We start from the raw sequence: 72,089 nt of genomic DNA, 5'->3' as shown, positions 1-72,089 counted from the left end.
AATCCTGCTTACTGAACTGTGGAAAATGACCAATGCATGCAAACCTGCTTACTGAACTGTGGAAAATGACATATACACCCACAGCTTAGCTTTCATATACTATACCAATACAGGTCCTAGCATTTACACGTACACATACAAATACACATGCATGCACAAAAGGGAAATACAACCACACACCTGCTGGAAGTTGTCTTTACTTTTAAACATATATGCAATTTCAAATATCATGCACAATATCAGTGATATGCATATACAGCATATATTCATATAAATAGCCACACACACACACACACACACACACACACATCAACAACCCCCCACACACACACACAACACCCACCACTACCACCCACACATACCTTCCCACACCACCCACCCACACAAACACACATATACCTACCCACACATTCATGGAAACCACACAACACCACACACACACACACACACACACACACACACTCCCCCAACCCATTCCCATATCCCCCTCACACACACATCCCCACCCATACATACACAATTACTCCACCCAACCCCCTCTCCCCCACACACACACCCCATGACACATGCTCACAAAGAAGGATCACTGACAAAGCCACTGACCGAAGCCTGTGACGAAGTTTGAGGAGATGTTGTTGAAAGAGGGCCAAAGTGGCAGTGCGTCTGTCAATCAGCGACACGATGGCGCTCATCTCTCTGCCTGTACGCACCAATTCTCCCACGCTCACTCCGCTGAACGTCAGAACCTCTGCATCAAATTGTTACATATCTGTCTGAGTGTGTATGTGTGCGTGCCTGAAATCTGATCGAATGACACAGGAAATGAACGATGAGCGCCCAATGACACTCCTCTGTTGGCTCTACCCAGGTTGCAGCCTGTTGTGCAAATGACCCCGAGTTTGTAAAGTGCTTAGAGCTTGGTCTCTAACCGAGGATAGGTGCTGCATAAGTATCCATATCATCATTCATCACAGGAAAAAGATATCCAGAACTGGCATCTCAAAAACGGAAAGGGTGACCAGCACAAAGTCAAGTAGTTAACTCTCTCCGGACGAAGGAATGCTCACGCATTCCTACACAAAACGTATTTGGATTCGGACAAAGGAATGGAATAGCATTCTCTGAAAGTAAATTTCCATCATGCGCTGTACACATGTTTTTTTTGATTAGCCAAGCAGAGTGCGCTATTCTGGGTCACTCCACAATCGAACAGTATGACTGGTCAGCCTGGGATGTGTGGCCCGTCTCGCACACATGCTGACAAAGTCATTGACTGGTCGACTGCTCGCGTGCCAGCCTGTTAGCAAAGCGGGCTCTTCTCAGAATGTTGTGAAGCGAACAAGGCAGTAACGGCAACGTGTTAGGGTTGCCGAAGTACTTGAAATGCTACAAACTGAAGGGTCGGACATTGAAGAGGTGGATGATGACGAAGAAGAAAGCGAATTTAATGCAGAAAGCGAGCATGGGTATGGTGATTCGGGGTGAAAAATTGGCAGTATTTTCTTCATATGGCAAAACTGTAAAAATAAGATGAGAAATTTGATTTTTTTTTTAATGTAATAGCTCAACACGTAATAAACCAGTTCTGAAAGTTTCATTTTCTTACACAATATTTTGTATTTTTTGTAATTTTTTTCCAAACCCTTACAAATGGGCCGTCTGTGGGGAAAAGCAAGGGAGAAAACTTGTCGTCCCGAGTGAGTTAAAGCATTGGGTTTTCAATCTGCAGGCCCTTGGTTCCAATCCGATTCACAGCTCCTGGTTGGTTAATGGAGGAAATTTTTCTTACGTCCATGTAAAATATATGCAGGTATGTGCATGTCAATGTTAATGTGAGACGCCCTCATGAACACATCAAAACCTCTTCCCTGTAATAATCCCTTTTATTTACCTGTGTGCTAGCTGAATCGGTAGTGTAAGCAGCACTGACTTGTGAAGTTGTGTACCTTGTGAATGGAGAAAGTTACCACTCTTTACTATTTGTTAACCATTTCACCTCCTGGCCCGTCATTTGCTAATTTCCAGTTTATATATATATATATATATATATATATAAATATATATATATATATATACATATACACACATATGCAGATCTCTCTCTGTCTGTCTATATATAGATACAGATATAAATATTTATACAGATATATAGATATAAATATATATATATATGATTATACTGAATCTTATAATAAAATCATTCAAAACCAGTCGACAGTACATCACTCATACTCACCAGAAACAATCTTGGCCATTGACGGTTCAGGAGCGGCAGAACCGATGGAGGCGGTCAGTTTTGCCGGCAGAGCGATGATGGGTGACGTGTGGTCGGTGGGTGGCATGTCAAACAGCTGGTCACTGTCGTCAAGCCAGTCCCTGAGCCGTGACTCGCCGTACAAGGTGTCGTGCAACTCCCTGTTTGTCTCGCTCCACTGCTTCCCCAGCTCCTCTTTCAGCTGCTGGACACTGCCACAGACAAATCAGTTCTTGAACTCTTTCGCCATCATAGGTGACTTTAGTTAACAAGATAATTCACTGCCATAGGCAGCTTTAATTGACTAGACAATTCTTTCTTTTCAGCTTTTTTTTTTTTTTTTTTTAATAATTTTTCAAAAACATGTATACAATAATATACAGAGAACAGTATGAACAAACAGTAACATCCAATGAGCACTGAAGGAAAAAACAACAGACAGAAAAATATTCTTTATAATAAAAAAAGATTTAAAAAAAAATATATATATGTATATATTATGGGAAAAAAAGAAGAAATTATTGAAAAAATGTAATAAAAAAATAAAAGGATTAATTAACTAACTACTAACTACTTGACCAATCATTCAATCAATCAATGCTGACAACAGTGACAGTAGTAGATGTGATGATTTTAATAACTACAACACAATTGTAATAGCAGTAATGGAAATAATAATAATAATAATGAAATAATATCAAAAATGATAATGAAACCAGTTATAACGTAGCAACAGCATCAATTACGTCAACTACTATAATAACAACAACAGAGACAAGACAAAAGTGGGTGATAGCATTAGAGTATTATAACATGGAACAATGGGTACACCACTTTTACATCACTAGAAAAGAAGAGCTTACGGCTAACAAAAAACAACAACTGTATTGCAGTGAATGCAATGACCAGACAATTCCCCGAAATAGGCAACTTCAGCTGACCAGACAATTCCCTGCCATGGGTGACTTTTTTCAACATCAAGGGATGATGTTAAAAGGACTGTTTTTCACATGGTAACAAAGCTTCACAGCTTCTGCAGCCAACTTTCCTGCACAATAGGAAATTGACTGACCTTCTCCCTTGACTGAGTTTGAAGTGAACATATTCCTACTTTCAAAATGGCGTTGAACTATAGACATATGATAGAAGAACATAATGCAAAACCCAATAGCACTGATGCAAAATTTAACACTGATTGGTTCTTTTATACAGCTTTTCTGGAAAATTATGAACCATCCTAATTAATTTCTTTCACTTCATTATGATGTTGTTCAGCACTTATGGGAATTGCTGGAACATACTTGGATCTGATTGTGTGTGTGTGAGAGAGAGAGACAGACAGAGAGAGAGAGACAGACAGAGAGAGAAAGAGTCTTTGAATGTTTTAACTCTCTTCTTCTTCTTCCGTGTACATGCGCAGAAACTCCCAAGTTCACTGGTATGTATGATTGGACTTTTAGTGTATAACCGTTTTTACCCTGCCCTGTAGGCAGCCATACTACATTTTCAGGGATGTGGATGCTGACATGGATTTGCAGATTTGATCTCCTGCATGTGTACACACACACAAAGGGGGGTGCAGGCACTAGCAGTAAGTCTGCACATGGGCTGGCTTGGGAGATCAGAAAAATTTCCACCAGGTGTGCCGAAATCATGGACGCTAACTCTCACCATTCAGCCACCACACCTGTCAAAAAACTATGCATTGTCATTGGAGATTTTTTCCAATCTCCCAGGTCAACAGATGTGCAGACCTGCTAGTGCCTCAGTCCCCTTCATGTGTTTACACTCGCATAAAATCAAATATGCACGTTAAAGATCCTGTAATCCATGTCAGCGTTCTGTGGGTTATGGAAACAAGACCATACCCAGCATGCACACCCCTGAAAATGGAGTATGGCATCCCACATGGTGGGATAAATAAACAAAAAGGTCATACATGTAAAATGTTACATGTCTGTTTTTCTTTAACGTCTTTTCACTTTGAGTGATATTAGCCATACTCCATTTCAGGGGTGTGCATGCTGGGTATGGTCTTGTTTCCATAACCAACAGAATGCTGACACGGATTACAGGATCTTTAACATGTGTATTTGATTTAATGCGAGCGTAAAGCGATATTACATGTCTGTCTGGGTGTGTACGTGTGCATGCCTGAAATCTGATTGAATGACACAGGAAACAAATGATGAGCGCCCAGTGGCAGCCATCAGCTGGCTCTACCCTGGCAGGCAACCTGTTGTGCAAATGACCCCGTGTTTGTAAAGTGCTTAGAGCTTGGTTTCCGACTGAGGACAGGCACAATATAGGTATCCATATTAACTCACTCGCTGCCATTGTCCGCATATGCGGACATCGTCGGAGAAAGCGTTGGATGCCAATGTCCGCATATGCGGACTTGGATTTTAAAAAGTCGTGCTGTCGGAGTGACGCGTCGGATGCGAAAATCAAAAGCAGATGTGATATCTTACGCCACCTCTGGTCAGCTTTTCATTCACACACGCTGCGTGTGTGTCGCGATAAGCTCAACCGCAGTTGATAACAAAGCGTGCCCCCTGTCAGCTTTGTAAGTTGTTTGACAAGATGGCGTCACGGCGAAGTGTTCGACACTGTCGGAGAGGTGAAATGTTACTCAGCTTCGAAGATGCTTTGGAAATGATCCAAACTGAAGGCTCTGATGTCGAAGGAGATAATGTTGATTCTTCAGACAGTGAATTTGGACCAGATCCCGATGAACTAGAAATAGATTTGGCCGCTGAAGAGAGTGTTTACAATGGAGAGGAAAGTGAGGAACATGTGCCAACAGATGAGACAGACACAGACGACGAAACCACTGAGGAAACGGACGATTTTGCAAGTGTTTTCACCAGTGATTGGACTGACAATTTTTCCTTTTTCCCTCCCAGGACTCAGAATCACCTGCCATGAGCTCTTCCACTCAAGACAAGACTATTGTCGGTGATACCACATCAGGCTTTTGTGTACAGTGAACTCCTTTTTTTTTTCATTATGTAGAGACAATATTTTTTTTTGTATGTGTGAATTTCAACTTTCTTCACCACCTGTTCATACTTCATTGCATGCACTAGGTCTTCAGTTCCTCAAATAGTGTTAGAATGTGATGTGGAACATGTTCAAGGGCACTTGGTGTACCTTTCTGATGGGTGCAAAAATGCTAAAAAATACACAAAATATGTATACCGCGATCAACATCAAGATGGTGAGAAAATACTTTGATTTTTTGCACACATATGAAACAACATTCCTTGCATACATATACTAAATATCAATTGTCTGGGTGTTTATTTGTTTTTTTTACAATTTTTTCCCCATCCTATGCAAACCCTGGGTTTTCAGGGATTGGCAAGGGCAAAAACTCTTGGCATGGAGTGAGTTAATCAATCAATCATGGAAATTTTTAAACAAACAAGCAAACAAACAAAAAAAAAAAGAAATCCCCCACCTGTGGAGGGGCGGTAGGTAGACAGCGTCAAAGGGGCTATGGTGGGGGAAGAGGGCCAGCACAGCGACCGCCTCACACGCCAGAATGCTCTGCGTCTCCTCGAAGAAGCGCTCAAAGCTCCACACGCGGCAAGGGTCACGCTCCAGAAGGGACACCAGCATGCTCACCACCATCTTCTGCAGCCCTCTGAACATGGACAATAATGATGATGATGATGATGACATGTGCAGAGGTATGTTGCATATGTGTTGTTTCGTGTGAGGCACCTCAAGCCCATTCTGTGGGGAGTTTCCGCCATGTTGGTACTATATATTATGATTGTTACTGTTAAGAACAACAGCAGAAAGAAAAATGAAAATTGGGAGGAGGAGCAGTAGACGAAGAATATGATGATGACGATAAAGAAAGAAAGAAAGAAAGAAAGAAGAAGATGATGAAGAAGAAAGAAAGAAGAAGCAGAAACCGAAGCAGAGGAAGGAGGAGAAGATTGATATGATGATGATGACTGATGATCATGACTGATGATTATGATGATGATGATGAAAGAAGGATGATGATGAAGAAAGAAGAAGCAGCAGAAACCGAAGCAGAAGGAGGAGGAGGTGGAGGAGAAGAAGAAGAAGGCAAAGATGAAGAAGGAGGAGGAATAGAAGGACATGATGAAGAAGATGAAAAAGATTTTTTTTTTTTAACTGCACAACTAACACTGTTACACACACTGTATTTTTCATTCCATAACACAACACCCGGAAAGCATTCTTCTAAGAATGCCACAGCCAAACATCTGGCCAGGAACTGACATGAAAGTGACAAAATAAATCCAGTTTCTCTGAGTAAAGAATGAACAAACCGATCCTCTGAAGTGACTGCTGGTACCAGAATAGTCAGTGCACTTACCCAGGTAGTTGTGTGGTGTCAGGTAATTCATACAGCCACTGAATGGCACCTCTGGCACTTTCCTGGCGGGCGCCTATGACACCAGCTGGTTTCTTGGTGATCATAGCATACCTGCCCACAGACGTCCTCTCATTGAAGCCTTCCATGCCACCAAAAATAGCTTAATTTTTTTTTTTTTACTATTATATATTTTTTAATGTCTGATTGTAACTCAACAAACTTATTATATGGAAAATGTAATTAATATTCTAATGCTCCATGTGTCTGCCTATCTTCAGCTGACATTTTTAATCTTTTTGGTGTTTTTTCTCTTAATCAGTCATGTTTCAAATTCTGGTAAACACAAAGGCCACTGTAGACATATAAACAAGAACAAAAAACAAACAATGCAAAATGAACAAAAACAACAAAAAATGATTTTTTTTAAATGTGTGTGTGTGTGTGTCTGTGTGTGTGTGCGTGTGTGTGTGTGCGTGCGTGTGTGCGCGCGCGTGTGTGTGTGTGCGCGTGTGTGTGCGTGTGTGTTATATGTTCACCGCCTAAGCAACTTTAGTTGACATCAAAGGGTCATGCGAAATAGAATATTTTTTACAGAGTAACAAAGCAGCCAACTTTCCCACTCAACAGGAAACTGACTAACCCAGCTCCCTTGACCAAGTCTGAAGTGAACACAAGTCCACTTTGTCGTTTTGGCACGAACCAAACCATGTGACTGAGAGCGGCAAAACCTGAATCCTTTGGCACTGGGGAGTGGTCTTCACACAGAAACTTGGCAGCTTTTCTTTTTTTCTTTCTTTCTTTTGCATTCAACAGCTACGCAGTCAGGGTCGAAGTCTGAGGGATGCCACAAACTCGGACGTCCGGTGAAGATCGGCTGCCGTCCCCCAGAGCTTGGTGTTGAGGTCAGCACCCCCAGGCCAGGACTGCTGCCGCATCTTCTCATACAGGGGGCAGTCTTGGAGAATATGGGATGGGGTCTGGTCAGCCTGGCCGCAATCACATAGGGATGTGGCTGCCACTCCAATCCTCTTCAGGTGTGCTCGGAGGCCGCAGTGTCCTGTGCGAAGGCGATAGATGGTAGAACTTGGCAGCGAAAGAGTTAACTTATAACCAATAACAGACATGGAAACAGATACTCACATGGTGTCCGGGTCCCGACGACCGTTGTAGGGACAGAAAGGGACAGAGCCGGTGGCGGCATTGTAGATGGTGGCTCCCACGCTCCACAGGTCCACACTGTGAGGGAACCGTAGGCTCTCCCCTTCGTTCATGATGGCCACCTTGAACAGGTCCGGGTGCTGCAACGTGATGACCACCACACTCTCATCAGCCACCATTGTCTTCTTCTTCTTCTTCTTTGTTTGTGGGCTGCAACTCCCTCATTCACTCATATGTAAATGAGTGGGCTTTTACATGTATAAACGTTTTTACCCCGCAATGTAGGCAGCCATACTCCGTTTTCAGCGGTGTGGATGCTGGGTTTGTTCTTGCTTCCATAACCCACTGAAATGGATCACTGGAACTTTAATGTGCGTATCTGATCTTCTGCTTGTGTATACAAACGAATGGGTTTCAGGCACAAGCAGGTCTGCATATACGTTGACCTGGGAGATCGGAAAAATCTCCACCCTTTACCCACCAGGCATTGTTACTAAAATTCAAACCCGGGACCCTCAGAATGAAAGTCCAATGCTTTAACCACTCGCTACTGCGCCTGCCAGCTGCCTCTGTCAACACATGCCATTGACAAAAAGGCAGATGCCTGACATATCCATAAACTCAGTGCACTGTTCAGGCCTTGACAGTCTACTGTTTGTTAAGTAATGGGTAAAGAAGGGAAGGAGAAACAGTTCACACAGAAATGTTAATTATGCATTTTACCCCACTATGCATTTTGATTTGGGATTCTGATGTATATATATTTTACACAAAAGGTGCAAACATAAATGCACACACACACACACACACACACACACACACACACGTTGTTAAGTTCAGAACAGAAATAAGTGCACAAAGATGCACATATTTCTCATAATATTAATCAATGATCAAATATAAACCGAAAAATGGTTTACCAGGTATTCCTCAGTTCCCACAAGAGAATGAAAGTACTCATCATCTTCTAGAGGGCGTGCTGTTCCAAAATCAGACAGTTTGAACACAGACCTGAAAAAAAAAAGGTTAAAAAAACCCCATCAGTCTCAGATTCAATCAAGAGGCGAATCTTTGACTTTGGCTGAAGAAAAATATCAACAGTGTCCGTGCAATTGCACAAATACAGATCAAAACGTGACTTATCATCCATCAGTCATAATTTGGACTGTATATAGGAGAACACCATCATTGAAAGCACACAAACACACAGACACACACAAACATTGCCATCATGCACAAAGATATTCATGCCAACATTGACTAAAATGACAATGTATATATATATATATATATATAAAGAGAGAGAGAGAGAGAGAGATGCACAAAGATCAAAGTATTTGTGGATTTATCTCTAAAATCAAAAAAGAAACATTTTCATTGATACCAGTGTTATTTATTGATTGACTGATTGATATGCATACTTACATAGCGCCTATCCTTGGTCGGAGACCAAGCTCTAAGCGCTTTAAAAACACGGGGTCATTTACACAACAGGCTGCCTACCTGGGTAGAGCCGACTGACGGCTGCCATTGGGCACTTATAATTTGTTCAATCATATTTCAGGCACGCACACATACACACTCAGACAAATATGTTACATTTAACATTTTACGTGTATGACCGTTTCTGTTTATTTAACCCACTATGTTGGCAGCCATACTCCGTTTTCGGGGGTGTGCATGCTAGCTATGTTCTTGTTTCCATAACCCACCGAACGCTGACATGGATTACAGGATCTTTAACGTGCGTATTTGATCTTCTGCGTGCGTATACACACGAAGGAGGTACAGGCATTGGCAGGTCTGCACATATGTTCACCTGGGAGGTTGGAAAAATCTCCACCCTTTACCCACCAGGCACCACCAAGATTCGAACCCAGGACCCTCAGATTGAAAGTCTAACGCTTTAACCACTCAACTATTGCGCCCATCATTTATCATTTATTATTCTTTGGTATACAGTTCTATAGAAAATAATTCTTCAACATTTAAATCTGAAAAACAGATCCATCTATATCATGCCTGAATCAACCAAGTATACATATATGCGTGTGTATATGCGAGAAGAATTCTGTTTACCCGTCTGTCCCTGCATTTCTGTTAACACAAGTACACGTATCAGTCCAAGCACACACACTTGCAAATGACCATGCTTTGACTCTACACAAACACAAAACAACTCACGTGCCATCCTGGGTGATCGCACGAAGAATGTTACCAGGTTTGATATCTCTGTGAACAAAACCATGACTGCGGAGATGTTCCATGCCTGAAACTGAAACACAGAAATTTTGCCTATGCACCTACATCATCAGTTAAATCACATACATCTCCCATCACCCACACCCACCCCTTCCACACTTCCCGTTCCACCCCCTAAAAAATGCAATGCACACACACACACACACACACACACACACACACACACACACACTGGAGTTCAACATCATGGTATCAGCTAAACGTTATCTCAATGTGAATTTATCCCTTTCTGTGCAACATTTTTGTTGGTATGCCTTAGCACATTACATGGTTTTAAAAAAACAATCACCACCAAGTAACAGAATCATTATCCATCCTTATCTTTAAACACACACACACACACACACACACAAATTCACATGTGCGCGCACACACACATACGCATGCACACACACATACACACATGTACACACACACACACACACACACACACACACACACACACACACACACACACTGTGACACACCTTCACAACTACCACCACCACCAACAACAACAACAACAATGAAACACTGACATACGCATAGTGACATATACAGAGAATGATGCAGAAAACTAAACCAAACCTAGATGCTTGAGAAGCAGCAGGAACTCAGCCTCAGGCAGACCAAACCAGTTGTCAGGTTCCTGCAGGTAGGACGACAGACTGCCTCCCTCACAATACTCCATCACCACCACCAGCTGACGACTCATCATCTGACACATACACACCACCACACACTAGTAGTAGCAGTAGTAGCAGCAGCAGCAGTGGTAGCAGCAACAGCAGCAGCAGCAGCAGTGTTAGTAGTAGTTGTAGCAACAGCAGCAGCAGCAATGGTAGCAGTTGTGGAGTGTTTCGGTTATATGACTTACAGTTACAGGCATCAATGCATTGAATTCTTTTAATAATGTGTTACCTGATACCATAGTTCAATATTCATGGAATGTTGATTGTACTGTTCTAATTCATCCTTTCTTTGTATGTTCCCCTTTTAATCACACAAACACACGCACGCACAGACACACACACGCACACGCACACACACACACACACACACTACACATCTAATATCATTCAAAGTGAAAAGACACTGAATAAAAAGAAAGATGAAAGAGAGGAGGGGGTTGAGGAAGAGACTGAGCTGTTGACAAACTTACCTCATCTTCCACACCAATGAAACGAATAATGTTTTCATGCTTCAGTTCTTTGAGTGCAGCAACTTCCCTCTCAATCTCTTTGGTAACAAAAGGCTCAAAAATCTTCAGGGCATGGAATTCCCCTTCCTGTAAGAGAATGCAAACACCTGTAAGATTAATTACTGCTGACATCCCCCACCCCCACCCCCTCCCCCCATTGCAGCCATTATACAAGTGGACATGTCTCAAGATGGAAAAAACACATCCACAGGCATACTGGACTGACTGTGATTGCTTGAGACTGGTATAAGACATTCAACAGCTTTCTCCCAAAGCAATGTTTTTTTGGTTGTTGTTGTTGCTATTTGTTTGTTTTTTTAAGTTTAAACTACCAGCTTTTACGGTGGCAATTTCTTTTGACATTGAAGTGTGTGTGTGTGTGTGTGTGTGTGTGTGTGTGTGTGTGTGTGTGTGTGTGTGCATGTGTGTGTGTGTGTGTGTGTGTATGTGTGTGCATATGTGTGTGTGCATATGTGTGTGTGTGTGCATATGTGTGTGTGTACATGTATATCATGTGTGTGTGTGTATGTGTGTGTGTGTGTGTGTGTGTGTGTGTGAGAGAGAGAGAGAGAGAGAGAGAGAGAGAGATAAAATGTCAAGTGGAAGTTTGAACCACTGAGTCTTGAAGAGTATATAATTATATTCCAAACAGGACTGCAGTGAGGAAAGGTTTTTTTTCTAAACAGTTCAAACAATAATTTGGTCGAGTTTAGCTGAATGGTATGATCTTGTCCCTGTAATATCTGATTGAAGACAGAGCTCCAATGCACAACACACACACACACACACACACACACACACACACACACAGAGTGTCAGGTATACTGACATTCAAGTTCATAACCTGACGTCAGTTTAACACTGATACAAATTTTACTTCCTGACACAGATCATAAATCTTCTCTTATTTTGATGATATTGTATGATTGTTTGGTTAACAGCTATATAAGCTTGATGCACTGATAAAATCCCAAAGACTAAAATAAAATCTTCTTCGTATTCTCATTCCTCATTATGAAATCAAAAGCTTTTCTTTGGTGATTTTTTTTTTTTTTTTTATTCTGCAAAGAAGAATATACATATGTTCATAACGCTATGACCAATGCTTCGTCTGTCTTCTTACAGGGGATAAATGGATGGCATGTAGTTTCCCACAAGAAAAAAAAGAAGAAATAATGAGTCAGTGTAACTTGACATCATCTGTAACAGCATTAAAATCATGGACATTAGACAACGTTCAGCAACTGAACGTCAGTACATGTGACTATGACATAAAAAAAATGAGTCATTTGAGCTGCTTCTGTCCAGTGGACAAGGAACTATTGCTTAATCTGCGGCCATCGATGTTTTCATGGAATCGGGTTCACACACAACTTTTCCACAATAGTTTACCACCTAATTTTACATACCGTGTACAAAAAGATCTTTCTGATATCAAACAGAAACATCTGGCTTACCTTTGACAGCCCCTTGAAGACGTTACCAGTCGCCCCTTGTCCTAAACGATCATCCACACTATACGTATGTCTTGCTGTGCCTCGCACGTTCGCCATCTTTTCATGACAACAACAATTTATTTTTAGAGTTCGGGGAATCTCCCAAAAGGAGGTCGTTTTCCGGATAGAATCGAAAGTTTACATTTCCGTTTGAACTGTTGCCACTGAGATACTGGATATATCACGTCCGACTGTTGCTTCATCAAAAATAATCAATCAATCAATTGTTTTTGAAAAACAAATAAAAATGAATAAATCAATCTTAAAATTTCATATGGCAAACTCTGATTTTAGCGTCCTAAACTCCTGGACACTTTTCGTTGCAAAGCAGGCAATTAAGAAGTATGTCCAAATAATAATAATAATAATAATAGTAATAATAATAATAATAACTACTTCATTTTCATAAACTCCGCACTCGCTGTCTACTCTTAAAATTGATCAAGAAGTGCTTTTCGAAAGAAACATTTTCAGAAATTAATTCGATGAGTGCACTCTGTGGTGTGTGTGTGTGTGTGTGTTGTAAAAGCGAACTTGACTAATCAATAAAGATTTGAATCGGTAAGATATTTAAGCATTGATAATCAATATAAGGTCATGTGATTAGTAATACATAAAGAGGGGGGAAAAGAAATTCATTAAAGCCATGGGTTGGGGGATGGGGGTATGTGTGTTTGCATGGATTGTTCGGTGTTGTTTTCGTTTCTTTTTATTGCTTATTTTCACAAATACAACACACACGGATCTAGTAATGTATGTTATACAATTTGTAATACGGTAAATTAAAGAAGGAAATTAATCACTTAATTTGTGTGTGCCAGTAACTGCTGGTTGCTTCTTCTTTTTTTTCTTTTCTTTTTTTTCTGTTTCGTTTCGTTTTTAACGATCGATTTGACAAACACACGTGCGCGCGGACCTCCGTCGACAGATTGTTGTGACCCACCCGTAATGTTTACCCCTCAACCCAGTTCGGCCCAGCCACCGCACTGTGCTTTGATACTACTTCCAAACTTTTATGGGCCACTTCTATGGCTTTTTATTATATCGGGGCTGGGGGGGAGGGGGGGGGGGGGGGTTGGGCAAAGGACCAAAATCACTCCCCACCCCACGTCGCGCACACACACACACAGTAATGTACTGAACATGTTACCACCTTGTGATACACACCTCAGGTTCGTATGCACGTACAAATCGCCCCGGCCAAATACTATTTGTCAGAAAGAGCTCAGTGCTGAAGATACCCACATGCGCAGTACACAGGAATGCAGTAACTAATGACAATAAAGTTGTGTGCTGTGTGTCCGGGTATTTTGAAATCCGCTATATGCTGCATGTGTGGGTACCAAGAACACCGCCATATGCTGCGAGTGTGGGTATCATGAGCACCGCTATATGCTGCGTGTGTGGGTAGCTGTAGCTGAGCATCACTGTATGTTACGAGTGTGGGTATTATGAGCACTGCTGTATGCTGCGTGTGTGGGTATCATAAGCACGGCTGTAAGCTGCACATATGGGTATCTTGAGCATCGCTGTCTGCTGCAAGTGTGGGTATCTTAAGCACAGCTATGTGTTGCGAGTGTGGGTATCTTGAACACAGCTGTATGCTGCAAATATGGGCATCATTGGCACCACTATATTCTGCGTGTGGGGGTAACTTGAGTGTCGCTATATGCTGCAGGTGTGGGTATCTTTCTGAGCACAGCTATGTGCTCAATGTGTGTGTATTTTTTCAGCACTGCTCTGTGCTGCCTGTGTGGGTACCTTGATCACCGCTCACTCTGTGTGTGTGTGTGTTTGTGTGTGTGCGCACGCAAGCCCACACACATCCAGTGGACCAAACCTCAGTTATTTTGGAAGCATTCATTCCTTTCTGTCCAAATGAATTTTATGGTAAGCTTGGAAACGCAAGGGGTGTGCACACCTCTGTGTGTGTGTGTGTGTGCTCGCACGCACGCGTGTGTGTATGTGTGTGTGGGTTGGGGTTGTGCATGCGTCAGCGTGCACGTGTGTGTGCGTCAGCACGCATGTGCCTCATTGTGCACGCGTGCCATAGCATGCATGTGTGCACGGCGATGGGTGTATTCTTATGTGTGTTTGTATATGTGTGCGAGCGTTCTTGGCTCTGTGTGTGTGAGTGTGTGTGTGTGTGTGTGTGTTAGTAATACACCCGCCCCAATATATGCCAACCCCACAGTACAGTAGGGGAGTCATTCTCGTCCGATGCCAATGTACACCTCCTCCCTGGCCTCCTCAGTACTGAACTGAGAGAGAGAGAGAGAGAGCGTTTCTTCCATAGAAACACCGAGTTTTGATGAGAGCGTGTAATGGACGCACATGTCAAACTCTTGTGCTGTACTCTCTTCTGTCAGCAACGTTGGTTTGGCTAAATTCATTCTTTCCTTTCCACTGTTGCTGCCAACAAACTTACTGTTTCTTTCATACTATCTAGATTAGACTGCTGCAACTCTCTTCTCTCCCTGAAAATAAACTAAATAAACTTCAGTGCATTCAGAATCATGCAGCCCCATTCATACTATGTAAACCCAGGCATGAAAGTGCAACATCACTTCTCAGAACACTTCACTGGCTTCCTGTCAAAGCAAGAATTCAATGCAAAGCAGCTTGTCTCTGCTTTCAATGTCTCTATCAAAACCTTATCTTTCAGATTTCCATCTATACCATCCTTCTTGATCACTGCACTCAGTCGACACCTCTCTGCTGACAGTTCTTCGGTTCTCCCTCGAGACCTTCAGCAAAAAAATCTTTCTCTGTCTTTATTGTGATATTAGGAATATGTCTATGAATTGGGATAGGGCTTTTAAGTATTGTGAAATGATATTGCATTATTTAGGCTTTTTCAAGTGATATGTATGATGGGTGTGACGATTGTATGTGTGTGTGTGTGCACGCATGTGCATGTGTACGCGTGTGTGTGCATAAATTTGTACTGGGGTGTTTGGTTGGCTGCATGTGAGTTTTTCTTTCTTTTTTTCTTTCATTTAATTGTTTTTAATGCATGTTTCAAACATTGGCAGTTACACTGTACAGCACAACTGAAAATGTTTCACATGGAAAGGCATTTTATAAATCAAATCATTATTATTTTAGAATCTGATTAACAGAACAGCAAATGGGAAAAGAAAACATTCTGATCTATCAGTCCATGTGGTAATCAGATTCCTAATTTCACAAACTTTGTGGAAGCCTAACTGATTTTACATCAAGAATCACACACCAGTAATTACTGTCATCAACCAGTGAGTGTTTCTTGTGTCTCTGAAGGCAACAGGTGGCGTAAAAAATATTCATGAAAAGTTTTCTGTCTTCGTCTTCTTTGTTCATGGGCTGAGACTCCCTGGTTCACTCACATACATAGACTTTAATGTGTTTGACTGTTTTTACCCCCGCCATGTCATACTCATTTTGGGGGGAGTAGAAGTTTTCAGTCATTTTCATCTAAAAGTTTACTGGTGTGCCAAATAGTTACTGTACATGTGCTTGTGCACATGGATAACAGGGGTATTTCCCCCCAAAACAGGATTTTTTTGTGCAAAAGCAGTATAAAAACGAAATAGCCCCAATGCTGTAATAATAAAAGTAACCCATTATAATAACATTAAAATTTTTGGGAATATATGCAGTATTGCTTTCTTACGGCATTTTTTAATGTATGCATAGTTCACACAGTGACACAGAAATTTATACAAGTTTGTGTCACCACCTATCAGTACAGTGGGCAATGTGAAAGGACAGATGATTTCAGGTTGCCAACACACACACACACACACACACACTATTTCCAAACCTAGGATCAACAAAAACTATACGTATGAACTTATTTTCTATTACACTCTACTAAACAAACCTTTCTGGCAACTGGTAATGAACTGATATAGATGACTGAAAATTTTTCATCAGTAATTTCAATGTAACCTACTGCCAAAGTATAGTTCATTGATATAAATGACTGAACACTCAGATGTAATAACAATTATGCGAATACACCCACACAAACCAGAAAGAAAAAATGTGCGCCCATGCACCAACACATCCCATCAAACACACAATGCATCACTTTCCACAAGCTTATGCCAACAAGTTCCAATGTCAACAAGTTTTATTCTGATCATGTATTGCAAAGTCACACAATAAAATTCTACTTCTAAACAATTCAAAGTACATGAAACCATTAATATTTTGAGTATTCACACACACACACACATTCTCTCTAGTTAAACAAAACAAAAAAACAGTACTCATCATGAATTTTAAAAAATGTAACACAATACAATAAACTGATCATGAATAGAAATATAATCTAGTAATATAATCTAGAAACACAAACAACAGTCCCTTTTTAACTCCCCACATCCACCCACCCCACACCCCTCATCCTTTCCGCTCTCTCTCTGTCATTCTCCTTCACATACAAGAAAAAAAATTAATGAACACTGTGTAAGCACCTGAAAGCTGCTTCATCTCCTGTGCACCCATGCACACACACACAAACCATTTATTCTGGTCAAAAGATGCACACTTCAATTTTTAAAAGATAAACAAGAATTCAGTAACAACATTTAATTAGCTGCATTTGGATCATAAACTGCTGATAAACAGACCTTCAGGACAAAAAAAAAAAAAAAAAAAAAGGTGCCAGAGTTAAAGCACCAGTCACTGGAATATGCAAGACCATCAGACAATCAAGACTGAAACAAATCAATCAAACATGAATCAGAATACAGCAAGGACAGACAGACATCAACCATTGATCAGAGTTACCTTGTTTATAAACGTCATCTAAGGTGAATTGGACAAAGACAGTTTGTGAAACACATGTTTAAAAAAATCTGGCGTTATCTGCTTCTGTACATCATGCTGCTGCTATCTTGTTGTCTCCCAATAACAATGCTGAAATGATTTCTGCCTTCCGGCAACTATGAACATCAAGATCAAATTTACTTTTTTGTGAAGAAGGGATGGTCAAACTTTTAAAGTAACTGGTAAAATCCACAAATAGCTGGAAACAATAAAATGTCAACATAAGACCAAGTCCAAGACAAAAAATTACAGCTTAGAAACTGATAAAGAACACTGCACATTATCTTGTGCAGTATCTTAAAAGCTGAATAAAAAACAACACATCTTTGATTAAACGCAGACATACATGTAAACACAATTACCTATACATGTATCTTCTATAATGTCTTGGAAATTTGAATTAAATCACAACTTACAATTCTCTTTCTCTCTTTGTCGAAACACACACACATGCATGCAAGCACACACATGCAAACAAACACATACACAATCATTCTCTGTCCCTCTCTTGCTGATCCTGAAATGGCAGTACATATCAAGAATGTAGCATCTGGCAGACTTGTAGCACTTCATGACTTAAAGATGGCTGTCGTAATATTATCTTCTTGCTTTATCAGTGTTTTTCTGCAACAGACACACAAACCGTGTGAGGAACATTTTCACTTTTTTCAGCAAGGAGAATTTCATCAAAACCTGTATTGTTTTAATTTGTGCATTAAAAATCACACGATTTATCTGTTAATCCAACAACATAGCACTGCTAATATGTATGGTCATATTTCTCTGTAATAACTCTCTGATGAAGACAACACCGTGCTCTTATTTCTTTTTAATCTTCTTCTTCTCTCTTCTATTGATCTCTCTCTCCATGTATGTATGTCTGTGTGTGCATGAGCACATGAGTGCATGTTTGTGTGTGTGTGTCCACTTGCACATGCGTATGCCCATGCATGGAAGGATGTACAAATATGTGTTGGACTTTCAATCTGAGGGTCCCAGGTTCGAATCTCAGTGACAGCGCCTGGTGGGTAAAGGGTGGAGATTTTTCCGATCTCGCAGGTCAACATACGTGCAGACCTGCTAGTGCCTGAACCCCCCCATCATGTGTATACACACACAGAAGATCAAATACGCACGTTAAAGATCCTGTAATCCATGTCAGTGTTTGGTGGGTTATGGAAACAAGAACATACCCAGCATGCACACCCCAAAAACAGAGTATGGCTGCCAACATGGCGGGGCAAATAAACAAAACACGTAAAAATGTTACATATCTGTCTGAGTGTGTATGTGTGCATGCCTGAAATCAGATTGAATGACACAGGAAACGAATGATGAGTGCCCAGTGGCAGCCATCAGTCGGCTCTACCCAGGTAGGCAGCCATTTGTGCAAATGACCCCGTATTTGTAAAGCACTTACAGCTTGGTCTTTGACTGAGGATAGGCACTATATAAGTATCCATATCAATCAATCAATGTGTGTTCATGTCAGTAAGTTTATGAAATCATCAAATGATTCAACTGGCTGTCTAAAAATAAGAATGTCCAATGTTACTTTTGTTAATGAAAGGTGGTTTTCAAAGAACTTGTTCAATCTTCTGAACTCAATGAACTTCTTTCTGCCTCGACCTAACCTGCCCCAAGATAATGCAAGGAATGATGATGGTGTGAACAAAGCGACTTTTTGTGCGTTACCAAGCTGACCAATACAGAAACAAACAACTGGAGAGAAAATATTAACTCCTTGAACTTGCAGGCAGTCTAAGATAATAAAAGGAGCGAGAGAGAGAGAGAGAGAGAGGTGAAGAAGAGAAAGAGAGAGAGAGAGAGAGAAAGAAAGAAAAAAGAATAGTCCAAAACAAACTACACAACACAGTCAAGCTCAAACTGACCCGTTTTGTGATTCAATGACGATGACAGGGTTGGTGGACGGGGTGGTGAGAGTGGATGCCTGATGGGCTAGTGATGCCACAGGTCCTGAGGCATACCGCAACCCCTGTCCTCGAGCTTTGGAACATAAGGAAAGACCAATGAGAACATTGGTGGAAAACATTTTTCTTTTTCTTTTCTTTTTTGTTTAAAAGCAATTTCCCTCAGCACATGAAAAGTAAGGTTGAGAACACTTGTAACAACAGACATTCCACAGAACACTGAACAATTTTTTCTTGAAAAAATGAAAAAATAAACACTCCCAAACTATAAGCCATGAGGAAACAAAAACTTTTTCTTAAAACTCTCCCCAGCTATGCTTCTGGTTCTATTTCTGCAGTATTGTTTACGAGTTGAAGCAGTTTGTACATTGTAAGTTTGTGTATGCCAAAAGAATGCACCACTGAGCACTAATACACTAAAAAAACAACAACTGAACACTGGGGAAAACTTCTGGTGCTGAAAAGGACTCCTTACTGGGAAGAGGAATGGAAGCGGCATCCCTGACAGTGCGGGCAGGCTTATTAAGCCACTCCTGCACCATTTTTGGGACTTCAAGACACCAAATGGCCCTGGAGGCAGTGTTGTGTTGTCTGAGAAGGGCTAAGGGGGACTGTGTGGCTTGTGGGGTGGATTCTGCAAGAGTGACCGGATAAGGGAGGGTCAGCTCAAGCAGATCTGGGTTGGGTTCCGCCTGGTCTCAAAGCAAATGTGGACTTAATCTGTCAGCCTGGGTGAGTGGGGGGTGTGAAGGAATGTGCTTCAGTACAGTCATCTTCTTCTGAGTACAGAGGCTACTGTACAAGTCTCCCTCCCACTCCATCCTGGGCTGTGTCCCATCCCACAATGACATACCCTCTGGGGCATCCTGAATTTGGTGGTCTACCCAGCGGGACAAGCTGGGGCAATTCAATGTCTGGTCAGAAGAAGAGCCCTTATCCTCCCTCCCATCTGATCTGGGTGTTGAGTGCATGGACCACAAGTCCAGCCACACTTCAGAAGGCAGGTGCTAAACGTCACTTAGTGCTTATTTGGAGGAAATAGGGCCCATGTGTGCTGGGAGGGCACAGACACCCACTGATTTCCCTGTAAGACTGAAGGCTGAGAGGATGGGGAGACTGCAGGCTCCCCTGACCCAGGTGGGTTTAGGAGGTTCTAGTCTAGGAGGTCGACCTGACTGACAAATGGTTGATCCCACCTATCAAGGCAGTCTGTACTGCCCTATGGGATGTGCTGGGCTGGTTCTGGGGGAAAGGAAAAGGGGTTGTGCCCTGGTCCTCTTGGCAACCCAGCATGCACCAAAGGTGCACCCCAGTGTGGGTAGAATGGGGGAATCCACCTGTGGGCACCAGCTATCGTGTGACCCTAACCCAGCCACTGACACTTTGACCTCCAGGAAGGGTGAAACCTTGCTGAGTCTGAGGGAGGTTCGGTCCATCTTGGTTGTCAGACCTGCCAATAGACCGACAGCCCAGAGCTGCCTGAAACACACAAGCCTCCCCCAGCAGCGGAGAGTGGCCAGAAAGTGGGACTGCCTGGCATACAGGTAAGTGCCACGCATGCAGAATCCCCTTCTGTGGAGAAACTGGAGCATTTTGGCCTGGCGTGGGCAAAGGAGACAGCCCCCCAACAACCCCTCCCCCCCCCCCCCACCCCCACTGAGGGAGGTGGGGGAGGGGGCTCAGCAAGGGTAAGAGAAGAGAAGTAGCAAAAGCTCCGCTGAGGGCATTCTCAGCACACTGACTGAGATAGAGGCCCGTGTGGGGAAGTGTCCCGCCCAATGTCCACACTACTGACAGTGGAGCTGCTACTCCCCCTGAATGCCCCATCCTGCTGAGACAACTTGGGAGGTGATGCTCGATCCTGTTTCCCCTTCATGACTGGTTTTGAGGGTCAAGCACTGCCTCTGCTATCCGCTCCCAAATACGAGTCATTGCAGTTCAAATTAGGAAGAACCATGAAGCATGAGCTCTGGGCCTGGGAAAGGATCCTGACAAAGCTCTAACCCAGCCTCATGGTTCCTACCATCGCAGGATGGCCTGTGAGGCTGGCACAGAGAAAGGAAAGACAAGAGCGACTGAGGGCAGGACATACATAGCAGTTCGAGGAAGCAGAGTTTAATCAATGTCAGAGATAGCACAAGGTTATAAAACAAGCCACATGCAACAAAACAGGCCATGGCCAGGCATCTATTCACTGTTAGTCACATGAAATTTGGCCAAGTACGGCTACGGATAGGCCTCCTTTGCATCAGTTTGACATAGTATAGTATATGTCACACAACATTACTTACAACCAAACTACTTACAAAGACATGCTCATGCATATGCACCACCAAATATTCCAACCCCCTTCTCCTGCTCTTCCCACCACTCTTATGGGTTCTACCTACCCTCATATTTGGGCAGTCATACTCCATTTTCTCAGGTAAACAAAATATAAAATACATATATGTGAATCATAAATAAAATTAATCATCAACATAGTAAGACATATATCAATGCAAAAGCATTATTCCCATTTTTCACAGCTAACCTGTTAAGATCAACCCATGCTGGTCCACACATACTGCACCGGTGACACCAGGCATCCGGCATCTGAAATCAACAATATCACTGTCAGAAGAATTCACAGCTTTGACATTTAATCAAATTTTACTAATATCAAAATACCTTTATTCACATAAATCTTTTCCTGAAATTATACTACAACAAGATTAAATAATCATCAGAATAAAAGGAAAACACCAACATAACATCAGAAACTAAGGGGTTTTTTTTGTTTTGTTTGTTTTGTTTTTTTAGATACAGAAGCTTGGTCAGGGACTGAGCAACCAATCACATCTACCACAGTACCAACTAAGAATGAACGACTCAAATAACTAATTTGCTATTCATGAATGCAGTCTGATCTTTTAAGTCATATATTTATCAGTTTCTTTTTTTGTGTGTGTTTTTTATGTTTATTATTCTGACATCTAATTTATTATCATATTATATTATGATTTTTTTTTTTTTTTTTTTTTTTTTTTTACAACACATATATATCTATATCATTTATTTATCGATTACTTATTAGAGAGAGAGAATGAGAGAGAGAGAGAGATGATCCTGGACTAAATAAAGCTCCTTGTCCTATAGTCATGACCTTTAGCCAATCTTCTTTATCATACTATTCTTACTACTGATCTTTACTTTAGTACTCTCCCAACAGATCTACATTATCTAGTAAGTCATCGTGACAACATAGTTGTTATAAACATAGGTCACTTTGATACAATATATATAGTACTAGTAGATAGGAAATTTTCTTATGTCAGACCCCTGCCAGAGTCTGCACTATTGGGGTCACGGTTAAGTATGTGTAATTAAAGTGTATTTTTAAGTGAACTGATATAAAACATTTAGCCTGTTTTTTTGTTTTGAAACAGAACACACAGACATGTATACATTGCACATCCTGAACCCTTAGGCATAAAGCAAGCTGTCACACCAATCAAATGAAATAACAGAAAAATGGTTAGAGTAATCCTGACCGATTTTTTGTTGATCTAAGCCCGACCGATTCATGCAGTCACCTTCTTATCTTGCTGAGCAATACCAATCTATTCATGACAGCAGCTCAGGGAATCCTTGTTTAGTATGCCAATGGAATAAACTGATCATTTTGATCGGTCAGAACATCAAGGGAACCTGAGCTGTGATGCACAGTGGCATGAAAACAGCCCCTACTGTGTGCAAGATGCCAGACGACAGTTTTGGCAACAATTTGCTGTGACGTCCACGCACTGGTTTGTCAAGTGTCACGTGACCATGTAAGAAACAGTTGAATTGGGAGCTTTGTCTCCCATACCTATAAATAGAACATGTGTTTGGGAAGAGAATACATCATATTTCAGTTGGTTTTGTCTAAGCAGTGACAAAGTCAGTCGAGGTTGGATCCACCATCTCAACTGGTGGACACACACACACACACACACACACACACACACACAAGCAGTGGAGTGGACCAACCTGCCTGACGATAACATCAAGGCAAACTGTCCACAGCCAACACCACTTGACACACTCCTGTGTGGAATCCCCATGCATCCCCTCCCAATTACAATTCTATACTTAATTTCAGCTCCAGAAATGTACATATCCAGATATAGATTTATTATATATACATGTTCAGAACTCTGGTCAGCATTAGATCAACATTATTGGGTTTAGATCAAGTAGGTCGGATAAAGATCAGGCACACCAATGTTTTTCAACAACTTCTATACAGAACTAAAAATAGCACACAGAAACATGACAAGTATTTATTCAATCACAGACAGTCTTACAAAAGTCACTGACTGTACGAGCCAAATGGGTATGCTGTCAGTCGACAGTGATTCCTTGAGAACCAAAACAAGTGACAATCCGTCGGATTTAGATCAAGCACACCAATGTTTTTTAACAGCTTCTGCAGAACTAATAATAGCACACACAGAAGCAAGATGGGCACTGTAGTTTGTATTCAATCACTGACAGTCTGACAAAAGTTACTGTCCGAATCAAATAGGTATGTTGATAGTCTACAGTAATGCCTTGAGAACCAAGCTGGTGAATGGATCGGTCTGGATTACTAATAGTTAGGGTAATACTGTATTAGTAATACTGTAACAGATCACTTTACCCTAACATATATATGTGTTATTCTTGGTAACATAACTTTAGCCCCCAACACTGGCAAAAGACACAATGCTTCAAACAATGCTGCTCGCGCTACATTCACCAGAGAAACTTTTCTCAGCAGCTTTGAACACGATTCTCTTCAAGTTCAACTCGTTGTGGAATTGATCTGAACGTCGATCTCGGCACTTGTATCACAGTGGCAAAACATGGGGCAGTGGTGGTCGTTGAATTTGGTACAGTACAGCCTACAAGTTAGATAAATCAGGTAATCCTGCAGTTTAGAATACTAAACTCATACTTCATACTCAAATTGATCATAACTTACGTTTCTTCCAAATGCTTTTCGAGTGCTTTTTCCATTTTCCCTCCGTCCATAGTGAACTTTGTTAAGTTCTTGTCTTTTTTGAAGATTCACTTCAGAGAGACAATCATCGACATCGACCGGATGCTTTGATTTGGTCCACAGCACATGATCATTACTTGGCTATACGCACAGCTGTGTGATAAAATGACTTCTTCCAGTGACACACATACAGCGATTTGCAAGTTTTTATGTCAATTCTTCGTTCTTGGGAAGAAGAAAAAAACACACTGCAGCTGAGACCATATGGGACATATGCTTAATCTTCCTTGAATTCAGGCCAAGCGCAAGGTAGAACAATTTAAAGAGCCCCGGAAATGATGGTTTACAAAATTCGTTCACTTCTTGTTTGGCAGGAAAGGGTAGCGTGGGGTGGGCCCCTGCATTGCAGTGCCTCTCGGTGCTTCTTGTGATGGGGTCAGATTAGTGATAGGGAATCTACCAAATCAGTGTGGATCGTGTATATCTATCACTCCAGCATGTCGTATATCACATATACTTTGACTGAGGCTAATTTACTGAGTCGATTGAAGTTGCACAAGGAGTTTCCATTGTTGATGACACCTGGAATTCTGTCAATATAATTACTGTAGCCAATCAACTTGCCTTGGGGTAGCTTCTGACGAAAGCATGACATGGAAACAACACATCAGAAATGCGGCTGAAGCAAACGTCAGAAGAAAGCTGAATATAACTGACGAGGAAGCTGCCATGGCCAGATCACATCAGCGCAGTGGAGTGCTACTCAGTATTGATCCTGTCAAAACATCAACCAATTTCAACCACACCTTAAGTATGGGTGCAGCTGGTTTATGACAACAGATAACTCAGTCGAACACATTTTCTAAACCTGGATAAAGTCCCAAATCAAAGCTTGTGTATACTAATCACTGAAGCAATGAGATTAAATCCAGCAGAGAAGGCGGGAAGAATGATTCAAATATCACAACTCAGTACTAAGGAGAAGACAGTGGAAAGCTATATTTGACTTCAAGAAGTTTTTTTTCTTAACTTAGAATCATCTAGTGAACGTCAGACCGTGGCAGAAAAACAAAACCCCAAAAGACCAAAAAGTTCTGACTTTGTAGGAGAAACCACTGAAAAATCTTTCAAGCTGAATCAAAAATGGCTTCAACTGCATGGCTCACCTTCAGGACCTAGGTGCCGTATCTATGTTCTGGCTTTGTAGGAGAAACAAAAAATCATTCAAGCTGAATCAAGAATGGCTTCCACTGCATGGCTCACATTCTGGACCTAAGTGTCGTATCTCAACATCATATCTAAGGACAGTGAAGAGGCAAAATTAGCCCCAACACAAGCCATGATGGAATAACGACTGCAGAAAGCATGGATACAGATTTAAACAGGTAGGTCAGCCACAGATGCTGTTTGGAAGATTGAATCAAGGTGTGTATTCAATACCTAAACAGACAATGGCCTTCACTGCAAAAGCTGTACATAACCCACACTGCGAACAACTGAGCAGCACTGGAACCAAGATGTGTCGTATTTATGACCGATGCCAAATAATTGCTTGAGGCATATGCTTCCAACGCTGCCCTGACTGGGGAACACTTTGAGCAGAATCAAAACCCCCAGAATCATACAGTGGTTTCCCTTGCACTGCCAGTGTGGAATACGCAGATTTGAGGAATTATGTTCAAACGATATCACCGGAAAGCATGGATACAGGATTGCACCGCCGGATGGGACAGCCACAGACGCAACCTGGACAGGATGAGTCAGGCCGGTCTGTGTGCATAACCAAATGGGCAATGGCAGATAGAGTCAATACCAATTGGCCTCCAATGCAACTGAGCTTTTTGGTAGAAACTCTGTTCGTTTCTCTGACTCGTGCCGAGTTAACTGAAGTGCTTCAAAATCATCAGTTAGTGGCTTCCCTCACATTGCAAATACACAAAAGAATTATAGAAGCAGAAAAACTGGCAAAGCTGTGCATGTGAGATGACTTAAGAAGTGAAGGAGGAATGCTGTTGTGTATCAGTGCAAAATTGACGACCACCGTCAAATCTCACTTCAAACAATCGTAACACAAGATATGACTGACTGTCCAGACCAGACCCGGTCTTGCTGAAAACTGGACCCACTCAGTAGCCTTCAGCAATGGCCCCACTGTCAACCTAATATTAAGCCAGAACCCTGGGCTACAATTCACACCACACAAGCAAAGTCCTATTGGTCGTAATGTGATGTGTGTATTTGTATAATGTATAAGGAGGGAGAGTACATGGATGCAAAGATATGGGGGAAAGGGAAGGGGCAGCTATGCCATTGTTGGCAATCTGAGCGATGAAGTACACTATGAATGGCGCAGAAGAACCCCAACGGCAGTATGCAGACAGCTCCCCACTCTTCTGCCCCATGGATGAGCACGAGAACTGAGAAAATAAATATTGGGGGAATCCTATATATCAGGATTCAATGAACTTGGACCCCCCAGCACCCCCCCCCCCCCCCCCAAAAAAAAGGAATACAGAAAAGGAATCGTCAATAAATAAATGAACCGCACAGTTTCTGTTCATATAGTTTCGTTGTCTACTGCAGGAGTTGTGAGCTTGCTGGAATATTGATTTCCAAGTCATCTGTGTCGGGTACAGTGGAAGTGTGTCAGCCATGTAATCAAGCATACCAGTCTCCTCTCTCACCTCTAAAAAAATTAAAAAAGAGAAAAAAGAGAGAGAGATTTGATAAAACTTCTAACTGACATCGTGAGGAAGCATGCGGCCAAATCCGATCCCCAAAGGGTTCAGTTCTCAAATGATTTTGTCTGCAGGGTGCGGTGATTGACGATTGGATCTAAGCTGCCTGACCGACGTTCCGAGGATAATGTCGACAGCACAATTTGGTTGATGGACATGAATCTTAAGGTGGGTGTTGCTTGACAATCGTGAAATCATTATGATATTGCGATTGTTCACATGTAATTGTTATGATTTTCAAGAAAACTTGCGATGGATACTAAAATTTTAACTGTAGATGTTATTAACGTTTGTCGAAGCACAGACAGCCCCCCTCCTGAGTTAGCGATGAAAGATGATGGATCTGTGTGCTTCAGAGAATGAGACTGGAACTGGAAATGGTTTCTAAATTTGTCAGCACGAGACAGAAAATACCACAGAAATCCCTTTTTATATTGCCACGTTTGTAAGCAACTTTTCTTGTATCCACTGCATAATTCTTTTGATGGAAATAGATTTATTCTCTTTTGCGCACGCGAAGCCGAGGTGTACCTTCAAACCATTTCGATCTTTGCAATAGCAAGTATTGAATTATTTCATTGTAATTTGTATCCATGGTTGGAAGATGTAGATGGCTCTGAAAGAAGTCTGTTGCGACTCTAAACTCAACACATTTACACATTAGCATACACACACACAAACACACACACATTTAGTGTTTACACATTAACACACACACACATACACACACATGTACAGAGTTTAGGTTTGGTTCAGGACACCATGGGTCATTTGACCGGTTTACCACAAAATCAGTTGGTCATTTTTTAGAATTAATGGCTCAGGAAAAACAACCCCTTATTCCTACCCCAGGTGCCCCCTTTGGGCCACCTCACACTCAAACACCCAAAATTTGTAATTGAATTTGTTCTTTGTCCATCACACTTGTGTGAACTGGTCAATGACCAATGAGACCCCCCCCCCCCCATATATCATATGTATATGTTTGTGAATGTGTGTGTGAACTGTGATGGTGTGTAGAGACTATACATGTGCTAATGCTTGCTGTGTCATGATAAATGCTGAAAATACAACATTGTCATTACTGTACTTTTTGTGCAATGCTGAAACACTGACTCAAATATGGCCCAATTCATACAAGGAAAAGAAGAATGAAAAGCAAAGTAATAGTACTAATACAGCTGAAAAACATCAGATCTACAATGTGTAAGTGTCACGTGCATTAGTGTTATACTATTGTTTTAGGAAATTACTTTTCTCTGCTTTGTGGAAATCCTCTTCACAGTTGCAAAATGTCTAAAAAAAAATTTTTTTTTTCAAATACTATGCCACCTGTTAAATTCTGTTCTTGTGTATACAGTATACACAGGAAGAAATTATAATACACTTTAAAGATAATATGACCTATATCACTTATTATCAGTTTGTGTAACTTGGGTTATGGAAACACAAACACATCCCGAAAGTGAAGTATGGCTGTGTAAATGGCTGAATAAAAAGTCATGCATGTAAAAGTGCATTTGTGCATATCTTGATCGCATCTCAGTTTTACTTGAATGATCCAAACTTGCATAACATCAGTGAAGTAAACACCGAAACACATAAGATGCCCGAGAATGCCTATGAAATCTTTCAGATTATTTAGCCTTTCCAGGTGTGTACAGAATGGAAGAGATCACAAGTTTTCTGAACACTCATTCGATCTTTCTGGACATAAGGAGGCTCGTTTCAGCAGTATGCTTTATGATACGGATGATGATTTATAATGGCAAAATGTTCAAAACCATCCTTAGTGGAGGAGACTGGCGGAAAAGTAAAAAGCTAAACTGGCACTGTGTACTGCCTCAGTTCACTATGCAAACGACAATGCCTTTGACTTTGAGTAAGTGTACCTCATTTTCTTTCTGGACTAGGTGCAAAGTTTGATTTCTTTTTCTGAATATTGGTCTGCTTGATGTAGAACTGTTGAGCAACAGCAGTAACAATTATGACTGTATTTTTTTAAGTTTGAAACTGCAATTGCAGTTGTTATGCAAGATGACTGGTGCTATAGCAGAGTGGTTCAAGCGCTGAACTTTCAGTCTAAGGATCCAGGGTTTGAATCTCGATAATGGCATCTGGTGGGTAAAGGGGGGAGATTTTTCCGATCTCACAGGTCAACATATGTGCAGACCTGTTTGTGCCTTATCTCCATTCATCATTCATGTGTATACTCAAGCAGATGATCAGATATGCATGTTAAAGATCCTGTAATCCATGTCAGCATTCAGTGGGTTATTGAAACAAGAACATACCCAGCATGCACATCCCCAAAAACGGAGTATGGCTGCGTACATAGCAGGGTAAAAACGGTCATACACATAAAAGCCCACTTGTGTACATGTATACAAGGGAACATGGGAGTTGCACTTGCAGCCCATGAACAAAGAAGAAGAAGTAGTTTTGCAGGATGATAAAACATCAAAAGGCCTTCTAGCATGACAGATTTAAAAAAAACCCAACATTAATGTCAAGTGACCAGCTAGCTCTCGCATCAATGGGTCATTTCAAAATTTTATGTGTCAATGACCAATGACTGACATGAAACCTAAACCCTGCATGTATGTATGCATGTAGGCATTATAGAGTAATATAGCAGAGTGCATACTAATTATCCACATAAATGTGCACGCTGAGACAAAAACATACAGTTACTTTTAAGTTCTTTATAACTTGTTAAATGTTTCTTTGTAGATATGAAAATTAATATATGATCATATTTGCTTTAGTTTAATGTTTGTATATTATATTTGTGAGTGGAATATTTGTCACGAGTTAAATGACGCACAAATTCTTTTTTTCTTTTTTTTTACCTTGACACTATGGTACAATTTTCATTTCAACTACCAGTTATCATTTTCATTTTTGTTCTGGTACTGTAAATTATTCTTTCAATTGTCCATTGGCAATGTGGAGGAGTTTATACTTGCATTCTGATATTTCCATGTGTCAGACCAATCTGTCAAGGTGTCAGTGTTGTTTTGTAATTTTACTAATTTGTCTCTGTTAATAATGTTATAATATTAGTTGTATTCTAATTTTTATCTATCTTTATAAGAATATTGCCTGTTGGTATCATCTGCAAATATTTTACACAATTACTGGTATCAAGCAAGTCATTTCAATAGAAATGTATATTGTGAAAAGCATTTGTCTCAGTATGCTTTGTGGAATATTACTCAAAAGTTCTGTATCCCAGGAGTAGTAGTCCCTTCCCTGATGCTTTGCAATCTGTTTGTTTAAAAACAAAACAATTTTTTTTATCCATATGCACAATTTACTTGTTATGATTATGTCAGAGCAGACAGGAAAAGAAACTTATTGTCTGCAAAGTATGTTCAAGTGGCTCTCACCATCTGTCAGCCATGAAGCCATGTATTCTCTCTCTCTCTTTGAGTTTTCTTCCAGTTCATTATCCTTTCTCAATTCCTTTTTCTAAGCTGGCTGAATAAACACTGAAAGGGAGAGGGAGCTGATTACTGGCGAGAATTACTCACTTCTGGGACAAACTGTGCAGAATAATTTCTTGGCTTGCGTTAAGGCAGAAGCAAGGAAAACTAATTTTTTCTGTCATTTCAAAATTGTATTCATTCAGAAGGAGAACATCCTGAATCCTGGATGCTTTTGTGCCTTTACATAATTATACATTTCCTGTGAATCTTCAGAAGGCTCAGTAACAATTTTTAGGGTTGCACACCATTATAGTAAATTTGGGTGGTGTGGAGGTGAGGACAGAGTGTGTTGATGTGGGGCAAGGGGTATTGCTTCATGATATATTTTCAGCAAGGGGTAAGCTAATGTGTATACATAATTTTATTTATATATCAGAAAAAAGGCATTGCTTTGATGAAAACTGATTGAAAATCTTTTTTTCTTGAACTTACTTTACTTACTTTTTGTCAGTTTTCTGTGTTGTGAACTGAAGAAGAGTTCACCAATTTTGCTTGTCAGAAGTGAAACATACTGGTGCTAGCCAACACATGCTTGACAGTTGTCAAATTATCTTCTTGTCACTTTTTTTTTTTATTAAGAAATATGACAACCAGTTCTTTGATGTTGTTGGGCGTTTTTTTATGTGCAACTTGATATTTTCATTTGGTATGCTGTAAAACATAAGTCGGTTTAAGCTGGAGAAAATATCCATAGGACTGAAACAATGTATGTCACTGAATCTCTATTACTTGCAGCATAATACCCATGTTGTGTGCACAACCATTTGTTATTAGTATATTACACATTTTATTTGTCATTTTTTTAAACATTGCGCTTTCCAAAGGCGGTTTCATTTATTTGAGTAAATGAAGTCATACTCATTTGTACGCCCACACACACACTCATGCATGTGCACATGCACGCTAATACCCACACCCACACATACAACACATACACATATGATACATGTGTACACATTTGCCTTGAAAATGTTGGTCTGAGTCATTCTTCCTTATAAACAAACAGGCATATCAAGTTAGATTACCAGGAAAAATACAGAAGTCATGGAAAGAAGATATTGTAGTTCTGTGAGAGCATGCACCAACACCCACACATTAAATTACAATGAAAAGAGGAATGAGGAAAATTTGACTGACTCAGTGACTGAGAGCATCAAAAGAAGACAAAAAAAAAATCAACACAAAAACAATCAAAAATGAAAAAAAGAAACCACCCCTCTATACACAAATACTGCAGGAGAGAGGGTAAGAAGGAGACAGACAAAATGTATGATACAGATATTAATTCATACGTTCATGTATAGCTCAGAAAATAAGTGGTTTATGTGAAGCTAGAGAGCTTGGCTTTGAAGAATATGAACAGGATGTAATGTTTTTGTTGTTATATGCTGATGATACTAAAGTGTGTGCAGAAACACGAGAGCAACTACAAAATGCATTAATGTGTTGTGAAGACTTGGGTTTAAAAATCAATTTACTTAAACCATGAGCAGTTTTTTTGAGGGGTAAAATACAAAATATTTCAAAATTCTATGACAGAGGAAGAGATGTTGAAACTATGTTTGGCTTTCAATATTTGTGTGTGTATTTCACTTGAAATAATAACTTTACAGTAGCACAAAAACACCTTTACAACAAAGCATCAACAGCTATGTTTCTTCTCTCAAGAAATTGTCAGAAAATTGTGTTACCTTTAGATATCAAGATTGTTCTTTAATTAACTGGTTGAATTATTGGACCAATTTTACCATATGGGTGTGAAGTGAGGTGCTTTGATAATAAAATGTGTAATCTGGTAACTGCGATTTTATAAGTTTACTTTGAAATTTACTGCACCCAAAATTTCATTCTATTTTGTGAGGTAGGTCAGTATCATTTAGAAATACAAACATAAGGTAGAATGTTAAATTTTTGGTTTAAAATTGTTAATGTTACAAACCAGAACAAACTTTCTTGTACCATGTATTGTTTTTTTTAAAAAAAAATTAATTTTTTTTTTTTACAACAGTTGTACAAAGAAAATGAATTACATAAATCTCCGCTGTTATACTTTGGTAACACAACTCATAATATTTATGTTGGTCATTGTAGTTTGTGGACTCAGCACCCTCATCCTTTCTTTTAATTTTGTTGGTTCAAGAATGGGGTACATCAGTGATTAATAGACCAATACATTGCAAAACTGGTTCTCTGCTTAAGTGGTGGGGGAAAAAAAAAATGAATAAAGAAAAAAGTGATTATAAACTGTATTTACATAGGTTTTCTTTTGAAAATTATCTTCTGCCAGAAATACATGCTTGTACATTTGCAGGGTTCAGGATGTTAAATCACAAACTTCCAGTTAAAAAGTGCAGAACATCACCCCTCCCCCCCTCCCCCCTGATGAAGACCAAATTTGTACAAAGTGTGGATGTAGAGACCTTGGGGACAAGTTTCATTACCTGTTTGGCTGTCCAACCCTTGAAGAATCAAGAAAAATTTATTCACCAAACGTTTACTCATTTACTGGAAAAAACAAAATGATTTGAAATTTCATTGATTATTCATAAGTAAAAGGAAGTGTTTGTTTAATCATATTCCTGAAAGTTGTATTGAATGGTTTCTGATTCTACTCAACAAGTGCATATCTGAGTTAACTTGATTGCACATTTTTCAGGTGAATTTTTCATATATTTTCATTTGTGATAAATGACCATTTACTTCTGGCAAGTATGCAATGTGCGAAAATGCTGCATCTTTTCTTAGTCATAAATTAAAAGGATTTTCTTTCTTTCTTTTTTTTTCTCTTCTTCTCTTTTCTTCCTCCAAATGTATGTCTTAACCAGACTGTTATTATGGCCATTGTAAATGATTGTGAGCACAGTACCATTTAATTTGTTTTTCATAATTGTATAGTATACTATTAGTTACATGAAATGTCTAACTTCTGCTCTAACATTTAGAATAGATTTACTCTCACAGGGTTTCCTGAAATAAGCATGTCTTGTCTTCTCTTGTCTTGTCTTGTTTCACAATCTGTCAAGTCTGGTTTACATATATCTTGTGGTAGAAGATAGAGTAAGGTGCTGTGATGCTTTTTCAGAATGACAGTACAGCGTATGGTACTATGTTACAGCATGTACGTGTCTTACTTTCAGTTTGAGGGCCCTGGATTTGATCCTGGTATTACTATTAGTGCCTTTTGGGATAAGGGTTGATTTTGTTTTTTGGTATCTCAGGTTAACATATCTACAGTATGTCTACCTTTTGGTGACTTAATTGACTTAATCCTCTTCATTCTGTTTATACAGGCAGAAGACCAGATACACTTAGTGTTAAAGATCATGTAAACTGATTATGCCAGTGTTTTTTGGCCTATGGAAACACACACACACATACACACACACACACACACACACAGATACAGAGAGAGAGAGAGAGAGAGAGAGAGCGCGAGCAGAAGAAGAAAAGAAAGAAGTGCTGAACAGACCTGTACAAACTGGCAGCACAGAACAACGTTCAGCAGCACACACATGTGTCTCAACATTGAAGTTGTGCACTTGTGATGCTTTGCAGTGTCAGGCTATGAGTCTGACTGTTCTCTTAGTGGCACATTTGATAGACACATGTAATATTCAGCAAGCAGCATTTTTTTTTTCTTATATAAAAAGAAGATATTTCACTGTTGGGTTTTGTTGCATTGGCTGGCATGCCAACTGGAGCAAGAAATCACCACTGAGCACAAGACTGACTATTGATAATTTGATTATAGGTATCAACCACATTGAAATGCATTTCGACACACACAGATATTGGATAAAATTCAAGGATTATCCCAAAGGGGTTTTGTTCCTGATGGTTATGTATCAATGAACAGGCTTTTACAGCATTCATTCAAGTATATGGTAAATTCTGTTGTATGAAAGAAGAGAAAAGGAAAGGTTTAGGTGAAAGAAAACAGTACATTCTTACAGCAGACTTAGGATTTTTATTTCTCTTTCCTGATTTGGTAAGATCACAGGTTATTTTAGGGTGGAGCCTGTTGACCATTGACATGAATGAAAGGTTAACATTTTATAGGTCAACAAGGATAGAAACACTGTCTTCTGTGTCTCTGTTTTCTCTTCTTTTCTTTCTTTTTTTACCCCTCCAAATTTCTTCTTTTCTTTCTGAGAAATCAGTTTTGTAACAAACGCAATGAGTTCATAAATATGGGTCTAGTCCTTGCAATACATATTTCAGTATATGACTCTTTCTCTCACAGGTTCAGTCTCTGATTGTCTCTGTCTCCCCTCCCTCCCCACATTGATATTTAGTTAAACATCTGAATAAATGTCTGATTGACAAACCTAGCTTACCAGGCCTTTTTCATTTGCTTTTTTTAAATATTTTTTTAAATAGTCAGAAAAGAAATCTTTGGTGTTTACTGTCAGTCCTAGCTGGTTAACAGAGCTAAAAATTTATGTAGCATTATCAAATACTGAAATAGTAAGTTTTAAAAATGAAACAGTACAACATTACAAGTTATATCCACTCTGCATTTTTATTTCCTCTTGTAGAACATGTGGTGGGAGAGTACGAAACATAACTTTCACATTGATTGGTCTTTCTTGTTTTAAAGTTGTATGGAACTCATAGGGTTTTAGGAACTGGATTTTAGAGCACCTGTTTTTGTTTGTTTTATTCCCTTGGGTTGGTGGATGAAGTTGGATAGAGAATGCTATCTTTGAGAACTTAAATTAATAATGGATAATTTCACATCCAGTTGCTTCATACTTCCCCTTAATACATAACATACTCATTAAATCATACATCCCAACCTTCAGTTTTCCCCAACATCCACAAAAAATCAAAATGAAAAAAAAAGTAAATTGTAAAAATTATTTGACTGATTTTAACAATATGTTTTGAGCACTTTTGTTTGTCACCATATCTGTGTAACATTACTTTTTTCTTCTTCAGAATCTGCAGTACGGAACAGTGTCACAAAATGTCAGGAGATTGGAGACACACCCACAAAGATGACCCAACTTAGCAGAGCCATCAGCCTTGACAGTTTTGATTGATTTTGCAGCATCTGTTGTGTGAGGGTAAAAGTGTGTCTGACAGAAGGTGAACAAAACTGCTTCACATGTTATTTGGGAAAGATCAGAAACCACTGCTGTGAGCAGGTAAACAAGTGAAGACTGACACAATGTAGAAAGTGTGCATGATGGCACATTGTAGTTTAGGACCAGCATGTGGTGCAATCCTGCATGAAGGTTGATGAGCGAGCAGGATCTGTTCCGCCTGTGGGGGCTGTCGCTGTCCAGTCCGTCAGCCAGTGACCTGAGCGAAGGGGTGTCAGACATGAGTCTCTCCACCTCTCCAGGCAGCGACTGTCCCCAGCATTCCCGAGCCGCCACCTCCCTCACCAATGGCAAAACCACAAATGGTGAGAACGAGGTGATTGGGAGCAGCAGCAGACTGAGGAATGGGGAAAGCGGGGATGAAGGAGGTCCGAAACCCCGTCGGAGGCTTGTGGTACGGCAGTTGTCCTCCAATCCTTACCTGGCTAGCTCCTCCTCCATGGAAGACCACAACCCGCTCACCCCAGCTGCTTCTTTTGCTTTTGGGGAGAACAACGATCCAGAAGAAGCTCCAGTAACTCTCCGTTCCTGCTCCTATCCTGCAGGTGGTGAGTTTGTGGAGAACCTGGCTCACCAGCAGCAGTACAGCCAAATCCACCACCTGTCCCAACACAACCAGCCCCTCAACCATGACCAGTATTACAGCAACGTTGTAAATGGCAACATCCAGGAGTACACTTTCCCATCCACCCAGAGCCGGACTGTGTGCAATAACACACGCACCACTCCTCCGGAGGCTGTTTCTCAGGAGGTGTCAAGTGTGCCTCGCAGTGTCAACTCCTGGGGACACTTCTCCAAGAGCAGCTACAACCGCTACAAGTACCGGCGCAGTGACTACTCCAGTGATAGTGACGAAGATGTGCGTCACCCTAGTCCTTCCCAGCTGCCCCACAAGGTCAGCTCCATGTCGGGGGGCTCTGTTCCGCACCCTCACACCTGCTTGTCTGAGTTTCAGCACATCTCTTCCAATAGCAATCGCAAGAAAAGTGCCACTGACACTAAGAAAGATCATAACCACTTCACGGAAGGAGTCAGGCCAAACGTTTTCAAGGAGAGATTTGCAGTAAGTATATATATAGAAATTAGAACCTTTCACATTCTGAATATGCATCAGCATGAAATCTGTTTCAGAATTTAACTGTTTAAAAAGAATTCATTTTGAATATATTCATAACATTGAAAACTTTCAGCTGTCAACATGTATAAATACATATTCACAATTGTGTATTTGTAGCATCGTAAAGTTTTGTAGTGTAATGTTCACAGATGTGTGCATACATCCTTGTGTGTGACATAACATGTTTCTGTGTGCAAATGGGCAATGTGATTTGATTAGATTTCTGTGTAGAAGTATACATTTTAATGAAAAATAGAACTATCCTTCATCAGAATTGATTATGTTTCCTTTCACTTACAGTTTGGCTTATTCTTCAGCAACAGGGTGAAGATGAACAGAGTGAGAAAACTAGTTTTGACTGCTGCAGGCGATTTACATTGGCAGTGAAACTGAAAGTGCACAGGAAGTGGTTGATAAAGTTTTGCTCATTATGTCCAATACTTGTTGGCTTGAGACTGCATGTCATTTGGTCGAGAATGTTGCACTGGCATGACGTGAAAGAAGAAATCATTACAAAATGAAAATGACTTTCACCTTCCTTTTCCCAGCCGACTGCCAGGACAGAACAGTTGGAATGATTAGCAGCAATCAATAACTTTAAAGAGACTAAAAAAGAGGTCCCTAGTAAATGTCAAGAGAGAAAAGCTGGGCTGTGGTGTGTATCCAGGACGGAGTGACAACATTGTGTGAGGATAATCAATCTCTGTACGGCTGGCTGATTATGAAGATGTACATGTGTACACATGCTCTTAACTTTGACAGTAAGCACTTTTGAGAGGAGTTGCATCTCAGGTCACCGGGTAAAACCAGGGTAATGGAGCACGGAATCAAAGATGAATATATTTGAAATAAATATTTAAGTACAAACTACAATTACAGAAAATGACTTAAAGTTAATGGACTGGTTAAAAGAGAAGTCGCTAAACAATCTAACAAGAGAAACAGCACATATTTTGGGCTTTTAATAACTTCCATGTAAACAATTTTGATTGACTGTGTGGAGATAGGTCCCTTCTTTATTTGTGTCTTTCCATTTCAGGTGATCTTTGTAATTAGTGTGTGTGTGTGTGTGTGTGCGCGCGCGCGTGCGTGTGCGTATGTTTGTGTGTGTGTGTGTGTGTTTATGTGTGTCACTATGTGAGTGTGTGTGTGTGTGCATGCATGTGTGCATATTTGGCATTTTCTAAGGAGCTATGTCTGTCAACATGTAACCTGTCATGATTATATTGATATGGCCTTTCCTGACAGCTCCACCTGAATGGCTGTGCATAACAGTGAACAACAAGGACCACACTTTCTGTTTCATATCTAAATACATGTATCACTAGTATTACTGGTATGATTATCACTAATATCTCATTACTAATTACTTTTTTTGCGAAATGTTATTGGTTTTAATCTTTTATGTATTTAAAAAGAAATATTTCTTTCTCTCCCTCTGATAGATCATTGATTATTTGATTCAAACCACTTAAAAATGAATTACATGATCCTGATTATTATGAAAATCATGTTTTTACTATTACTACTTTACAAATTTGCTTGGAACCATTAAGATATTTAAAAAAAAAAAAAAAAAAAATTGTTCCCTTTCCTTTGGGAGATAATACTTTAGATTCATTTTCTTTTTTAAAGTAATAGATAAACTCATCATAAAGACATAAAATTAAAAAGAAGATACTGAAAAAAAAGTACACCTCCCCATGGGTTGGAAACAAGCCATGATGGTTAGTTTTCCTTGGTAACATTCTAACAACTGGAAACACACAGCTAGATTGTTTCAGAAACCACAAGCACCTTTATTTGTATAGCTTCAGTTTAGCTGGACATTTTTGACTCACTTGTGTAAACAAAGTGAGTCTATGTTTTAACCCGGTGTTCGGTTGTCTGTGTGTGTGTGTGTCTGTGTGTGTCTGTGTGTCCATGGTGAACTTTAACATTGACATTTTCTCTCCAAATACTTTGCCAGTTGACACCAAATTAGGCATAAAAATAGGAAAAGTTCAGTTCTTTCCAGTCATCTTGTTTAAAACAGTATTGCACCTCTGGGATGGGCACAAAAAAATAAAAAATGAAACCTAATTATATGCAAACTGCATTTACTGTTATATTTATATTTTTTGTATTCTCTAAACTTGGCACTTTGATCTGATATTCTGACCCAACAACAAGAGCAGTCATTATTATCATTTTTTGTTCAAACAGGAACAATCGAACATCTTTTGCTAAGTATGGAAGTTTTATTTATTTTGCAAACGTTTTGGTGCAGATAGTAAAAAAGGGAAATTACTCTGTAATTAATGCTAGGGGACTTAATTTGCTTTAAACTGATCTTTCTCATCTTAAACATTACATTTTGAAATTATACTCAGTACATAAAAAGCTTGGATTTTTTTTAAAGTGTATCACAAGTGAGTCTTGAAGGCCTTGCCTCTCTTGTTTAAACATGTTCTCAGTTGTACATTGTTTTCTTGAACTACCAGATTGAAAAGTTACAACATAGCATTAACAAGCATTTGAATTGTAGATTTATGTTCCCTTGACTTTAGATGAGTGTTGAGTTCTTTAACTAATTCATTGAATATGGAATTCATGTAAACAAAGTTCTACAAGAACATGAAGAAGAAAACCAATATATTTTATCAAATACAATTGATCTTTGACAACATGCAGTTTGAAAGGGGAAAGGTTTGATCAATGTAACTCGTGTGATAGTAAGTGATGAGACACGACATGCATTTATCCATGTCCTGTTAATCAAGATTTGAGCAACAGATGAATGGTCAGAAGCAGCTTAGAACACATGAAAAACTTCATACAACAAAACATCTTACTGTCAGTCAAATATCCATTACCGTTCACCCACAATTTGTTGTATAAACCGAATTGAATTTATATTTAGTACTATTAGTATTACTTTCTTGTCACAACAAATTTATCAAATTATAGATCTCTGAAATTCAGGCAGCTTTACCTGAGAAGGCTTGTCACTACAGTACAGCTGGGGACTTATTAGCCAAAAAACAAAGAGGCTAACCTGGCAGGCAGAAGCTGAATCAGACAGGTGTGTGGGACTGATACCGATAGAGTTATGGATATGGCAGATGATATATTGATGATTTATTAATGATATCCCCATGGATTGATTTTTTGCTTTCAGACGATGAAAAGATGGTTTTCTGAATGTAGCCATGAGCAGAAGAACATTGTTTTGAAAGGTTTGTTGGTAAGTTCTTGGCACAGACGTGCCATGTATTTTTTTTTCTCTCTTTTCTTTTTATGTATAATTTGCACAGCTGTAGACTTCATTTCTCTCTGACTGTTTGTCTGCCTCTCCCTCTCTCCCTCTCTTGATTTCCTTCCTTCATTTATTTCTCTCTGTCTCTTTTCCTCCATCCTTCCCGCCACTCTCTCTTAGTCTCTATGTCTCTGCCTTAAGGCCATGTCAATATTTTCAGAATTACAAATGCCATGAATATTACAGAAAACAAATTCTGGTATGCAGATCATCTTATAGTATTCATTGCATTTTCAGTAAGTCTGACTGCATTTCAGATATTTAAATCAGTGTTTATGAATTGGATGCTTGGGATTATAAGTAACACCATCGTCATTATTGTTGACAGTATAATGAGACACTTACAGTTACAATCACCATTTTTACACTTGTTCCATGATAATCTCGAATCATCACTTAAGCAATTTGTTTTACCATTTTGTCCTCACAGTGTGCCTGGTAAGTCCATCCTTAGAAATATTCACATACTTTGCACTGATCCAGGACTTGATAGCATCTTAAAGAAAACAAACAACAAAAAACAAACAACAAAACAAAACCACACCATTGGCAGCTTCCAAATGGAATATAAACCTGAGTGATCTTCTCATGAGATAAGATCTGCTTTCCAGCCATCCCAACAAGAAAGTTCCACAAAAGTACGACTACAAGTGCAAGTAATTCTTCTGCAAGACATGTACATTTTTTAGCCCCAGAGTTGAGTTTACTGGACTGCCAGGCAATAGATTCACCTGTCAAACTCAGAGCAGTGTTCACTGCCAGACCACTAATGTAGTCTACATCGTTCACTGTACTTTGTGCACCAAGCTGTATTCATGCCCAGTGTATGTTGGGGAAACCCAGCAAACACTCTGTGAACAACTTGCACACCACCACAATAGTACCATGGTAGAATCAGTACCTAACCAAAAAAAAAAACCTCTCTCTTGTGAAAATTCTTGTAGTCAGGTGAAATACCACTTGTGATTTCATGTACATAAAGTTTATGGAATACTGTATTTATCAACAAAAGTGATATGTACCTAGCCAAAAGGGATTAATATCAGGGAGTAGGTAACTTATACTTTTGACTCTTAAGATGGCCATACCCAGTGGAACTGCTCCACATAATAAAGACTTTCACTTTCAGCTTCACAAATTTCCTGCACATATAGATCTGTTCTCAGCTACTTGTCTAGAAGTCACCCTCTCTTTAACATTTCTCAACCTTAAAACCAAGAAGAAGTGTGTAACATGAAACTTCAGTCACAAGTTTTTATCCTGAGGGCCTTGCAGCTCACTTTTACACACACACTCTTTTTTTTTTTTTTACACCCCCACTTTTTACACACAACCCTCCCCCCCCCCATTCCCCCTTAAAAATATACATTTTTTTTTAACATATACATATGTTTCAGTGGCTAGTTGAAGTTGTGTGCCTCCTGTCAAGAGAAACAGTATTTGGTGTATAAGAGTGTGTATGTTGTTAATTACTGAATTGTGTGAGTTGAGTGTGTGCATTGCATTGAGCTGCATTTAACAAGATGATGTGCTGTATAATTTATAAAGATTGATGCTTGAACCATGACCATTATTATTATACTTGACCTGTTTAATGACGTCCATGTGTGTGCGGGCAGAGTGTGTGTGACCTCCCCCAGCTGCACTTGCTGTCCGTGCGCATGGAAACGAACCTCCATCGCGGCTGCCCCCCCAACTGCCAGGACTTTCTCACCTGGCTTCCAACTCCTCTAGCTGCCAAAATCATGACCTACCTGGACCCAGGTGAGTCTTGGCGGTCTGTGGCCACTTTCTGGGATCGTCTGAATATATATAATGTTTGGCCTAGTTTGTGCGTGTGTCTGTGTGTTTGAGAGAGAGAAACAGTGTGTGTCACATTGTCAATGTGTGTGTGTTTTAACTTTTGAAGTGAGTGTGCATGTCGGTGGGTGGGTGTGCATGTGTGTGGATATGACTGTATGTTAGATTGTAATACATTGTATGTGTGTGTGCTACTCTCCATGTGTGTGTGAGACACTGGATGTGTGTGTGTTTCCTTTGTGAAGACATTTTTATTGCCATATGTCGGAAAACATAATTGATTAAACAGCCTGTGTTATTAATAATGATAACAGTTCATTAACACTAACACTATCTGATGTCAAATGTCCAAAATAAGTTTCTTATATTTGATTCAAGTTTTAGTTTCCAAATCATGTAACAAATTTGTCTTAGCTCTTTTATTTAGTTTGTTTGTTTCATTATTATTTTGGATCAAGATGGAACATTGCATAATTTTTTGTGAAGTCTTGTTACTCTTGGTAATTATGAATACTTGTTGGTTATTCTTGTAATTGAAAAAGCTCTTGGTTCAGTGCTAAACAGATATTGTGTAAAGAGAGAGTGGTGTTGTTGTTCTTTTTTCTCTTCCTTTTTAAAAATTCTGATGGCTACATTACATGCAAAATGAAAATAGGCTTTATACCAGGAAATACATGCTTAAACAAGTTAAAGGTTAAAACTTAAATTGGTCACCTGTGTTCTGAAACTGTTACATTTTTTAAACAGATGTTGAATTGTCATTGCAAGTATGATGTTCTACTTCAAGGAAGATGACTTCAATGAGGACAGCTTCCTTGTATTATAACCTGCCAGCTCTCTTAGAGTTGTTTTGTCATTCTCTGTGTCAAGAATGGTAAAGACTTTCAAAAGAGCACAAAACACAGATCTTACTAAGTTAAATGCATTATGTCAAAGTTTCTCTTTCCAAATATGCATTTTGGCTGCATTGATGCTCATTTGAAATGCGCTTAAATGCAAGTTTACTACAGTACTTTACCACTGTGTGGATTTCATTTCCTGATACGAAATATTCGAATTAAACATTCACTGTCCTCAACTTATGATCTTTTATGTGGTAAAAATCCTAATTTCCCCCTCCACTTCTCTCTCCCCCACCCCGTCATATGAAAATCATGTTTTGTTTAGATCAGACCACAACGGCACAAGAGTTTATTTCAAAGTTTACTGTAATAACGTTTCCCACTGTGAGATTGCTTTTATGTGGTAAAAATCCTAATTTCCCCCTCCCCCTCTCTCTCCCCCACCCCGTCATATGAAAATCATGTTTTGTTTAGATCAGACCACAACGGCACAAGAGTTTATTTCAAAGTTTACTGTAATAACGTTTCCCACTGTGAGATTGCTGGTGTACAAGTAGGGTTACCCCTGCGGGATGCAAGGTTTCTTTCTGTATGAATAGCATCCCAGTTTATTTTTTAAATCTTGTACGAAAAATTTCCTCTTTGGTCTTGTTTTTTTCTCCCTTTTTCCTATTTTCACTATTGTTTAATTTATCTGCCATCACAGTATTTTTCTTCATTTCCAGCTAGCCATGACACTTTTCTCTTTTCCACAGTCTGTGTTGTGCTGTCTGTGCTGTTTTGCTTTGGCGATAAGGTAGTGATATTAACTCTTGGATGAGCACCAGCTGTCCATTCTGCAGTGTTGTTTGCCTATATATAATGGCTTTTTAATTAAATTTTTTTATGTGGTTTAGAAGAATATTTTATCCCATTGAAAAAAATATAAACTTGGGATGATAAATTAAGTGGATGATGAATTAAGTGGAAGGGCTGATGTTATCAACACAGCCTGGTTTTATTTGCCTTCAAAAGCTTAAAAGTTAAGATAATAAGTCATGGACTGTGTTGTTTTGCAGTTGTTGTTGTTGTTTTTGATCCCCCCCCCTCCCCCATGCCCCCCCAGATGTGACAGAGTTTAATGTTTAGAGCGCTTGAATTTCTTATTTTAGTTGAACAGTTGGTCAGCTGGACTGTAAGCATCATTGGTAAATGTCAAGCAGTGTACCACAAACACCCAGGCACACAAGGTGCAAAAGTATCTTCTTTATTCCCAAGACTGAGGGTGAACCAGTCCAGGTGATTCACTGCTGTGTGTGTATGTGTACAGTGAGCCTGTGCCGAGCTGCCCAAGTGTGCAAGCTGTGGCAGCAGCTGGCGGAAGAGCCGTCACTGTGGCGACGCTTCTGTTGCCGAGCAAAGTGGCGTCTGTCCAAAGCTGCAGAGCACAAGCAGGTCATCAGTTACATGTCCTCCGAAGGGAGCATACAGGTAAGCTATGAAAGCTTTAACTCTTGATAACTGTTTTGCAGACATCCTGTTTTAAGCTTGTTTTTTGATTGGAAAAAAAAGATAATAATACAATAAAACAAAAACTACTCATCAGAAGGGTTGGGGGAGGTGATAATGGAAATTCAAAATTTGATTAACTGGGTTTCAGATAGCTTGATTTTGATTATTATAACAAGAGACAGGCTTTGACTGTATGCTAATCTGTGTCTTTTCGACATAGAGTGGTGTTTCATTGTGACACGTTCGACATAGAGTGGTGTTTTATTGTAACACATTATGCAACCTTACCGTTTGATTTTTGTTTTGATGTTGTTTTTTCAGTGGAAGCGTGTCTTTGCTGAGCGGTTCAGGTTGCGAAACAACTGGCTGGCTGGAAGGTGTACTGTCAGGACCTTTGAAGGACACACACAAGGTACTGGTTGTTACAACTGTGTTACTGTGATTTGCATGTTAGGGTGAGTGCACCTTGGTGCATATTTTTTTGTTTTTAAGGACCTATGTTCAGATTTCAAAATAAACATTAATGCATGAATTAGCTCTTGGGGCAAAGGCTTCTTTCTGTTGATGAAATGACATCTTTTGAAAATTAGAGATTTAATTCCTTTGTGGAATTATAGATATGTAGAACACAGAACAGCTTATGACCATGAATTACTCACTTGCAGCAGAATTAAAGATACTTTCTTTGGATAATTCAGAGTCTTCATTAGGTTCATCTGATGTGCTGTTGTTTTTCACTCAGTTGTAGGTATCAGACATTCTTCATTCAGTCAAGTCAGCTTCAGGACTTATCACTTTATTGGTGTTGAGAAGTTCTTTTATTCTTATTGCGGCACGAGCAGAGCAGAACCACCCCATTAGCACTTTGTAAACATTGTGAAAATACTGGCTAAAAGATTTTGTGGGGAATATCTGGATTTTCACCATAAAAACAAAACAACTACTGGAGGAAGATCAGAGAAACCTTAGTGGTAATGCTTGGGGGTGTGGGGGGTTTGGGGGGTGGTGGGGGGGAATGATGAACAAAGGAGAGGGATCTTACAGCCTGCTTAACAGATGTGGAGCAACAATGAAACCTTGCACAGCCAAATTAAAAAAAAACAAAAAGAAGGATTTTTGCACGCAACAAAATTTTCATTATTGATGTGGTAGCATCAGGAACAATTTTCATCTTATATGGTTTTAAGAGTTTTATACGATGTTTTCTTTTTTTAACTTAATTTTTTTTCTTCTTCATTTTATCTTCTGTTGTTGGTGTGTTTTTTTAATATACTTTTTAAAGCTTCCTCTTGGTTATTATGCAATATGGGTTTGTTTTTTTTTAATAAATATTTTTAAACACCTCTGTGTGTGTTTGTGTAGGTAATTAATGTCTGTTCACTAAAGTGATTTTAATTTGTGTGTGTGTGTGTGTATGTGTGCTTTAGATGTATGTGTATGTGCACAAGATATGTGTTCATGTTTGTGTTTAAATGATCATCAGTGAAATTTTAGTGGCATATCTCATGCTGTTTCAGGGATATCCTGTGTCCAGTTTGACGATAACAGAATTGTGAGTGGCTCCTCAGACAAAACGATCAAGGTGAGTTTTTGCTTGCTTTTTTTTTTCTTTCAAGTCCGTATAAAAGTGGATTACTGAAAACTTAATGCGTTGTAAACGTAAACTAGGTGCAGTTTGTTGCTCCAAAAGTATCAGTGAACATTGATTATGAGTATGTATCCCTTGGAAAAAACAAACAAACAAGAAAAGACCAAACATGTCACAAAGACAGATTTTTCAAAAAGATCTCCAGATTCATTCTGTATGAATTTTAAAAAGATCTTGATCCGTTAGTTTAAAGAGGAACCATAATGTATTAGGTTATAGTTAATTTTGTTTGATTTTTTTCTTTCAAGATGATTATTTTCTAGTTAACTAAGAGTAGTGTTGCAATTGTCTACAGATTAGGAAGCGAACTTTTCAAGATAATAGGTTGTCGGGCATCTGCTGCTTCTTGAAATATTTTTAGTAGGTATGATGGAGCAAATATGGATCAGTCCACTCATTTTGACGTATCCTTGAAACTGGGACTGAGAGTGGAAAATTGACTGGTTATGGCCAAAAATTCAAGGTTAGAGGTCAAGGTCGCATTGGTGTGAGCACTATGAAAAAAGTCCTGTTACAAGATCTGTGTTAATATTAAGCTTTTCAGCATCCTTATTTTCATTTCCATAACTCAGCATTTGATTTAGCAGGTATCTAGCCTTTTATTCATTTTTATTCTCTTGACTGATGCAGCTTTAAGAAAAAAAAGAGAAAGAAAAAAAAAGAAAAGATACATATTTGAAATTTAACACAAATCTTTTTGTTTCTTTCTGTCCTCTATTCCTTGTCATCTACCTCTCACCTGCTCTTTGACTTTTTTCCTTGTAAATTCTGATCCCTGTGAGTGGTGTGTTTGTACAGGTGTGGAACATTCGTACCAACGCCAAATGGTCAGTGCAGACCCTGGTGGGGCACAGTGGGACTGTCCGCTGCCTTCACCTGGAGGGAAATCGGCTGGTCAGTGGATCCAGTGATCGAACCATCAAGGTAGGGAGCTGCATCTGTGTGTGTGTGTGTGTTTGTGAGGGAGAGGGCATGGGGGAGATGGTAAACTGAATGATCAGTACCTAGATCTTATTATTTCAAGGAGCAGAGGAAGGAAAGCTAAAAAGCTGATGTATTTATTGTATATTTATATATTCTTATAACTAATGTTCCAATTTGCAAGAGAGGAAACAGGTTGGACTGGTTTGGCTCTTAATCGTGCATGGCTTGTCAGTAGCTATGGGAGAAGGAATGTCATTGTGGAAATTGACTGCAAATGCAATATGATCTTAGAAATACCATTAATATGTTTGTCTCTTGTTCTCTTCTGTTCACTCTCTCTTGTCAAAAAATGTTCTAGTCTGTACCTCAGATGCATACTTTACTGCATTCTTGACAATAACCCTTTGATTGCCAACAAACAACCAGCAGTCAGTGCCAGTGTTGAAGCACATTCCTTATTGTATTGTTGTTGTATCATTTCAGTGTTTGAGTTTGAGGTTTGTGATGTCAGATTTTAGTGCAGTAGATCACAATGACCTCTTTTGTGAGAGGGAAGGGGGTGGGGGATTCCTGTTTTTGATCACATAAGGGTTTGATGTCATTTGTAGTATGGCTGATGCCAATGCAGTGTGGTAGAAGAGGATAAAGAGAGAGTAGTTCAGCCCCTGAGAAATTGTCGGTGTTTGTGCAGGTGTGGGACTTGTCCACCCAGGACAGCTGGTCCAGCATTGCTTGCAAGGTCACCATGATAGGTCATCGCGACACGGTGCGCTGCCTTCAGGTAGATGATGACAAAGTGATCAGTGGCTCCTACGACATGACACTCAAAGTCTGGGACCTGCGGTCTGGGCATTGTCGCAAAACACTTGCGTAAGTTTGGCTCTGTATTAGAATGTCATTACTACCTTCAAAACAATAACATATAAATGTGAAAATTAACGCTTTAGCAAGATGTCTGCAATCACTAGTGTGTGTGACAGGACTTAGAACAAAATTTCTCCTCCTCTTTACTCCAGACCTTCATCATCCATCTTGCCAGCATGTGGGTTTCAACAAGCTTTTGGAGAAAATCATTTTATTTTTTTAAATTTTGAAGACAGAAGGCCATGATAAAGTCAGTAAACAGTTAAAACATATGTGCATTGGCATGTGTGTGTGCATGCGGGTGTGGTTACGTGCATGCATGTGTAAGAGTGAAAGAGAGTGAATGCGTGAGAGTGAGAGAGAAAGGGTGTATGAACATGTGCAAGTGAGCAAGAGTGTGTGTGTTTGTGTATGCATATTTGTTTGTGAAAGTGCTAGATTTTTCTTTCGTTTTTTTTTTTATTGATTAATTTTAGTGCCTGTGGTTTACATGAGTGCAGAGGTGTGAATCCCATTGCAGGGGCCACCAAGCTGCTGTGCTGTGCGTGCACTTCAATGACACCAAGATCGTTTCTGGCTCTGCTGATAAAACCATCAAGGTTGGTGGATTCTTTGCTTCTAAAGTGAATGCAGTAGTGTTCAACTTTATGGGGACTGAACAAACAAATTTTTTTTTTTTTAAAGAAAGAAAAAAGTTGGTTAAATAGGTTAGATTAAGGATAAAGGTCCTATAGCCTTTTGTGGCCATTTAGGCAGTGAATCTATGTCTACTGAGCTCAGCATATGAAGGAAATCTTCTAGCTGTAGCTGGCACCAGTGTTTATACATGACGCCAGTAAAGAAGTTAGTATTCAAAGGAACTGCTTTTTTCAGTAAAAATACATGTTGCGCTGTCCTTTATAAGAAAGGGCCTGTCCTCTCACATAGAGGAAATCAGGAACAAGGGAGTTAAAAATAATGATATTTTATTATAATATTTTATGATGATACTAATAAAGCTATTAATAAGGTAATAGAGTTTGATGCGAAAACAGTAAACGATGACAGTCAAATTCTTCTTCTTCCTCGTTCGCCTCCCATTAGATAAGCAGCCCGATGTCCTCTATGAAGGCTGCCATCTGTTGCAGCTCCTCCAGGGTGCCGTACAGTTTGGCTTCCACCGCTGTCGGTGTTGGCCAGTACTTCCTCCTGGATGCTGCATGCGTCCTACAGTTTTGAAGGATGTAGTCGGTTGTCATTGGTCCCTCACCACAAGGGCACTCTCCACTCTGTCCAATGCCAAATTTTGTGTGCATGTGGTGGAGCAGGCGGTAGTGTCCAGTCCTCAGTCTTGACCCCTTCCCGTCGTTCCAGCAAATGGTATCTGTCTTCTGGGTTATATTTGGGGTGCTGGAGGCGCCACTTTATTCCTTGCTGTGCCTTGATGATTGTCTTGATTTCATTGCATGACACCAGTTTGTTGGCCTGCTCCTTCTGTGCACCATCTTTTGCCAGAATGTCGGCTTTTTCGTTGCCTCTGTCGCCACAGTGTGCTGGTACCCATTGTATCACCACTTTCTCCACTCTGGCACTCAGGGCAACAAGGGCTGAAGTGAGATGGTTCTATTCTTTGCAGTGGGAGTTCTTGAGGGCTTGGAGTACACAGAGAGCGTCTGAGAACACCACCACCTGCCCTGTTGTTCTTGTGGAGTTCTGCAAGACTGTTGTGGCTGCCTCACAGAGGGCTTCTCGCTCAGCTCGGAAGTTGGTGGAGTATTTTCCTATTGGGATTGCAATTTCTTCATCTCCATCTTTGTATCGGAGGAAGATTCCAGCTCCACCATCCCTCGTTGCTTCCGTGGCGGAGCCATCTGTAAAGACATGGGTCCAGTCTTCCTGGGGGTACTGGTTGCAGATGTACTCCATGGCCAGGGCCTTCCTTTGGGTGTCTGACTGTGTTCCTCTCCACTCCGGGAATGCTGGTGACGACTGTTGGGAACACCTGCCTCTTCCAAGATGGGTGGGTGACATTTGCCAGGATAGGCTTTGCTTCGTGTTCCATCAAGACTGGGGTTTGTCTTTCAAGGCGTCTTGACTGGTGGATGAAGCTGCCTCTTTTCAGCCGGCTCTTGGTGGGTCTGCTCATTGTGTTGTTCATTGGATGGTTTTCAAGGCGTTTGAATTTTGCTGCCTGGATGAGGATCTTTGTGTCCCTTCTGTCCTCTAATGACTGTAGCCCAGTGGTCTCCTCCATCTTCAGGATTGGGGTGGATCTCATGGCGCCAGTTATGACACGCTGAGCTTGGTTCTGTATCTTGTTGAGATAGTCGAGGTTAGACTTTGCAGCTGATGCCCATGCTGTTGACTCGTACTCAACTACAGGTCGGACTCTCCCCGTATAGTCTCTTTAGGATACGTTCATCAGCCCCCCAGTCCGTCCCTGCAAGTTTCTTCATGATCGCCAGTCTCAGCTTGGCCCTGTTACAGCATCTGGTGATCTGCTGTTTCCAAGTGAGCCTGCGGTCAAAGGTCACTCCCAGGTAGGTAGGTGTGGGTTCCTCTGCAAGCCTTTGGTTGTTCAGTGTCAGTTTCACCTCTTGCTTCTTGCTGGATAGGCTGAAGACTGTGTAGGTTGTTTGCTTGAGTTGACAGAGACAAGTCATTCCTTGGTCCAGTTGCTGATCTTGTTGAGCGCAGTCTGGAGGCGTACCTGTGCTGTAGTGGTGTTCTCTTCAGAGCACCAGAGTACCAGGTCATCTGCGTAGATAGCTCCTCTGACCCCTCTTGGCATCCTCCCAGACACACCACATCGCCATAGTTTGAGCCTGAGTCCATCCTTCCAGACTTTGTCGAACACCTTCTCCATGTCAATCCAGACAGCAAGCGTGTTCTTCTTTTCTTGGAATGCGTCCTCAGTGCTTTGACCGATGAATGTGATCTGGTCTTCTGTTGATCTGTGTTGGCGGAAGCCTGCCTGTTCAGGGCTCAGCAGCTGATACTTTTCAAGGTGCCAGACAAGCCTAGTGTTGACAAGTCTCTCCATCAGCTTTCCTAAGCAGCTTGTAAGGCTGATGGGTCTGTAGCTGTCAGCCTTCGACTTGTCCTTTCCCATTTTGTGAATGGGGATCATGTCTGCGTCTCTCCAACACTGTGGGACTGATCCTATCTTCCAGCTGGAGTTAAAGATTGTTAAAAGGACTGCCTTGCTCTTCATCCCAAGATGCAGAATCATTTCATTTGTGATTCTGTCTGGTCCAGGTGACTTCTTCAGGTTGAGGCTCTGCAACGCTTCCTCCAGCTCTTTCTCTGTGAAAGTTGTGGTCATGACTTCCTCTTGGGGCTCTTTCTCATGAAGTTCACCTTGGGCCCTGTGCACTGCAGCTCCATGTTCAGGAGGGACTTCCAGATTGCTGATGTTTTCATAGACATCTATGAAGTGGTCTGCTGCTTTCTTTCCAGAGAGGTAATTTCCATTCTCTTGTATTGTTATTGTGGTGTAACTTGTTGTTTCGTTGCTGAGGGTTCTAGCCAGTTTCCACAGCTTGCTGCCATCCTTGTCGAGATTTAGGGTTTCAGTTTTCTCTTGCCAGCTTTTTCTTGCAGCTTGTGCGCAGGACAGCTTGTATCTGGCAGTTACTTCCTTCAGCACTATGTTGTTCTCCAGTGATGGCTGCTTTTCTGCTCGGTCCATAGCTTCCATAACAGCATCTTCCAGATTCTGGAGTTCCTCCGTCCAGTAGGGCTTGTAGTCTTTGTGTGCTCCTCTTGGGATGGATTCTATAGCAGCTTTCAGGACGGCCTTTGTGAAGTCTTGAACCATCTTGTTTGAGTCCTTCTGCCTGATGTTGATTGGCTTTGTGTATGTATCTGTGAGGGTCTCAAAGAGAGTCCAGTCCGCCTTTCTGTAATTCCAGTGGGGAAAACACTTTGCTTGTGGAGCCTGCAAGTTGAGGTTGAAAGAGAGTTTTACGGGCTTGTGGTCACTTCCTCCAAGCTGGTTGAGGACTGTTCTTGTGGTCCTGACGAACAGGTCGTTGGTGACGAACGCTAGATCTGGTGTTGATGTGGTCATCCAGCGTCTAGAATAGAAGGTGGGTTCAGCATCTTCTTGGTTGATGAGATGAAGATCAGTGTCAGTCTCCCAATCCTCAACTTCTTCGCCTCTCCTGTCCGTCTCCTCATAGCCCCATCTCTCTGAGTGACTGTTGAAATCTCCCACCAAGTTTCTTCTTATGCACCCCTTCTGCATTCCATTGGAGAATGTTGAGTGTTCTGGGTGGTACTGTTTGCTTGGCCCCAGCAGGAGGATGAGGTCTCCTTCTTCATCGCATGGGCATGCGGAATTTCCTTGTCCGACCACCGGTTGCTTGGGATGGGCCCCTTTGAGGCACAGGGCCCAGCTCCCGGCCTCCCCGGCAGGTCTCCAAAGGTTGAGCACCACATTGAGATTCCGTGGACTGCATCATCATGGAAGCGTGGATGCGTGGTATCATGGTTTTAATTGCAGCAGTGGCCCGATACCGCCGTCTTCAGCTGGAGTTTTCTTTCGGGGTGCCTCACCCTTAGCTCATGGCCCGTATGTTCTGCCCTGTGAGCTCAGAGGGGATTGCGATATTAGCAGACTGGAGAAAAGAATGGAGGAAAAGGGGAAACTTAGGGAATTTGCAGACGACGGCAGTCCTGCGTCGTCTTTCCACCGGAGGCACACCTTGCCAAACCAAGAGTGGGAACAGCCAGTAGACTGGGGGAGGGAGAAACGAATAGAGGCCTAAAAGGCAAGCATTATATTCTAGTCTTTGAATTCAACCAGAACTAATATAACATTAAAATTTTACAAATCCAGGTAAGAGCAACGAATAACAATCTTTAAGTAACATTCCCAATGTGCTGACCTAAATTTGAAGCTTATGAAAAACCGTTTACATTCACTGATTATTACAAAGCCATATCTTCCTTTTCTTATATATATATATATTTTTTTTTTTACATAAAATTTCACCAAGTACAGTGTGGAAAACCAAACGAAATACTGAATATGAAACAAATGAAAGAAAGCATGAAAGCAAATGATAACGAATAAGAGTAAAGTCTTGTATTTCTTTCTGAACCCCCTCCCTTCCTTACAAAAATATCACTTGTAGAAACAGAAATTTAATCCTGAGAAAATAACAAAACAGAGTACTCTCATGGGATACTTATTGTTCCCCTTGTGGTTACATAAAAAAAACAACAACAACCCAAACTCGGGTCACAGAGACCTCAAACACATGAGTGTTTTAGTAACTTGGGGGCCCAAACTCTGGCTCCACTAAACTGGGCATCCAACTGGGTGCCACCTACCCAACAGCTCCTCTGCCTCTCCCAAAACATACCTGGGGAAAAGAAACCCTGCCACTCGACAACGTGAACACACTCCACCACACGTGCAATTCGGGAGACAAATTCACGCACTTAGAAGCACTCACTCAACAAAAACTGAAAGCACAGGCATATGAAAAGATGAAAACATTTGAATATATAAAGTTCCCGCAACAGTACACATATGTCATCTACAAGTTTAAGTTCTTTTGGATCACCTGTAGTATTTTACTGTGGCTGAAAACCTGATGTCCTATTCTTTCTTTCTGTGTTTGTGGGCTATAGCTCCCATGTTCACTCATATTTAAGAATGGGCTTTTACCTGTGTGACCATTTTTACCCTATGAAATGGGCATCTGTACTCTTATTTTGAGAAATGTGCTTGTTGTGTAAGTTTTCTTCTTTTTTTTTTATATCCAAATCCCACCTAACACTGATGTTGATTTTGGTTCTTAAACATTAATGTTCAACCTCAGCATGTGTATATTCACAAAGGGAATAAAGGCACTACCAGGTTTGGCACACATGGTATCCTGGGAGTTCTGGAAAATCTCCACCCTTAACTCGCCAGGCGCCAATACTGGAATGAAATCCAGGACCATGAGATGGAAAGTCTAAAGCTGTAACCACTTGGCAATGTCACCCCATATTCCCTAATGTAATTTTGTTTATTTTGTTTTGATTTCACACCCTATGCAATGTATATTATTTAATTTTTTTTATCCCCCAATGTCATGCAATCTGTATGTATAAAAAATAGTATCCCATGCTGTAAAAAAACCAACAAACCTTTTGTTTTAAAAAACCTTATTGCCCAGACAAATTCCTTCATTGTAGTCTTTGTGGTACCCAGAGATGTGTAACTAAATTCGCTTTAAAAAAAAGCAAAAAAAAAGCTCTTCCCCTGCACATTGTATGGCTTTGTTCACAGCACCAGACCCCCTTTTGAGTCCTGAGCATCTCTTGTCCCCATTTCATTGCCTTCAGCACTCTTTGTCTCCATCTCTGAGCCCTGAGTATCCTATGTCTCCATCTCTGAGCTCTCAGCATCTCTTTTCTCCATCTCTGAGCCATGAACACCCCATGTCTCCATCTCTGAGCTGTGAGCACCCCATGTCTCCATCTCTGAGCCATGAGCACCCCGTGTCTCCATCTCAGAGCCGTGAGCACCCCATGTCTCCATCTCTGAGCCATGAGCACCCCGTGTCTCCATCTCAGAGCCGTGAGCACCCCATGTCTCCATCTCAGAGCCATGAACACCCCATGTCTCCATCTCAGAGCCGTGAGCACCCCATGTCTCCATCTCAGAGCCATGAACACCCCATGTCTCCATCTTGGAGCTCCCAGCATCTCTTTTCTCCATCTTGGACCCCCCAGCATCATTTGTCCCTGTCTCAGAGCTCTCAACACCTGTGTCCTTATCTCAGAGCTCTCAGCACGTGTGTCCTCTTCTCTGAGTCCTTAGCATCTGTGTCCCTGTCTCGAAGCCTTCAACACCCCTTGTCCCCATCTTAGAGCCCTCACCACCCCTTGTCCTCATCTCCAAGCCTTCAACACCTCTTGTCCCCATCTGGAAGCCTTCAACACCTCTTGTCCCCATCTGGAAGCCTTCAACACCTCTTGTCCCCATCTCCAAGCCTTCAACACCCCTTGTCCCCATCTCCAAGCCTTCTCAACACCTCTTGTCCCCATCTGGAAGCTTTTGAACACCTCTTGTCCCCATCTCCAAGCCTTCAACACCCCTTGTCCCCATCTCCAAGCCTTCAACACTCCTTGTCCCCATCTCCAAGCCTTCAACACCTCTTGTCCCCATCTCCAAGCCTTCAACACTCCTTGTCCCCATCTGGAAGCCTTCAACACACCCTGTCCCCATCTGAGAGCCTACAGCTTCCCTTGTCTCCATCTCAGAGCCCTCAACGCCCCTTGTCCCCATCTCAAAGCCTTCAACTCCCCTTGTCTCAGTCTGTGAGCTTAGCATCCCCTGTCCTCTTCTCAGAGCCTTCATCTTGTCTCAGTCTATGAGCCTCCAGCACCCCTTGTCCCCATCTCAGAGCCTTCAACACCCCTTGTCCCCATTTCTGAGCCTTCAGCTCCCTTGTCTCAATCTATGAACTTTCAGCATCCCTTGTCCCAATCTCAGAGCCTTCAACACCCCTTGTCCCCTTCTCAGAGCTTTCAACTCCCCTTTTGTCAGTCTCTGAGCTTTTAATTCCCGATGTACCATGTCTGATTTTTAATTGTGGTGTTGTCCTTGGTCTGGCAGCTGTGGAACTACGAAGGCCAGTGCATGCGCACCCTAACTGGGCACCAGGATGCAGTGACCTGTTTGCAGTTTGATTCCACACGCATCGTCAGTGGGTCTCTGGATTGTAATCTCAAGTTCTGGGATATTGTTACGGGTGACTGCATCAATACCATAGACTGGAAGGCAGCTGAAGGCCACACTGGGGTTGTGAGGTAGGTGTAGATTTAGACGCTGGGTGTGTGGAGGAGGGTGTGTTCGGGGGATGCTGGAGCAGTTTCACATGTTTCTGTGTCAGGTCTTGTTTTTTTTGGGTTGTTCTGTGATACTGTGTGATCATACACACGCAAGGATAAATGATTGAATCGAAGAAAAATGGAACGCTCTGTATGTTATCCCTAGGCACCTTCATGCATGAAACTTACCTCCTCATCACCACAAGTTTACCTAATTTTTTTCTATTTTTGTTTTGTTGGAGTTTTTTTAATTTTATTATTATTATTATTATCTGTTTCTTTGTCTGTTTTCTTTGTTATCCACACTATATGCCATCCGTGTGTTAATCACCATGTTTATTAGAATCATTCTAGTTTTTCTTATATGATGCAAAGTCGTCTGTCACTTGCTACAATATTTACTGCCAGGATTTTGTTTAATGTTCTTGTTGTCGTGTCAAATTTATACGTGTATTTCTTGTGACATGCTTCAACTGAATTAAGACTGTTCAAAACAAAGAGGCAGTTGGCAGATGTTTGGCATGCTCCTAAATTAAAGAATAAAAGGTAAGGAAGAGAAAGTCATGGCATATTCAACACTGAACAACTGAATAATTTTTACACCATCAGACTGCCGTCACATGACAAATATTTTTGTGCGAGACTTTCCATATTACAAAGATTTCAACCTAAGTTACAAACCTTTCTGAGGGATGTTCTGATTGCATTTTCCCCTTTCTCTTTTTAAATCTATCTTGACAGTCTTCCCCTAATTACCCATCAAGTTGATCAGAGGTGTTCAATGTCATGTAGGTCTTTGGCTATGGCGTGTTATGATGTGCTGTCATCCGTAACTTTTAGTCAGAAATATGATCTCACATTTCCATATGGGTGTGTAGTATGTGATGTTTTTATGTTGTTGGCTTTTTTTGTTAACATTAACTTGGCTGTAAATAGATAATTTTAGTCTCCATAAAGACTGAGACTTAATGACAATTGTTATTGATCATAATGTTTTAACTTCTGGCCTCATGATGGTTTCATTTCATAGGAAATTGATAAATGAGTTATGATTTTATTAGCATGGGCAAGCTAAGTTTGATTGTGCAGTGTCAGAAGACTGGATCAACTTGCTGTTGCTTTTTTCCCTTCCAGATTTTTACAGGCAGACAGCTGGCGGGTTGTGAGTGCTGCTGATGACAAAACACTCAAAGTGAGTTGGCTGTCAGATTTTTACTTCTTTTTTTTTTTTCTCCATACAGATAGTGAGGGGAAACAGGTATGCAGTCATTGTGAGGGAATTTTGCATAAAGTTATTATTTTGGGGAAAAAAACCTGGCATATAGGTAGCTCTGGGAAAATGAACATGTGGTTATTTTGGAAAAAAATAATGGCATGTGGTAATTGTGGGAAAACTGGCATTTGATTATTGTGAGGAACAGTCAGCTTTCCACTTCTGCAAGTCTGTGAATCAGTGTATATCAACAGAGATCACACATTCTCTGAAAATGTTTTCATATATATTTAATTACACATGATTTACCTTTTTTAAATTTTTTTATCTGAAACTAATTGTATGATCATTTAAAGCATAACAGGTCATGGAATGAAAACAACAATAAACTTAATGCAGTAATAGATGTGTATATATATATTTGTCAAAAACTGTTCACAACTGTACAAGAAAGTGCTTGTTAGGTTTTGAGTATACAGATGCAGGTAACTATAATATGTATCAGAACAGATTTGTGGCACCACTATATCTTTCGCTTTTGCTTATTTCAATCACAGGTGTGGTCATTAGAAACAGGCGAACGTCTTGTGACTTTACGCAACCACTCAGACGGTGTGACGTGCTTACAGTTCAACGATTTCATCATTGTGTCAGGGTCCTACGACAAGACAGTCAAGTTGTGGGACTTCAGTTGTTGTTGACAGGCACAAGAGTGGCAGGGATGTTGATGTCTACTGCGTCCAGAGCCAAAGAGGGTGTGCTCCACTGGATCCCAAACAGCTCCAGGACTCCTATGGCTCATGGTGTTCCTGGTCACTACAGTACATGGTGTCCAGTGCTCTTTGCGGTTACCGGCGTCTTCAGGGGTTAGATCTCCCATTGCTGGACTTGTGTTTGAGCTTCAGAGAAGAGCAACCAGGAGTTTTCTGTTCCACACAGGGGCATGGGTGAACAACACCGTGATGATTGATTTCCTGAGGAGAGTAAAATGAGAAAGATGGTGACTGACGGAAAGGCATTATCAGGAGTGCAAGCGACCTGAGAAAGCAGTGACGTGTACCTCGGATGTCCTGGTGATGAGAGAGGAATGTGTTCTGGCTGCTGTGGATATTGTTGCTGGGGTCCAGGCTGATTGAGCAGTTGTGTCTGGGTGCCTGATAACGTCACTTACTGATAGCTTTTTGCTGGAGTCTGATGAAACGTCTGTTTCAAGCTAAAACAAAATGCAGAAAAATCGCCATTGATGTCTGGGAGTTGTGTCCACCAGAACTTTCTTACAATAATTTGCACTTTGTTAGAGTCTGAATTGAGTTCTTGGCTTTGTGTTATCCTCTTGTGGCTTACAAGGAAGTTGTTCTGGTTTTTTCCTAGTGTTGTGACAGTAGCTTTGAATTGTGAGCCCTTTTTTACATGTATATGTGTTCATTTTCTTTTTGTGACATTTTTTTTAAATATATTATTACAGAAGATTTCTATGATTTGTAACATGTATTTTGGAATTCCACTTGACATCTCCACATATACTCATGGAATAGATAATATATAATCACTATTAAAAGAAGAAAATTGTGATGAATGAGGATCAGGTATGTGATCCTGTAAATCCCCTTGTCTGCCCCTGCTCCTCTTTACCCCATTTCACCACTCAGTTGGCTCTTCTGTGTCCTTTGCCTGCCCAACCTTGTTTCTACGTTGTTGTTTTTTTGGTTTGTTTTTTTTACCAGTTATCCTTCCCACCTGTTCCATTTGTGAAGGACATAGAGAATATTTCCGTTGAACTTGCAGGTGATGACACAGAAGATGCATATATTGTGATGTATATATTTGTATGTAACGGGAAAAAAATCATGGAGAGAAAGATGAAAGAGAATCATTATTTATTTGTACAGATGTTTGCCTTATCAACTGGTTTTCTTGGTTTTCTGTGTTGACCTGGTTTTTGAAATTTTTTTTATTAAATGATAATTGTGTGTGGCCTGCCATCCAAAGTCTTTTGTCAGTTGTGTTGTGCCAGTGCTGAACTCTGTTTGCTCCATGCGCTAACAGTCACTGATTTCTTCTGTCATTTTTTTCTTTTCATTGTCCATGTTAGCCATCTGCTTGAAGTAGTGAACACTTTAGAATAGTCAGCGATCTGTAAGAAGTTGGTGTTGGTTTACACCTTTCAGAGAGAGAGAAATTATAACATGATCATTTTGACAAACTAGTTTGGAAATGAATAGAGGAAGGAGAGATGATGAAACAATCATACATAATAATCATACATATATTTCCATTTGTGTTAGTGTGTTTGTGTCTATCCGTGGAATGTTTTAAGTCTACACCATGGAACACTTAGATCCCATCTCAACCCTGGAGTAGATTAAGCTATGGTTGATAGGTCCATCTAGCAGCTGATTTTTAAAAGAATCATTTCACCAGCCATAGTTAACAAACCAGCATCACTTAACTCAGTGTACCATCTGGGAATATGAAAAATTGTCTTGACAATAACAGGCCATCAAAGATGGGGAAACGGCCATAGAATTAGATGCCCCATACCCAAGTCCTGACCAGGAGCTAAAGACAAAAATAAAACTCTTTAAGTCACGAGAATCAAAATCTGGAAAATAGGGTCAATATAAGTGGCTGAGTGAAGAATAAATCCATTTGGTTATGTTATGCAGTGATCTAGTTTTGAATTCACAAAAGAATCTTTCTTGGTAAAATTTGTCAGGAATGCACCAAGTGATGAGTGTACTTGTTGTGACTGCTGGGCTACAGACAAGGGGCACTTCTTAAAAATTCAGGTACATGAGCCCAATTTTTATGCACTAATAATGATGAAAGTGGCTACAAACTCAAAATCTGTGGACAGTCAGCTTGTCAGTTAATGGATGATTGATAGTTGACAATGCTGTGGCAGCCACTTTCATCCAGCTTTTTTCCCTGTCATTTGAGACCCTTGCAGGATATAGACCTATATACATTTATAGTAACCATGCCATTTTCCTAAAATGAATAATTGACAGTCGATGTTCTTTGGCATTTTGTGTGTGTGTGTGTGTGTGTGTGTAGTGGGGGAGGGACCTGGGGGGAGCGGGAGGGGGAGGTCTGTGTTTGCGTGTGTGTGTTTTGTTTTTGGTTGTTTTCCCTGTGGTATTCCCCCCCCTCCACCCATCCCCCTCCCCAGTGTTGATCAGTATGAAGTGCTGTGACAGAATAGGTTGGGTGCTGGACTTCTGATCCGCTGTTTACCAGTGATCAGGGTTCCTGTGCTGAGCCCTATGCACACTGGATATGAATTCACTGCCCTAATGGCCATAAAATGACCATGGGAACTTGAATCTTACTCTGACTGATCAATGGCCTGTGCATGAAATCTTGCATGCATGCATGATTGTGCACGTTTCTGTTTGGGTTGGCTGATTGATGGGTTTGTTGTTTGTATGAAACTTTTAACTGTTTTTAAGTGAGAAAAAAAAAAGAAAAAAAAGGAACACATTGTTTATACTTGTTTTTGGACTAGGATAGTGAACAGAATTTGTTGTTACAGTATTCAGAGTGATGCGGGGGAAGGGTTTATTTCATTCCATGGCTTATTCATCAGTTATAGAAATATTTGTTGAAATATGTGAGCTAACTTTGTTTTAAAAGAAGCATTCAAATTATATTCCTGTTGAAGAATTGCAGCTGTGTACAAAACTTATTTTGAAAAGAAATATGAAAAAAAGAATCTCAAATGTATATGAATATATATATATATATATATATATATATATATGGAATTATTCTGTATAAACTGGGTTACCTGTGCAGTTGAACAGTAAGCATAGAATTATATCACCTATTCCTTTGTTAATAAAGAAAAAAAGTTATTGATGAATGAAATTGTTATACCAGGCTAATTCTCCCTATGGCCTAAATAAAAAAAAGAAAAGGAAAACAAACTAACAAAGAATGGGGGAAAAAAAGAGGAAGAAATGTTTCCAATAAGTAAACAGATAACATGATTTCGGTCCTCCTTTACTAAAAAAAATATATGTATGTTAAACTCTACTGAATAACCACCTTGTAAATGCTCAATGGTTATTGAGTTCATATAGCACCCAGTTCTTACCTGCTGAATTGGCACCTTGGAAACGCATAGATTTGAAAAAGTACTCTGTTCTTTCCTGTCAAACAGGCACCTTGGAAACAAGAATTTCATGTACTACTCAGTTTCCTGTTGAATGGGCACCTTGGAAACATGAATTTCATGAAGTATTCAGTTCTTTAGTGTTGAATAAGTATGTTAGAAACACATAGGTTTCATGCAGTACTCGGTTCTTTCCTGTTAAATGGGCACCTCAAAATCACATGAATTTCATGTAGTACTCAGTTCTTTAGCGTTGAATAAGTATGTTATAAACACATAGGTTTCATGCAGTACTCGGTTCTTTCCTGTTAAATGGGCACCTCAAAATCACATGAATTTCATGTAGTACTCAGCTCTTTCCTGGAGAACAGGCACGTTGGAATCACATGGATTTCATGTGGTACTCGATTCTTTCCAGCTGAATGGGTACATCAGAAATATTTGAATTTCATGTAGTATTCAGTTCTTTCCTGTAAATAGGTACCTCAGAAACACACACATTTCATGTGTTATAGTACTCAGTTATTTCTTGTTGAGCAGTGTGTCAGCTACACATGAATTTCTTGTGGTACTTTGTTCTTTCCTGTTGAATAGGCTCTTCAGAAACACATGGATTTTATCATTGTAGTCATAGTACTCCGTTCTTTCCTGTTGAAAAGCGTCTGGGAAGCATGTAGATTTCACATTGTACTTCATTCTTTCCTGTTGAATAGACATGTTGGAAGTACATGAATGTCATTCGATGACAGTATTTAATTCTGTCCTATTGAATAGGCACCTTGGAAACTCATGGATTTCACATGGTACTCTGTTTTTATCCTGTTCAATAGGCACTTTGGAAACATGTGGATTTCATAAAGTAGTTGGTTCTTTCCTGTTCTATAGGCAACTTGGAAACACGCGGATTTCATATAATGCTCATTCCTTTCGACTTAGCAGTTAGATTACCACCAGGAAACCCATGACTTGGAGCTGGACATCAAATTACAAGGGTTTTTTTTTTTGGCATCTGCTTTCCTGTCTGGCCTACTTTTCCTCATTGCAGTATTTGTTTTCAGAAGTATGATAAGATGATGAAGATACTTTGATAGAAAGAAAAGATGGCAAATCATGAAAATGTTAAAAAGGGATAAGTGAAAGCAGTGAATAATTGAATATTATTTTAAGAACTGTTAATAACTTAATTAGTAGAAAGGAAAGATGGTCAAAAAACAAAACACACACAAACACACACACACACACACACACACACACACACACAAAATCCCAAGGCAAATTGGTAGATGAAAGCAGTGAGATGAAAGTAGTGATTAAATACATTTTTTTTATATTTGATTATGTTAAAGAGAAGTAGCTAAATATTAATGAACAGGTAAATAAAGTTGTGAATAAAAACTTTTTAAAATGGAGGAAGTTTGTTAGAGAGTATTGATAGAATGAGTCATGGTGTTTATCTCCTGTCAGTAGAATGAGACACCATCTTTATTATCTGTTGACAGAACAAGTCACCATGTTTATTGTCTGTTGACAGAATGAGTCACCATGTTTATCGTCAGTTGATAAAATGAGTTACTGTATTTATTATCAGTTGATAACAATGAGTCACTGTGTTTATCATCAGTTGATAGAATGAGTCATAATGTTTATCATCTGTTGATAGAAGGAGTCACTGTTTATCTCATTTATGGCAGAAGATGGTGCACCTTCACTCTACATGGAAGGGAGAAGGCAAGATTTATTATTTCGTAGAAATGTTAACAATTGAAAAAAAGTGTTAAGATAGGCATCAAAATGAATAATCTTTTTGGTTTTCCTTGTTAGAATTAGAATTGTGTTTGTCCTGTTACAAATGGCAACACATGCAAGCAAAAACAACAACTACAAGAACAAAACAACACTTGAACAGTAACAGCACAGAGGCAACAAAATGTGTGAAACATATTTTGATGCTACTTTTAAAACAAAACAGTGCAGACACACTAACCAGAAGTTATCACACACACACACAATCCAGTGATGTTCAACTTGCAAAGAAATACAGTTTCTTATGCTTCACTTTTTAAATTTTGATCTTTAAAAGCACAGATACTGATATATATATATTTACACCAATTTATCATTCCACAATTATTCATGTCAATACTATAACCTCAAATTATATTCTGGCATGAAATCTAGATATTGCAAGAATGTTGTAGCTTTTTTGCTTTTTGTCATCTATTTTTGTGTAGCAAATTCTGTAGTATCACATGTGAGTGTAAAGGCTTTGCCTCTCTTTTTAAGCAGTATTCCTTCAGCTTTGCACCTGGAGTATGCTTAACCCCTAGGCTGCCTGCATGACGAGATAACTCGTCATCGAAATATTCTGACTTTTCCCTGGTTTGCATTCACTTCATTGGCAAAAATAGTGGTAGCTTTAGCCTGGGGAATCTCTCTAGATTCTATTCATAGCTAGAAACCCCATCTACGTCATGAAGCAGTCCTTTATTTGAACGTTTTGGTTGGGTCACTGTCCAAGTGTTTGCCTGACTTCTCTCCTCGCTCGCTCAACAAAATGTCGGACTGATGCCGTGCTCAAGACATGCGATCGTGACGAACTAAATCAACCAAGATTTCTTTCTTTAGCTGATGCTCAGAAGGAATTGAAGCGTAAATTCGAAGAAGATAGTGATGAACATTTATAGGACGATCTGATAGAAAATAAAGGGAGTAATCAAGAGAGTGGCCAAGATGCGACTGTCAGTGAGTGATACCGGCTGTACAGATGTTAGCAGACGACAGATGACCGAATTAGCAGCAGAGCGATATTCTTGGCACGCAGCCAACGCAGTCTGATGAGAACTGAATCAAGTGACCGTGTGAGAGGGGTGAGGAGGAAGGGGGTGGAGACTGAGGGGGCGTGGCCTCACATCCATCGTATCACTTGGAGAAGTCACAATGTATTGTGTATCTATCTCTTAAAAAAATATATACATTTTGTGTTTGCAGATATCCATTTGTCCAGAAAATATGATGTTTTTGTGCAAATTACCTGACTAATGTTTGTAATGAACAAGTTGAAAATGTGACAAAAAACAAAACACTGATTTCAAAACAACAGCATGTCACTAAAAAATATATAAAATGGGAAAACAGCATGTGTTTTGTATTCTTTATTCATTTACCTTTCAGAAAATATATACTTTTATGGGTCTTTCTCCAATAACAAAGAACACAGAATTTTTTGAAAATTTATACCCGTTTTTTGTGAAAAAACCCTGGCAAATAGATTTCACTTAAATCTTATTTTCCTGGCAGCGAAAGGGTTAATGCCTAGTGTTAGTTCATTTTTGACTCACTTATGTAAACAGTGTGAGTCTATGTAAGTATTTATAAGTAATTTGTATTTATTTGTAAGTATTAAGCCGGTTTTATGTGGTCTCTGTGTGTGTGTGTGTGTGTGTGTGTGTGTGTGCGTGTGTGTGTGTGTGTATCAGTATGTATGTCTGTGTGTGTATCAGTATGTATGTCTGTGTGTCTGTGGTAAACTTTAACAAATTCATTTTTTCTGGAAATACTTTGTCTGCCAATATCAAATTTGGGTTAAACATAATGGGGAAAAAATCTTTACTGTCATCCCAGTGATAGGTTGAAAGTCTTCCGGATTAAGCTGTATTTCTGGATCATGAACGGTTGATTTTGTTGAGGATTCGGATCCAGAAAATCACAATTGATATTTGGGTTTAAAGACCGCATGACCTCATTGTTCTTGTTCGCAATTAAAAGAAATATGATCTCTGCACAGAATACATACATTGACAATAATTATACCATCAACATGTTTACTTCCTATGAATATTTAAAAGTGGATACTGAATTAACTAGAATGAGTATAAAAGAGAAATTGAATGGACAGGGTTGTAGTTTCTGTAAGCCTGTTAAACATGGATCTCTGCAGATATTGAGAAAACGGCTATATGTTGCGGTGTGCCCGAGACGATGGCAATGTCTCCTTTGCCATGGACTTCAATGAATTTATTTAATAATCAAGATATACCAAAATAACGTGATTTTATCAGAGGTATCAACTTGAATACCCATAATAATTTTTTTACGGCAAAAAAAAACACCATAAGATTAAATTAAATTTTTGAACTCTATTGACAGGCGTGCTTTAGCGCTTGAGTAAGTCTAATAACTCTTGACCGGAATATGCTTTGTTCGAACCTGCTACTATGCCCCCCCCCCCCCCCCCCCCCTCATACTCCCAAAGCTTTATAATATTGAATAAAGAAACAAGAAACACACTTTAACATTTTTTTTCACCTTTTTTTTTTGTTTTACTGGATAAAGTGTGTATCACAAGTGAGTCTTAAAGGTCTTTCCTCTCTTGTAATATTTTTTTTCTACCTGTATGTTTTTGTTTTAAAAGATGCACAGTTGATTATGACAGACTTTTTTGTGTGTAGTGTGTTGCCATTACATTTCTTCTAGTTTGATGCCCTCTTAAATTACTAGTTTCACCAAATTTAGTCACATCTGAAGGTGAAGGCATTTCACAAAAGTGTAGTAGTGACCATTTCAAGTTATGCTGCAAAACCCAAGCCAGACTGGTTGACTCTTGAGGTCAGAAGTATATATACATTTATGGATGATATAAAATTGATCACTCTAGTCTCTTTCATTAATCACTTTCTTTACTTATCCCCTTCTTGCAAGTCAGTAACATGTGGAACACAAAGCAGTGCATGCAGTTACACATGCTTTCACACAAATTCATGCCTTCTCTGTCTGTTTGCCTGTCTGTCTGTCTGTCTCTCTATCTATTATGCATTTGTAAAAAGCATTTCAGATCTGGTCTGTCAGTTATACACATTTGTTTGACTCCATGGGGTTGGCATCTGGCACCCCAGACACCTCAGTCTTATCCCATACCTTTTTTTTTTCTTTCTAATTCTCCCTTCCAGTTCCCCAAGGGTTTGGTAGATGTGAAATGTATCCATGGAAGTTTGGTGTGGGTTCTTTATTTGTTTTGTTTTGTTTTTTCTAGACAGTGTCACCCCTTTTGAATGAATTAAAAGAGAAAACTGTAGGAGGTTTTAATGGCAACTCTTTACCCTGTCTTGTGATTGTGAATGGAGGTAGTCTTTGGCTTGTGAAGGCAGACCCTACCAGATGCAAAGATATTTTATATTACTGTTCGTTCTTTCTGTGCTTCTTCCTTTCTCCTCTTGCTTGCAAATATTTGTATCATGGTTTGTGATCAGTTCTTTTGCTGCTGTAAGTCTCTTCTTCATGCAGTTTCTTTATCTTTTTTCCCCCTCTCATTTGTTCACTGCTGATGCTGCTATTGACTGTTGTTGTTTTCTGTGTTTCTGTTTGGTTGATGAACACTTGTTTTAACTTCTGTTGGTCATTTGGTATATCTGAGGGGTGGTTATAATTCATTCTTAACAAGTCTTCATTTTTTTTAAAACGTTATAAGGATTCATTCTCAAAAAAGTCTTCTTTTTCCAAGCATAAAACTAATAGATGATACAAAACTTAGATTTTGACAAACAAAATGATTACCTTTGGGTAACGACAACTAATTATTCATTCTCGAAGTTGTTGTTTTTTCTTCCAAAACATGATATTCCAAAGCTGGACAGAATATTGGCAAAAGCTAACAAATGGTACAATACTTAGATCAGGACAAACAAAATGATTGCTTTCGGGTACATACAACTTTTGTTATCTAAAGTGTGTCATTGTATTGATGGGACTGCTCAGGGGAAAAACAGTTACTCACAACCAAAGAAAAATATGATATATGCTTATGCAGATTGTATGGTCTGTCTCTTATTTGGTCTCTCTGTCTGTCTGTGTCTGTGTCTGTGTCTCTTTCTCTCTGTATTTGTGCAACATCCTGTTAGTGAAAAGTGGGTTAACTCTGTCTTTGTTTCTGTTGTGGTGCTTTTTTTGTTTTTTGTTTGTTTGTTTTTGTTGTTGTTTGTTTTTGTTTTTTTGCATTCTGGTGTTTTGAGCCTTCTTCTGTCTATTATTCCATATCAGTTAACTTCAGTGATGCTACATTCATTGATTGTTTTCTGCAGTGCGTTAAGATCAGTCCCACACTAATTAGATTTCTGTTTTTAACTTCCTGTTCATTGATGCGTACTGTTTGAAGAAATATCAGCTGTTTTATTTTTAAATGTTTTTTTCATGCGCACAGTTTGAAAATGTGAAATGTTGAGCTTTTTTGAGTATGAAATATTTTTCCTTGTCCCTTTATCCAATCTTATTCGCAGATCAAGTTATTCTTCTTAAATACAAATGCTGACATTGCTTCTTTCTTACCCTTTCATAAATATAAATGCTGACATTACTTTGTTTCTCTCTCTCTCTCTCTCTCTCTCTCTCTCTCTCTCTCTCTTCCCCTGTCTCCCTGTCTCTTTCTCTGTCTCTCTCCCTGAGATACAAACATACATTTACACACTCCACTTCCCTGCACAGCCCATTGAAGAACCTGAGACAAAATAGTGTACGTGTGTTTACATACACATTACAGTATCCATCAGAATGAGATACAGACAGGTGAAAATTTTCCCATGATGAGAGGTAAGAAACACTGCCTGAAACAGTTTATGAGTGGGTATGCATGGAAGAAAGGCGTAAGCATTCTGCGCCCATTTCTGGCACCAGGCACTTTGCCGTCGCCAAGTCCATCACTGTTACACATAGATGTGCCTTTCTTCAATGAATAGCAACCCCTGGTTTTTCTCCAGGAGCTCAAGATCTATGCAGCTGACAAAACAGTGTGGTGATGTAAGCAATTCTTCTCATTTGGACAGGCTTGGGATGTTTCTTTTTCAAAAATTGTCAGAAATTACACTGGAGAAAAATTTGGAAAGTAATGAATTATCAGTGACAGTCTGAATTATACTTAATAAGACCAGAGGAAGTTTTGGAAAGGGGTGAATTTCAAGTGCTGATCTGAAATTATAGATTGTGACTGGAAGAAAATTTGGAAAGTTGTGGATTTCCAACAATAGCCTGAAATTCTAGAAAATAAGACCAGATGAAAATTTCCAAATGGGTGAATTGCCAGTAAAAGTCTCAACTAATTGAATTTTTTTTTAAAAAGAAGAGATTTTGGAAAGGGGTTAATTTCCAACAGTGATCTCAACTAAGAGAAAAGATGTGAGGAAATTTTGGAAAGAGGTGAATTTCCAAAAATAATTTTGGAAAGGCATGAATTACTTTAAGTATGTTGTGTGGGTTAAGTAAAACCTAGAGATATTCACAAGAGACAGCTTGCATCCTGTGCCAGGATGAGACTAAACATAGAATTAATTCTGTTGTTGGAAATGACATTGAAAAACAGACAGTTTTTGAACTGATCATCTTGTTTGCAAAATGGTTTGTTGATCCACAAGAAAAAGACACCCCCCCTTCCACACCCTCCCCCCAAAAAAGGAAGGATAAAACACATCTAAACATGATAGAGAATGTTCAAAAGTACTCAAACAATAAGTTTAAGATTTAAAAATATCATTTCATGGAGTTACTACTCAGAATTTTGTGGAAAATGTTATCCATTCCAGTTTCAGTTTCAGTCCAGTACCAGTTTGAAGAAGGAGTCAGAGCATGTGGACTGGACCACATACACATCTGCTTAATATATATGTGTGTGTGTGTGTGTGTGTGTGTGTGTGTGTGTGTGTGTGTGTGTGTGAAAGGTAGGGGAAGCAGATGCCTGACCTACACTTGTCATAAAGACTTGTAGCACAAAATGTCTCTGCCTCTCTCAAATATTGAACTGATTATGCATAACTGATACCAGTATTGAGTTATCCAAAGGAAATGCTACATCTCTGCTTGATAATATGGTATGTGTGTGTGGTTCTGTCTTTCTGACATAATTATTACACATGATATGATAAGCTGTTCATCTTACAGATTTACATTGTTCAAAGCAACATGAATTACTCTGTTTATGGTTGTCTTATCAATTGTTCATGATCTTTTTTTTCTTGTATGCATTTTTGTGTGTGTGTTGTTTTTTTAATGCAATGAATGAAATGAGATAGTCTGCAAACAGTGTGAGTATAAATTAGAAACTGTTCAAACCAACACAAGGCCGCTGTCGTATCTTACAGAATACAGGATGCTTTATGATCTCAACCAGAGAAATTCATTTGTGGTGTAAAACCCATAAACAATACATGAAAACCACAGTCGTTCAACATGTGTACATAAATGGCATAAAATGTTGAGATGTCAGCCTTGGGCAACTCATTGCGTACAATCAGTGATCACAGTAGACAACAGGAACAACAGAAACCTTTAAGAATTAACTTGGAGTAAATCATGCATGCATCATCGCAGTTATACATGTGCAGTACAAAATCACAGTTAACGAATAGGCATAAAATAGCATACTAAACATAGACATAAGAGTTTTAATAACAAAATGCAATCTTCATCTTTGTTCAGGAACAGTGTTGTGCCATTGTTTCAGTGTTGCATATTGAAGGGTGAGTCAGAACTGGGCTTCATGTTTTTTCTTGATGGGTTCCTTTCCTTACCTTTTTTTTTTCACCAGGAAATACAAATGAAAAATTTAAGGTTTTTTTTCTCTCTTTATTCAGAGACTTGTTATGAATATATGTATATTTTTTCCTTTTCTCTTTTAAATTCATAGAGAAGATTCAGGGCCTCGCCTTCCTATTCCAAGTCCTTGACACAGTTGATATGAATTCACTGCCTCAGTGTCTGTGAAAGGCTGTGGGACCTTGATTAAAAGACTCCTTATTCCCCTTTCTTGCAAAATTATGCCAGTTCATACAGAACTGTGCACAGTATTTCATTATAAACACTTTTTATTTGTTTTGTGGTTAAGGTGTTTTGTGCAGTGTGGTCCAGTTCTCCACCTGTATTTTGTTGGTTGATAGGAGTAATGAGTTGCTGGCTCTGCTGCCAACAACATGAGAGATAAAGAGGTTACCAGGGTATTCCTGACTTTGTTGCAACCTGAGAGAGCCTAAGGTCTTGTCAGTGTTTGGGGTCAGTTAAATGTCCTGGAGTTTGGACAGCAGGTTCATGTTCAGCATTTAAGGCGTTTTGATTGATGCGCATTTTCCTACATGTTGCTGGGTTACATTTTAGTTCAGTGCTACCCATTGCAAGTTCATTGCAGGATAGTTCATCCAGTAGAGCACCAGGCAGAATAGATGAAAATGACACAAAGAAATTGTCACAGGACTGATGATCAAGTATGGCAGGGCTGTGAATGTGCCGTGCACAGTAAGTGTGTATTTTCTTTGCCAGCCTTGGATGCAAGCACGCATTTTGAAGAACATTTTTTTGGGGGGTATTGTCGCTTTAGTGATTTTGCGTATATGTAATTTTTGAGAGAAAAGCAAGTTGCATTCTCTCTGAAATGCTGGTCAGAAATTGGAGAAGAAAACAGATTAACAGTCCATAAAGAGATGGTGAATGTTACTGAATAGAACAATTGAAGGAAATTGAGACCCTAAAGCACACGTGGGGTACCATTTAGAGACTGGCCCAGAACAATCAAGATTGGTGGTTCTTTATTGCTGCCGTACATGCCAGAGGGCATGATGGGCGTTTAGTAAGATAAGTAACTAAACATGACAGAAGGAAACCATTTAACAGGCCCTAAAATGATGGTAAATGTTATAGAACAAAGCAAGTTAACAGGTCTTAAAATGATGGTAAACAGTAATTCTTCTCTGTTTTTGACTTGTAATAAGTTATTTTCATTCTTCTTAATATTTTGAATAATTAACAAGTCTCTGAAATGCTGTTGATGTCCTTGTGAAGTCCATGGTTTTAATGACCAGAAGTGTAGGGATCCAGGGTTTACCTGGCAGAGTCTATCCAGCTTTGGACAGCACACTCACTCAGCCCACCTCCTCCATACACATTGCCTGTTGAATGAGCAGGTCAGAAATCCACCAACTGCCTCTCTCTCTCTCTCTCTCTCTCTCTCTCTCTATCTCTCTCTGTGTCCCCCTCTCTCTCCCCACTTACTTTCTCATTCCTTCTCTGTCTACTCTCATGCCATTTCTCTTCCTCCCTCCCACTCTCTATACTGGAATATGATGGAGTCTCATTTTTCAAAACAAAACAAAAATTTCATGTTGCATCTTTTTATGTAAAACATGCTTAATTTGCACTGCACAATGTAAAAACTGAGAAGTAAAACATGTATTTAAACCCCAAAAATAACATAAAAGTGGGGAAAGGGGTGGGGGGCTGATCTTCAGTTTATTTCCCAAATGAAATTGAAAGAAAACAAATAATTGAGAGGAGTTTGTGAGTGTATGTGTGCGTGTGTGTGAAGGATGTTGACTCCGACAATATTTCCCCAAGTGCATAAGCATTTGCCAATAACATTCAGCTGAAAAGATTAAACTGACTCGCATTCAAAACAATTTTTTTTTTCTTTTCTGTTTTTTCATTTTCACTGCTGGTGTGTTTCCTTGCTTGTCCAGAGTATCAGAGTCAGTTTTGGTTCTTAGTGTAGGCAAATAGCGCACAAACCAGGCATTCTGGCGTGGAATGTTTTTGTTTATTATTTGTCAGTGTAAGAGAGACAGAGAGAGAGAGAGAGACGTCATATGTATTAAATGAGTGCATTTGTATTTTGCTGTCTTTATTTCAGTGTTTGATTTACTCCTCTCTGTTGTAAGACTTCCCCTTCATCCACCTCCCTATATATCATAAGTGGTGGTGTTGTTGCTGTTGTTATTTTTCCATTTCTTCAGTTTCCGCTTTGCTTTCTCATGCATATTGCGGTTCAGGTCAGCGTCTGAGACAGCAGCATGTTATTCAGCATAATATTTTAGATTAATGCAGATCTCTGCCTGTCAATAGTTTTTTTTGTTTTTTGTTTTGTTTTGTTGTTGTTTTTGTTTGTTTTATTTATTTATTTATTTTTTGTTTTGTTGTTGTTTTTGTTTGTTTTATTTTTTATTATTTTGGTTTTTTGGGTGTTTTTTTTTAATCTTGCACTTCATTCAGCTTTAAGTCTGTTGAAGAAGTGGCGAGGACACTCATTTGATATGGTGAGGTGTGGCTGATCATTAAGGACGTGAGGGGCATTGTCATTAGGTTGGTTGTTTCTTTCTTTTCTCACTTTTTCTCTGCTTATGAGAAGACATTGAGTA

At 39.8% G+C, this 72,089-nt stretch overlaps 3 protein-coding genes across 3 annotated transcripts in view; 1 reads left to right on the top strand and 2 right to left on the bottom strand.

Moving 5' to 3' along the window:
- Positions 1–12,775, bottom strand: part of LOC143284703 (serine/threonine-protein kinase TBK1-like) — a 26,518-nt gene extending 13,743 nt beyond the window's left edge. Inside the window, exons 1-10 of the mRNA XM_076591634.1 lie at positions 12,672–12,775; positions 11,176–11,301; positions 10,602–10,731; positions 9,957–10,047; positions 8,693–8,783; positions 7,755–7,912; positions 6,615–6,725; positions 5,718–5,903; positions 2,237–2,466; positions 604–748 (exon numbers count right to left, since the gene is read on the bottom strand). Coding sequence (XP_076447749.1) covers positions 604–748; positions 2,237–2,466; positions 5,718–5,903; positions 6,615–6,725; positions 7,755–7,912; positions 8,693–8,783; positions 9,957–10,047; positions 10,602–10,731; positions 11,176–11,301; positions 12,672–12,767 — 1,364 coding nt within the window. The 5' untranslated portion in view covers positions 12,768–12,775. The remainder of the gene's footprint in view (positions 1–603; positions 749–2,236; positions 2,467–5,717; positions 5,904–6,614; positions 6,726–7,754; positions 7,913–8,692; positions 8,784–9,956; positions 10,048–10,601; positions 10,732–11,175; positions 11,302–12,671) is intronic.
- A 4,040-nt stretch (positions 12,776–16,815) lies between these two features.
- On the bottom strand, positions 16,816–24,606 carry LOC143285120 (ragulator complex protein LAMTOR5-like). The gene is made up of 4 exons (XM_076592341.1): positions 24,447–24,606; positions 21,993–22,054; positions 19,421–19,535; positions 16,816–18,152 (listed from the first exon to the last, which is right to left on the bottom strand). Exons 1-4 carry the CDS (start codon positions 24,494–24,496, stop codon positions 18,098–18,100), a joined length of 282 nt encoding a protein of 93 aa, XP_076448456.1. The 5' UTR covers positions 24,497–24,606; the 3' UTR covers positions 16,816–18,097.
- Positions 24,607–27,310: 2,704 nt separating this feature from the next.
- LOC143285119 (uncharacterized) lies at positions 27,311–59,860 on the top strand. The gene is made up of 13 exons (XM_076592340.1): positions 27,311–27,370; positions 35,635–36,864; positions 40,079–40,144; positions 41,836–41,980; positions 44,168–44,328; positions 44,671–44,761; positions 45,867–45,931; positions 46,796–46,921; positions 47,613–47,791; positions 48,306–48,384; positions 55,386–55,579; positions 56,735–56,792; positions 57,371–59,860. The coding sequence occupies exons 2-13, from the start codon at positions 35,938–35,940 to the stop codon at positions 57,512–57,514; spliced, it is 2,235 nt and encodes a 744-aa protein (XP_076448455.1). The 5' UTR covers positions 27,311–27,370; positions 35,635–35,937; the 3' UTR covers positions 57,515–59,860.
- The last annotated feature ends 12,229 nt before the right edge of the window (positions 59,861–72,089 follow it).

This window comes from Babylonia areolata, chromosome 8 (assembly GCF_041734735.1).
Source record: "Babylonia areolata isolate BAREFJ2019XMU chromosome 8, ASM4173473v1, whole genome shotgun sequence".
Lineage (NCBI taxonomy): Eukaryota > Metazoa > Mollusca > Gastropoda > Neogastropoda > Buccinidae > Babylonia > Babylonia areolata.
This window is presented reverse-complemented; position numbering and strand designations above follow the sequence as displayed.

What these genes read in the sequence shown, in the direction of transcription:
- LOC143285120 (XM_076592341.1), bottom strand. Translation starts at nt 24,496, where the DNA reads ATGGACGGAGGGAAAATGGAAAAAGCACTCGAAAAGCATTTGGAAGAA. An exon ending in GCATGGGTTGATCTTAACAG is followed by an intron (nt 19,536 to 21,992) that starts GTTAGCTGTGAA and finishes TATGTTCCAAAG; the next exon opens with CTCGAGGACAGGGGTTGCGG. An exon ending in GTCATTGAATCACAAAACGG is followed by an intron (nt 18,153 to 19,420) that starts GTCAGTTTGAGC and finishes TGTCTGTTGCAG; the next exon opens with AAAAACACTGATAAAGCAAG.
- LOC143285119 (XM_076592340.1), top strand. Translation starts at nt 35,938, where the DNA reads ATGAGCGAGCAGGATCTGTTCCGCCTGTGGGGGCTGTCGCTGTCCAGT. An exon ending in TTGTTTTGAAAGGTTTGTTG is followed by an intron (nt 40,145 to 41,835) that starts GTAAGTTCTTGG and finishes GTGTGCGGGCAG; the next exon opens with AGTGTGTGTGACCTCCCCCA. An exon ending in CTGATGACAAAACACTCAAA is followed by an intron (nt 56,793 to 57,370) that starts GTGAGTTGGCTG and finishes TTTCAATCACAG; the next exon opens with GTGTGGTCATTAGAAACAGG.